The 72,089-nt window shown below is 39.2% G+C and overlaps 1 long non-coding RNA gene across 2 annotated transcripts; it reads right to left on the minus strand.

Annotated features, from left to right (window-relative positions):
• Positions 1 to 19,519: 19,519 nt before the first annotated feature.
• Positions 19,520 to 35,408, minus strand: LOC310882004. 2 transcript variants are annotated; one of them, XR_014572743.1, is made up of 3 exons: positions 35,270 to 35,408; positions 23,137 to 23,202; positions 19,520 to 19,714 (listed from the first exon to the last, which is right to left on the minus strand). It is a non-coding gene; the product is annotated as an uncharacterized lncRNA (long non-coding RNA). The 2 variants fall into 2 exon arrangements; XR_014572744.1 differs by lacking the exon at positions 35,270 to 35,408 and adding an exon at positions 23,300 to 23,440.
• Positions 35,409 to 72,089: the final 36,681 nt, after the last annotated feature.

The raw sequence follows: 72,089 nt of genomic DNA on the forward strand, positions 1-72,089 counted from the left end.
TAGTTTGTTCTAACCTGGTTATCTTTGCCAGATAGCTATTCCTTTCCATTTCTCTCTAGGGGCAGGGATTCTGATTTCTCAGTGGTGTTGACAATCACTTATTGTTGAAAAGAATTATTTATTTATATTTGAGCAGAGGAAGATGAAGAAACTATGAAGAGAATTTTTAAGGTATATGACTAGGAAAAGTCTGGAGGAGATTGCGTTGAAATGGATTTGTTTCCAGCTGTTTGACAGGAACTTCGAGTTAATTACAGAAAAGTAGTCAAATATTGCTCTTATTTTACACCTTTCCAGCCTCATTTGTCTGAGGTTATATTAAATTTCATGAAAAAGACTAGAAAGAACTGATTCTACTTATTTCATCCAGAAAATAGGATCATGAAGAAAGAGGGCTGAAAAGCCAAGCATTATATTTACAAAGCAATGCAAGCATAAATCTAGACAAAGGGTTTCGGTGTCTCCTGTCTGTATCCCTCACCCCCTACTCCCCACCCCACATTTTGTGAGGCATTTGTAAACATCACAATTTGTCTCTTCGTGGCAAATAAATGTTTTACGTGTGAGAAACATAGTAATTTCTGTTCCCATCTCTAGTAGGTAAGATTTAAAATGATTTAAAAGTAGTGACTTTCAAAGGCAATTTTATATTAAATTACCCCTGCAACTTGGAAAATGCTAGGGCTTTGGCTTCCCTTTTTCTGTCCTGACAGACAACTGCAGTGAAAGATGAGCAAGTTAAATTGAGACTACAGATTGGATTATATTTTTTAGGAATGGAGGAGTACAAAGTAGCTAACAGAACTAATCTGTTTGTGTAAGTGTTATATGATTAGATGTTTGCACAGCTCTCTGTAGATGCAAGGCAGTGTTTACAAATGCTAAGTATCACTATATGTAAATTAGCTGCCTCTGCAGAATATTTTTTTTTCTGGTGAGTCAGCAGCTACTCATTCCTTAAATTATGCTCCTTTTCTCCTTACTCCTTGATGCCTTCTGAACATTTTTTCCCTATGGTAGATAATGTCTTTTGCAATGCAAGATCCAATTCATCTGACAGTCATGGATTGGATATACTGCTGAGGGGAGATAATGAGAATCGTGGATTTCTTGAACACTGTCTTCTGAAGATCTTGCATCTATTTTCTGTTTGCCTGTATCTCAATTGTATCATCAATCTGTGGTCTTAAAACAGAAGTTTCTCCAGGAAGCTCTTTGGCAAAACTGTTTCACTGATATTGAAGACTCTATTGGCTTTTGTTTAAGATTTCATAATAATAAAATGCTTTAATGGAAAATCAGCTTCAGGCCAAGAGGAAAAACCTTTTCCTGGTACAGAGCTTGGGGGAAACACAGCAAAAGCCTTCTTAGAATAGCAAAAAATAATCACCCTTTTCCCCTTTGACTCAGCATCCTTCCTGAAAAGCTGGAAACTCATGTTTGCCCAGGAAGGCTAGCTAGGCCTTCCAGAGAACTTCATACCTTCAACTTGTGAAGGATAGTTTAAATTCAGATGCAGAGTAGACAGTTAGATACAAGATTTAGCAATGTCTGGCATATTTTTCAGTGTTTCCTTGAATTTTGTTAATAAAAAACAAAAAAAAAACACCCCACCCCAACCCAACCAAACCATCCTCAAACAGGAAAGTTAAATGGAAGGAGGTATTTCTGAATCATACCGATCAAACATAACATGGCACGTCTACACCTACTTTGGATTCCTCTCTAATGCATTTACATGCTGGAATGCAACAACCCATTTCACATCCCATCATAGTCATACTGCACAGATCCACAACTATTTGTAATGTCACTGTTGAACAATATGCACACATCCTGAGAGCATGGTCCAAGCTCTGTTGCTTAATTCATAACTGTCATTTAGTCTTATGAAAATACATGACTGTTTGCATCAAATATACCTCAGAATTACACTGTAACGCTAGATGATTGGTAACGTTTAGCTCTATAGTAAGTTTCACAGTCCTTAATTAGGAAAATTAATATGAATTTTCACTGTACCAAATAAAATAGTTTTATAGTTGGGGCGTGTGGTATTTTAAAATTCCCGTGGTTTACTTCCTTCAGCATTCAGCCTCCAGCATCTCTGTCTCAAACTGAAGTTCTCCCAGCTAGGTGTATCTTTTCCACCTTAAATATCAAAGAAAGTGTAGGAAAGTGATTATCCAGTTCTCTTCTGGAATCCAGTGGCTATTAAACAAAATACCACTACTACTTCATTTGATTAGAAGTTTATCTATAACCATTCAAGATCATTTTGTTTCAGTATCTCTTACTTAACAACACAATTTCTACAGGAGTTATTTACCACTATGCCTACTCGATCCCTCCTAAATAAGTAATAACTATTGATTTCCAACATTTCAATTATGTGAATCATTTCTTCTACTTCAGTAACTCTCTTTACACCTTTATTAACTGGGTTTCTAATGCCAGGATACAAGTTATGTAATAAATTCATTTCTGTAAGTCCCACGGTATATCACTAAATCTTTCTATTACTATGTTTTTATGTGAAACAAACATTTAGTTGTGGGCTGTTTTATTTCCCTTTTGTTACACTTTTGACTTCTCTTTGTTGATTTACAGGCCACCCGCTATACATTTTGGTTTGTTTGTTTGTTTTCTACCAGAAAAAGACCAACACCAGCTCTCAAAACCAGCAGCATGTATAAAACACTGCTGGTGCATCCAGAAGTCTAAATTCATACTTGACTTTTCATCCTAGTTATCTCAAGATATTTAAAACCATTACCTGGATTTCTCCTTCTTTCCAGCATTCGCATTTGTACCTCTCAGTTATGGCATGGTGCAGAGCAGCATTAAGGATAATACTTATTCTCTTTTTGAGGCTGAGTGCAGACTAGGGAGGGAGAGTTACAGGAAGTTCACCTGTTCTTCAATAGTACCCGATTCCAAATAAAAACAAATATGGACCTTCCTTACACAGATCAACATGTCTGTGCGGAATACTTTCCAGTGGAGTTGAATAGCTATGCACATTTATGTTCTGTTCACTTCTCTGATTCCTTTCATTAACCGTTAATTCATGAAGGAATTTTGTCATTTCTGTGCTGAGATTTCACTACTGCAAAATTCAAACTCCCGCTTTAAAAATCACTCAAAAACACTTCGGTTCAGGAGTGCACCAAGTGACTGACTGTGATTGTAAGCTTCAGTGCTCATCTCCTCCCTCTCGCTAACAGGAAGCTATTAGCCACTCTGAGATTTCAAACAGCGAGGCTGATCAAAGGCCCAACGGTCACAGCCACATAAACCTACTGAGACTTAAAAAGAATGAAAAATGTGGGCTCAGTGGTATTATAAAATATGCACATACGTGTTCCTCTGCCTTGCAGGGAGTTGCACAACAGAACAGGGGAAATATTATCTATTTATGTGTAAGCCTTACTTTAATCTCTGGGTGATCTGGGCAACAAAAAAATATTCAGACATACTGAGTAGTGAATAACCACAAAGTAGATAATTAGCTAAACTTGCTTAGTTATTGCAGAGTGTTTTTTCTCTTTTCCTTTATTTTAGCTTTCACATAGCAAGTTCTTCATTCACGTAGGCTGTAAAGCCTAACGCAAAGCAGTAGTATAAAATGATGTTATCATTTTCTTAACTGATGGAAAAGGTAGAAAGAGAGATGGTTGGTAAATATCCAAACAATGCAAAGCTTACTACAACTAAGTGGTGAGGACAGTCTGAAAAATCCCAAAGCGCTAAAAAAAAAATAAATCGATTGTATGAGACCAAAACCACAAATTACAAAGGTTATGGGCTAGATTTCTAATATATACACTGAAGTATTGAAATTATTGAGACAAAAAAGCTACATGTGTTGCAAGCTCATTGTCATTTTTGATTGAACATCATTCTGCTATTGAGCCATTTCTAGCAATTCTCTCACATGTAAATTAACTGGTACCAGCCAGGACTAATTTTCCTCAGTCTCCTCTACTAGATGCTTGTCACGAAATTACAGGACTTCATTTGTCTTTGAAACAATAGAAAAGTTCAGTTGGAAAGGACCTACAAAGATCAGCAAGCCCAACTGCCTGAGCCCTTCAGGGTTAAGCAGAATAAAAGCATATTATTAAGGGCATTATCCTAATGTCTCTTGAGCACTGACAGACTTGGGGCATCAACCACCTCCCTAGGAAGCCTGTTCCAGTGTTTGACCACCATCATAGTAAAGAAATTTTTCCTGACGCCCAGTCTGACCCTCCCCAGGTGCAGCTCTGTTCTGTTCCCCTGTGTTCCATCACTGGTTCCAGAGACCAGCACTTCCTTCTGTGTTTCCCCTCCTCAGGGAGCTGTGGAGCCATGAGGCCACCTCAGCCTCCTTTTCTCCAGACTAGACAAACCAAGTGTCCTCAACCTCTCCTTGTAGAACATGCCCTCCAGCCTTTATTCTAACTTTGTTGCCCTCCTCTGGAGGCTTCCAAGTATCTTAACATCCTTTTTATCTTGTGGAGCTGGGGACTGTACATGATATTCCACATTAGGCTGCACCAGTGCTATAGTGGGAGAGTCACCTCTTTTGATTGTCTGGCTATGCTGTGTTTAATGCCTCCCAAAACATAGTTTACCCTCTTGGCTGCCAGCTCACACTGCTGCCCCATATTGAGCCTGCTGCCAAGTATCCAGGCCCCTTACTTCTGAGCTAATCTCTAGTCACTCGTCTCCTAATCTGTACCTCTGTCCAGTAGTACCCTGTCCCGGGAACAAAAGCCAACCTTCATTGAATTTCATGCCATTGATAATTGCCCACTGCTCCAGTCTATCTTGATTCTTCTGCAAGGCCTCTCGTCCCTCTGGAGAGTTAACAGCACCTTCCAGATTAGTATCATCATCATCAAACTTACTAAGGATGCATTCAACTCCTGCATCCAGATTATTGATAAAAATGTTGAATGGACCAGGCCCTAGAAGCGAGCCCTGGGGACCACTTGTGACTGGCTGCCAGCCAGATGTAGCCCCATTCACTACAACTCTTTGAGCTCTACCATTGAGACAGTTCATCGCCCAGTGTAGCATGAACCTGTTCATCTCACGGTTGGACAATTTGTCCAGAAGGATGTTGTGATGGATGGTATCAAAGCCTTTACAAAAATCCAGAAAGATCATGTCCACCACCTTCCCTTCATCTACCAGCTGGGTGACCTTATCATAGAAGAAAATCAAATTATTAAGACAGGACTTCCCTTTCATGAACACATGTAGACTATGCCTGATAATTGCTACGTTCCTTAACTGCCTTTCAATATCTCACAGTACACCTCGATAACTTTTCCAGGCACTGAGGTTAAACTAACAGATCTGTAGTTTCCCGGTTTTCTCTCATGCCCTTTTTATAGACGAGCATAACACTGCCTAGCTTCCAGTCAGCAGGGACTTGCCCAGGCTCCCAAGACCTTTGGTAAATAACTGAGAGGGATCTAGCTCAAACTTCTGAAAAAAGATATTTTTGACAGGGTTAAAAGACTAAGAGTGAAAGACAAACAGGCAGATAAATGGCAACAATTCTACAAGCCTTCACTCCTACACCTCCCAGGGAATAGGCTAAAAGTGAGTTGTTATGATATAGCAAGGGGAACCCTGTCTTTGGCTAGCCACATGCTCACCTTCAGCTCTGGGACAGTCAGTGTCACACAGGGTATCACATAGACCTCAACACTGCTCCAACCCTTATTCAAGGGTCAAACAGGACACTAGTTGTTATCTTCCTTGTGATTAACTACCTCTTGCTTCACAGGAACAAGCATGCCTTCATCAATGTTTGAGGCCAGACAGGTGTTAAGTTATTAACTCAAGAGGAACTTGGAACATGCTTCCTCTACTAATGAGTAAAATATGGATAGAATCAAAATCTACATTCTGCCTCAGACAGCAGGATAGCATAGATGATGAGGAACATTTCTCTCTAAGTTTTTAAAAATCTTAAAACGTGAAGATTATAGTATTGTTTGTTAGGGTTACATAGAAATCAGATATCGTAAGTACTAACACTAGGCACTTGTGTTCTGTCACTTGAAAACTTCAGCATTATTATGAAAATTTCTTTAAGCAAGCCAATATATCTTTATAATGATAATGTAAGCAGCACACATCTCAAATCTCATGCTTTCAATTATTTCTTATTCAACATGTTAAAAAGATAGTTGTAGGTCAAATATCAAATAGGACTCACAGGGTGAGTCCTGTTTGGAGCAAGGAAGAGATACGCCTTGTGGAAGAGGATCAGGTTAGGGAATACTTAAGCAAACATGACATACATATTTGTACAGGGGCCCTGATGGAATGCACCCACAAGTACTGAGGAAGCTGGCCAACATCATTGCAAGGTCACTGTTGATAATTCTTGATGATGGGAGAAGTCACCATGATGTATATAAGTACCTGAAGGAAGGGTGCAACGATGACGTAGACAGGCTCTTTTAGGTGGTGCCCAGTGACATGACAAGTGGCAACGAGCACAAACTGAAACACAGGATGATCCATTTGAACATCATGAAATGCTTTTTTACTGTATGGATGACTGACTACTGGAACTTGTGGTTGAACCCAGAGAGGCTGTGGAGTCTCCCTCTTTGGAGATACTCAAAAGCGATCTATACATGGTCCTGGGACACCTGTTCTATGAGGCCATGTTGAGCAGGGGAAGAGGGTAGGTTGGACAAGATGACCTCCAGAGGCCCCTTCCAACCTCAACCTTTCTGTGATTTTGTGATCACTATAGTAGGCCAACCATCACACATCTGCACTACAAGCATTTCTTATTTTTTTTAGAGATTTAGTCCATTTTTTTTAGAGGAATAATTCATGACATTAAGGAATATACCACAAAACCAAGATGACAAATTAACAGCATGAGCTACATAATAAAGAACTGTACAGAATTTAACAACATGAGTCAATGAACTGACCACAGACCACTCAGCCTCTGTGGAGTATGAAATTTCCCTCCCTGCTACTCAGAGGTGATGCTGAAATCCACACTATGCTGCCATTCATTCTTGAGGATTAGGCTGGGTCTCTTTAATATCACACTGCATAGTAAGAAGTTCAGAAACTACCTGCATCCATAACCACTTTACCCATACTACGAGCAAGAGTTGATTCATGTATGTGAATCATTTATTTACTCATACAGAGTCTAGGAGCCATGTGTTGAGAAATCTGGTTTGTCAAACAAATTTCGTCCCTAAAAATAAATTTCTCTGTGTATACTACAGTTTTGAAAAAGAATCATGCCTTCCATTTGGAACAAATTCATTTGGTTGTTTCATGGCTCTATCATTTTAAATCTCCGGAAGGAAGGAAGGAGAGTTTACACAATAAAAGGGAAGAAAAAATTAAAAAACTTTCAAAGAGAAAGTGTTCAAATAAATGTCTTAAAACCAGCTTTGTACACTTAACATAGAGCAGGGGTCATGCGGGCCCCCTGCAGAGAACATCTCTGCAGTCCCCTCTGTGCATCCGTGCAGCTGCAGTGGTTCTTCTATCTTGCTACGCAGAACTGAAAGACATCACTGCAACATACTGGGAATGATGCACCCTGGAGCAGTGAAGTCACATGTGCTCTCAAGGCTTGAACAAGCAGACTGTCAAACTTTTCTTTCTAAAGATGCACTAGTGTAGACAAGCTTCAAATATACGACGAAAATGTAAAAAATTCTCCCCACCTCAATTGCAATTTAGTACAGGTTTGCATTACCAAAAAAAAAAAAAAAAAAAAAAAAAAAACTATTTAAACTGTGCTGCACTTATTAGGAAAAATATTCTGACTAGAACAGGACATCAGCTAGATTTTAATAGTTCAGACTCAGAGATATGTCTAGCTATCTAGAAAATATGGGTGTGATTGCTTCAACAAACTACTAGAGACCAAAGCATTGCACAGAGCTAAAAATACCTACGCTCACAACTAGGATTTCAGCAAGCATACACTGGGAAGGTGCCAAAGATTTTGGTTATCTTACATAATACGCAGTTTTCCACAGCAGAAATAACAATATCCTTCAAGATCTTTAGGCATTGTGCCTGGCTCAAAGGATAGCCTACTCTACATAGGCATCCAGAAACATCTCATACTGCCTTGCATGAACTCTGCCTTGAGAGCAGAAAGACGACCAAAGCTGCACCAGAGCCTTTTTTTTTAAAAAAAAAAAAGACCTACAATAACAATATTGTGCCTTGCACTAATGTACATAAACTTCTTCCACCAAAAAGGGAGAGCTCAAAACCACAGAATTCAAATTGAAGTTTCACAGCACAGACTCATTGACAAGTTATCGTTTATCACAGCAACTGAAAAACACATTTTTAGTTATTGACTGTAAATACTGAGAGTTTTAGCATCGTTCACACATTATTAGCATCGTTCACACAAAAATGCACTCAGGAAATTAAAAAGGAACAATTACCATTACCACCCAAGTAATTGTTTCATATTAAAATGGTTTAGATTCATGATTAAATAGAACTTGAATAGCCCGTAAATCTTTAGAAATGTGTAGATCTATGACTATTCTTCATAGATTTTATGAGAGAGGAACTACTTACAAGTACTTCACAGGAATCAACAATGACCTCATATAGTAACACAACAGTAATTTGACCGTTCAGTCACTTTACTGACCAAGCACAAACAAAAGCTACTGTCACTTGTTCCATTTCGTGAGGCTGCTGAGGACAATTAGGGTTCATTAGAGCTGTTTGGGCCCTGAGGAAGGGTAGAGGCAGGGCAGGGCAGTGCTGCAACAGAGCTGTTCTCCCATCATTATCCCCCCACGACACAGACGCAATTGTCTATAATTCACTACAAGTATTCTGGCTAAATGATGAATTTGTCCCTGTGTGAATATTCAGTGCTGATTTGCAGTGGCAGTGGCGACCATAAAGACTAAAATACATGCCCATCTTGAAAGAACCTATCTTGTACACTCTAATGTCAACTTTATTAGGGTTTATGGGATGGAACCGTGGCCAAAGCACCCATAAAACTCTATTTGAAATTCCTGAGGAACTATTTCATATTCAAACATTAGTGACAGAGATGTCAAAAATCTTATAATATGTATTTGTTTACACCACTGCAAATGGGGAAATGTTACCAATCCCTAATTTTCAATCCCTTAGCAGGGATGTCAAAAGTTACAGAAGGTGGAGAATCTAACCCCAAATTGCCATTATTTATTTATTTATTTAAAGTTTCTTCAAGTAATTCCTCTGGCATAACTAAAACAAACAAGGTCACTTTGCTACATGGTACAGTTCAAAAGTGTTATAATGCATGAAAAAGAACTCAAGAAATAAGGGAAAAATGGCTTGGGGAGATGCTTCTTTTCATGCTTAGCATTGTATTTTAACAATGTACACACTGCAAGATACATATTTCAAGGGAAAGCAGTTACGTTCTTTTTTTTTTTTTCCCCAGAAACAAAAATATTTCTTTTGAAAAAATGAAACAACAACAAAAACCTCCACATCCCTATTTCCCCTTTCATACATATTCATTATCTAGTTGCACTGGAGTGGAGCTTGGAAACAAGCCAAATACGTGCTGCACATACGCTCAGACCCTGGGCCCCTGGCTACAGGGAGAGATCAAAATATTGCTCATATTTTGCTCCTCTAACATAATTTCTCATGCCATTCTGCTGACTGTTGAAGAGGTTTTAAAGTCTCTCCCTTCATAACATATATACTGTCATCTCTGAGGAACATATGCCAGCTACAAATAGGAATGTGGGCCTTCAGACAAAACTCAAGGTGGAGAGGAAAAAGAAAAAAAAAAAAAAAGGACTTAAGGACTTGCTCATTTGTAGTAAATGAGAGAGAGAGCACAATGGAAACTTTGATAAAGGTAGACAGCCACTGCTAATTGCCTTAACCATTTTGAACCAAAATCAGTGCTGGGCACCATTAAAACAACCAGACATTGACTGCAGAGGATCAGGGGCTGTTGTGGAAGCGCTGAAGCCTGGTGCACAGTGGACAGCCTTCACAAAAGGAGAGGAGCAGAGGCCAGCAATGCTGGTTCCCTTTCTCTGGCTCAAAGCAGAAAGTCATTAAGGCCATCAAGGGCCTTAATGAGCCCTGCTAATAGGGTGCTCTGTAGCACCAGGCTAACCATTTGCTCTTTTCTGTTCCCTTCCTCTGGTCATGCTGTTTTGTCCGTTTGGATTGCATGCTTTTATCTGATCCACCTGTACAGAGTCCCCATACTGCCAAACTTGAGAGACTTCCTTTTCTTTTTTTTTTTTTCTAGGTCTTACCAACACATTACGGCTACACCACGAATAACAATTTGAAGATACTCATATTATATAAAAGTTTGTTCTCCTCCCTGTATTTTTTATCAAATCTTAAGCCTCCCAAAACCCTTTACATCTTGAGCGTATCACAAATTAAAATAGCAGAACTGTTTTCAAAGTCTGACAACTCCTATGGTACACTTTGTATTTCAAATCAGTTCCAAAAGCTTTAAAATATATTAATTTTACCTGCAAATTATTAGTTAAGTTTGTAGTGTCATTCAATCTCTAATGTACTTATACACAAGAAACGCTTTGAAAGGAGAAAAGAACCATGAGAAAATATGAATTCAAATAAAGAATTCCAATTTAATACATAGTAGTTTCTTACAATGGTGAAAAAAATGCAAAGAGCAATATTAAGATGAAATTAAAAGTGTTGTAAGTAAACTAAATATTTTTGTTTACAGAATCATTAACTAAAGGAAGGAGTGAGATTCGTAAAGGAAGGGGAATTAACATTTGTTGACATTTTACTGCTGTTAGTTTTTATGTAAACTCAAAGCAATTAAATTATGTTTAAGACATTTTTTTCTGTAAGTAGTTTCCATTTACATTCCTAGAAATAGTAATCCAACTATTTTATTGCATTGTTGGGAGCCCTGTAGCAACAGACCAAATATTTAGCAACAGCTCTGTTTGCCATCTCTAGAGCTGGAAACCAAAGACTTGAATCAATTTAATTGCATCAGTGTTTCTCAGCTACCGTACCAGAATGTGTTGTTCTTGACTTTAAAGGGCCTATTCCTACCTTCCCCCACAGCAGTCTCTAAATAAACCTATAAATCCTTTTTCTGTAGCACATGAATTATCAGTAACTTCAAAATAAATGAAGACAAAAATGGTTGAATATTTAAACATGTAGCAACTCCGTCCCATGATAGATTATTTCAGAACAAAATTCATTTTTTTTCTTTGATATCTACTACTGCTATAAACTTCCAGTTTATCATATAACATTACAATTTATGGTATAACCAGCTTGTGTACTGACTATAAACCCTTTGTCAATGCCACTGTAAAGACTTTATAGTCCATAAATAATAGAAGAGCGATAGTATCTATCCTTCTTATTTTGCTCAGCACATCCAGAATATAGTACTCTAAACATGTCACAGGATTTGCTTGTTTTACATACATTATAGGTTATGTAAAAAATAAAAAGGTAAATTTCTCTGAGTATTTGGCTTACACAAAACTCATTCAAATAAATAGAAAAGTCACAGGTGGGAGTCTGCTTTTGCATGTTATAGCCCAGGAATAAAAGACATGCAAATAATAACAATACTTTATTTACTGTAGCATTCACCTATGGCAAAGAACTTAAAAAGTAATAATAATTTTCTATATCCTAAATTATTAAAGAGAAGATGGGTTTTCTTCATGTAGAATTGCTTAGGGAGGAATTTACTGAGAACTCTACATGCAGTTTATCACCTTTTCCTGCTTTTTCCATGATATACAGATTCGGTCAAGGTATACCTTTCTCTCCCAGTGCAGCAATTCAAAGACCAAATCTGGTACACATTTACCTTTACATCCCAGTGAAATCAGTGCTATTTAGAGGTTTTTTGTTCTGATGTTGAAGGAGAACAAAGACAGGCAAAGACCTTTGCTCACATTACATCCCTTTGTGGTATAAATGACCAACCAGCAGCTACCTCACCTCAGCCACACCAGGCACAAGAACTTCTCAGAGTTCATAATTCTGGCTTCTACACATATGTATTCCCATACAGGCATGGCTATTTCATTTTCCATGCTGCTAGCAAAAGATGAGATGGGACTCTTTAAAAACAAAAAATATAAGGAGTGTCACATCTTCAGTCCAAACACCACTTTATATCACTTGCTATTTATAAATAATCATTTACACTGAAGGTCATGAAAATAAGATGACAATTTGACCCCAAATTCCATGCCAAGCTCTTATTCCAGATGTAATGGGCAAACTGAACTGCCATCACTGTCATCTGTAGCCTCAAACCTTCCTCCGCACACTAGATTACTCTTAGTGCACAAAAATTCTGTTCTTCTCTCCCTGAATTAGTTCAGCAGTTTTCACATTATACAACTCTCTCCTTATGCACCCCTCATGGCAGGCTGCTCATGCTGTCTCACCAGGGATTGCCCCTTCTCATCAAATTCTTCCACGCACTGCAGCAATAGGCCTTCTGGCACAAAGCCTCAATCCGTTGATCCTACAAACCAAACTTCTTATTTATGCTTACACATTCCCTTGATGAATCCCTACATTGCACTTACTTCCTACAAATTGGCAGGCTCATTCATTTATTTCTCTTACCTCTTTTATCAGCTCTCAGAACAGTGCATATGGACATCTTCCTCACTGCAAAATATAACAATGGGGTGATGACCTTTCTCCCCTTCACAGCTCAATAATAATAATAATAAAAAAAACTTGTTCCTCTTACTTTTCAGAACCTGAGCATGTTCTCTCATTGGGCAGGGATGGGTCCCTACTTGGGTGGTATGTCATGTTTCTCCACAAGATCGCATTCCCCTAGCATATTCTAGTACTAGCTGCCTTTTCGGTGCTGCTGAACCAAAAGCAGGTGATGCAATACCCTTGCGAGTAGATGCAGCGTATCTTTAAATGTTGATGTATTCAAATATCTTTATAGAGGATATGACACAATAAGTCTCAGGTGAACCCTTTGGGAATTCCAGGGAAAAATCTGCCTAATCTCCAGTTAAACAGGCCTATTATCTCTCACTCCCCATGAGAAAGTGAAGCAGAACTGATTTGATTAAGAGCAAATTAACCTCTCTAACACAGCTACCCAGGGTTTTACACCTGTCACTTTAGTATGACAATTTATATTTATTCAAAAAGCCATGAGACAGTAAATTAAACATTGCCCTAATTAGAAAAATGTCATATGTTACAGTAGGGGAGCAAACTGAACTAATTTCAAACAGTTCTTGTGCAAAGTACATTTCAGTACAGCATTAATAAAAGTAGAGTCAATATTTTTTACACAGTCCCATCTGAGCTGAATGTCATCATGCCACAGTTGTATGTTTAAAGTTCTGTCAAATAAGGCTGACTGTATTCAGAGTTCACAGAAAATCTAAGTTTATTTAGCAAAAGCCATCAACACCTGAATTACTTTATACTCTACCACCATTTCTACACTCTGATGTCACAATATAAACCAGTTCTCTCAACTAGACCTCCTGTCACAGCATTTTTCCTAACGTTATTGTTGGGCAGATAAAGAGTAAATTTTTCAGTAGTTTACAAAACCATACGCTATCAAATGTCAGTTAGATTGTTTCATCAGATAACTGGAATTCAATAGAATTACCTATAGATGAGACTCAGTGTTTCCAAAAAAATCTAAAATTGTACAACAGAAATTTTTAGGCTTACAGAAAAACACTTAGAGATGTTAGAACCATATATAGTAACTTGCTAATTTCAAAATAAGAATAGAGAAGGCTAAGTAGGAAACAAAAATCTAAATATAATTACTTTCTAAATATTTCAGCATAGCTTGATTCATGTTGTAGACTGACATAAATTGTGGAGGTGTTTCCTCCTTGTAGAAATTTCTCAGCACCTTGACAGTACTAGAAAGATGATAGATATGATGAATTTTAGCTGTCCTGTTTCTTCCTCTTGTGGGTTATTTTTGTTTGGATGGTATTGGGCCATTTTTTTCTGTTTGTCTCATATCTAGCTTTTTAACAGCTATAATTCTCTTGCTATCTATAAGTAGTTTGCATACTGTAATCATGACAGGTAATCTTTAAATAAATAAAGATTATACACTAAGTTCTTCACAGCTGCTCTGAGGAAACAGCATTATAATAAAACTATCTGAACTCTAAGAAAAAAAGAATTTAGGTCAATATTTTCAGTACAAATACTGGATATACACATGTTTTGCTTAACTTACTAAATGGAGGTGAGAATTCTTTATAAGTATATAGATGTAGATGTTCTAAATTATATAATACAGAGATCATTGAATGTATTAATCATGTATTATATATATGCGTATAGATCATACACATATATATACACCTCCATCCCAAAGAGTTGTGGAGAATGGAGTCAAATCCAGTTGGAGGCCGGTCACTAGTGGAATCCCCCAGGGCTCAGTACTGGGGCCAGTTCTCTTTAATATCTTTATCGATGATCTGGATGAGGGGATCGCGTGCACCCTCAGTAAGTTTGCAGACGACACCAAGTTAGGTGCGTGTGTCGATCTGCTCGAGGGTAGGAAGGCTCTGCAGGAGGATCTGGATAGGCTGGAGCGATTGGCTGAGGTCAACTGCATGAGGTTCAACAAGGCCAAGTGCCGGGTCCTGCACCTGGGGCGCAACAACCCCAAGCAGAGCTACAGGCTGGGAGATGAGTGGCTGGAAAGCTGCCTGGCAGAGAAGGACCTGGGAGTATTGGTTGATAGTTGGCTGAATATGAGCCAGCAGTGTGCTCAGGTGGCCAAGAAGGCCAACAGCATCCTGGCCTGCATAAGAAGCAGTGTGGCCAGCAGGGCTAGGGAGGTGATTGGCCCCCTGTACTCGGCTCTGGTGAGGCCGCACCTCGAGTACTGTGTTCAGTTTTGGGCCCCTCACTACAAGAAGGACATGGAGGTGCTCGAGAAAGTCCAGAGAAGCTGGTGAGGGGTCTGGAGAACAAGTCTTAGAAGGAGCGGCTGAGGGAGCTGGGCTTGTTCAGCCTGGAGAAGAGGAGGCTCAGGGGCGACCTTATCGCTCTCTACAGGTACCTTAAAGGAGGCTGTAGCGAGGTGGGGGTTGGTCTATTCTCCCACGTGCCTGGTGACAGGACAAGGGGGAATGGGCTAAAGTTGCGCCTGGGGAGGTTTAGGTTGGATGTTAGGAAGAACTTCTTTACTGAAAGTGTTGTTAGGCATTGGAATGGGCTGCCCAGGGAAGTGGTTGAGTCACCATCCCTGGAGGTCTTTAAAAGACGTCTAGATGTAGAGCTTAGTGATATGGTTTAGTGGAGGTCTTGTTAATGTTAGGTCAGAGGTTGGACTAGGTGATCTTGGAGGTCTCTTCCAACCTAGATGATTCTGTGATATGTTGTTAATTGGCAGTAAATGAGGAATCTCGACTTGGGTGGGGGGAAGAAAAGAAAAGAAACAAGGGTTGAGATAAGGATAATTTAATTAAAGGAAAAATAATTATTAAGAGAAAAATGTTATTAAGTAATTTAACTAAAGGGAAAAGGGGAAAAGGAAAACAAAAACAACAACAACAATCAAGCAAAGGCCATGTGGAAGTGCAGAGGAAAGAAATTACTCTCTGCTTCCCAGGAACAAGTGATGCTTGACCACGTCCTTGAAGCAGGGCCTCAACATACACAGGTGTTGTTTGGGAGGACAGAAGTTTTCAAAATGAGAGCCCACCCCTCCCTTCTTCTTCCTCCTTTATCCACCTTTTATTGCTGAGTGTGACCCCACATGGCATGGAACATCCCTTTGGTCGGTTTAGGTCAGCTGCCCTGGTGATGTCCCCTCCCCATCTCCTGCCCACCCCTAGCCTGCTGGCTCTGGGGGACTTGGAGGGAGTCCTGATGCGGTGCCAGTATTGCTCAGCAGCAGACACAACACTGGTGTGATACCAGTGCTGCTGTAGGTACAAGTGCAAAGCACAGTACTGTGTCGGCTGCTGCAGGGACAGTTAACTCCATCGCAGCCAGACCCAGCACAGAAGGCCACTGTGATGGTGCCTGGGCTGCCACCACAGCAGCCTCCTGATGTCACTTTTGCCCTTGGTGCCCGTTGTCCCCGGCCCCATAAAAAGGGCAGCCCTGCGGCTGGCCACCACTCGCTCCTGGAGCGCCGAGGAGACTTGGAGCAGCCCAGGTGATGGGAATCGCTAGCCTTTGGGTGCTGTCCTGCTCAGCCTGAAGGATGAGAGGAGTGGTGCGTTGTGCAAGGAAGAGGCTACACAGCCTAGAAAGGAGGGACCTCCAATGGCAACCCCCTGCTAAATGTCCCAGAATGGAGAAACACGTGCAGCTGGGGAGGAAGAGGAAGCACAGCCAAGACAGGAGGGACCTCCAGTGGCAACCCCCCACTAAACGTCCAAGGATGGATGAACACCTAGCAGTGGAAGGGAGCACCATTAAGAAATGGGTGCATAACCATCAGGTGCGCCCCAGGAGGAACAACTTCCATCCAATGCGTGGAGGCCAACCCAACAAGTGGGTGCGGAACATCAAGGTGCCTCCTGCACAAGACAACACGCGGCCTGTGAGCAGGTACCCACCCAAAGAATGGGGGCAGACCAGCAGGGTACCGGCTCTGGAAGACAACTTCCACAGAAGGCACGGGGGCCCACCAACCAAATGGGTGCAAACTATCAAGGGGACACCTGCAGAAGACAACACCCAGTCCCTGAGACAGCCAAGGCACGGCAGCCGGCCAAATGAAAGGCTGCAGACCACCATGGTGCCACCTGCAGGAGAAAACAGCCAGCCCAGGAACAGCTGCCAACCACAAAAATGGGTGCACACCAGCAAGATGCCACCATTGCAGCAAAAGGTCCAGGTCGCGAACAGGGACCCCCACAAAAAATGGGTGAGGACCAACAAAGTGCCACCAGCGCAAGTAAACGTCCAGCCCACAAAATGGGATCCATCAAAAAAATGGGTGAAGACCATCATGGTGACACCTGACAGGCAAGACTACATCCAGCCCACACATGGGGACCCTGAGAAAAAATGGGGGAGGACAGGCAACATGTCACCCTCAAAGGACAATGGCCATACCATGAACAGGGACTGGCTGAAACAGCGGGTACAGCCTGTGCAGGTGCCACCCACAGAGGACGATGTCCTGCCCATGGACGTGGACTCTCCAGAAGGTGAGATCCAGCCAAGGCAGGTGGGGCCACCTCCAGAAAGGCTGGCAAGGCCTCACTACGATGCCAGGCCTGGGAGGCGTGCAAGGAATCACCACTCAGGCCATTCCTGGAGGCCGTGGCGTGACACAGAGCCTCAGGCTGGGCCCAGCTCCTTGTCCATGGCTCAGCACCCCGACAGCAGGCAGACACCAGAGCCGCCAAGATGGGAGTCCCACAGGTGGAGGAAGTGGAGATGGCGTAGCGCAGCCGGCCTGCGTTCGTCTCCTGGCCACCAAGAACAGTGAACTTTGAAGTGGTGTTTGAGTCCTCCTTCCCCGTCCCTCACTGCACCCCCATGCAGTCCTGGAGACTGCGCAGGGGGCATCTCTGCTGCACGCCGCCCTCAGGGAGAGGAGCGGAGAGAGCCCGGCTGCCTCGGGGCTGTTGCACCAGCCCATCACACGACAGCTGAGGCCTCGGGCTCAGGGGTCTGCAGTAGGAGGCCCAGGCAGCTGATGGGGGCTTCCCATGAGAAGAGGCAGCCCCCAGTCTCTTCTCAGAGCCCACCTCTGCAACCCCCCAGCCCGCTACCTCAACCTTGCCACGGAAACCCCATCCATGGGGTCGGGCAAGCCTTGAGAAAACCAAGAGAGAGAAGTCCAGGAACCCTCATGGGATTCCCCCATGAGCGTGGAGGGAGCTGGCTGATGCCATTGCAAGGCCACTCTCAGGAATCGTTGCTTGTTCCTGGCAACTGCAAGAAGTGCCCCAAGAGTGCAGGGAAGCAAACGTCACTGCCATCCACAAGCCAGGCATGAAGGAGGACCAGGGGAACCCCAGGCTGGTCACACTCACCTCCTTCCCTGGGAAGGTGCTGGAAGCCCTCATCCTGAAAACCATTACCAGGTGCAGGAAGGACAAGGAAATAATTGGTTATCAAGGTTTGAGATAAGGATGATTTAATTAAAGAGAAAAGGGAGAGAGGGGAGATAAAAGAAAAAAAAAAAAAGCAAAGGCCATGTGCAGAAGCACAGAGAGAGAGAAAAAACAAGTTACTCTCTGCTTTCCATCAATGAGTGATGTTTGGCCACATCCTGGGAAGCAGGGCCTCCATACATGTAATGGTTGTTTGGGAGGACAGACGCTTCCACCACGAAAGCCTCCTCAAACTCCTTTCCCTTTCCCACTTTTTATTGCTGAGTGTGACATCATATTGCATGGAATATCCCTTTGTCAGTTTAGGTCAGCTGCCCTGGTGATGTGCCCACCCCCAGCCTGCTGGCTCTGGGAGCTTGGAGGGAGTCATGATGCAGTGCCAGGATTGCTCAGCAGCAGAAAACACTGGTGTGATACTAATGCTGCTCTAGGTACAAGTGCAGAGCACAGCACTGTATGGGCTGCTGCAGGGAAAGTTAACCCCATCCCAGCCAGACCCAGTACACCTCGCCTTTACAGTCTGTCTGCATTGTTAGTTGTTGTGATTGTCACCATTAAACAACCTTTGGTTTCTTTCTTAACTCTTTTGAGACAATAGCTATATAGCTATTATATATATATAATATATATATTATATATAGCTATACAGCTTCAAAACCAAAAGACACAGATTAAAGAGGTACAGATTATCTGAAAACGATGCATTACAGTCAGTCTGCCTTGTCACCAACCCTCATCTTCAACAGAGATAAAGTTGTCAGTAAGACATTGCTTCTTTCATTGAATTTTACTCAGTTCAGATTCATTTCTATATATTTCACTCATTTTAACTATTTATAAAATATTTTTGCAATAGTTTAGAAGTAGCTGACAGTGTTTGGAGACTACCCTACAAAATCTCTCTACCAAGAAAAAAATACAAATATTTCCCTAAAACTGTCAATCAGCCTAAGATAAAATAGCATCAAGAACAGCACAACCGGTGTTTTAACTTGGGATGCCATCTCTATCTCACCTTAGTCTTCCCATGGGCTGAAGTGCCAAGACAAATTAACAGCTCAGATTGCCTCATATTCATTGCCAGGTTAGCCTGAATTAGATCATTCAAGTGAGCCAGCTGAAGTTACAGAGGCTTATGCTGCAGTATCAGTTGTCTAAATTCACATATCCCATTGCAATCTCATAGCTTTCCCCAGAAAATTTCAGCATGATGTTTTGAAGTTTGATATTCTCATTGCTTGTTACTGCTTTCAAGAAAGCTTCTTGCAAAAATCATTAATAATGTATATATTTTTTTTTGAGAACCTGCTTTAGAAATGTCTACTATGGGTAAAAATTTCTATTTTCCCTTTGAATGTCTTTAACCTGCCCAAATCCCACAAGATTTAAGATAAGAAAATATTAGCCAAAAAGATAGCAGTAGGGTTACAAAAGTGTCATTTATTTCCCCTCTAAGTATCCAGTCAAAAATCAATCCTCATGCACCTGCAGGTTGGAATTTGTCCAATATTTGCAGACTTGGTAACTGCTCTAGCTGCATTGTGCATCCTCCAGACAGTGCATGGCCAAAATGGGTTCTGCTCCTGCAATTGTTTTGAAATGGAACAAATGAATAACAGCAGCAGTTCATGTCAAACAGAAGCTGTAGCAACAGAACCCAGGAAAATATTTTTAGAAGATGTTAAAATTGAAGTTTGCTTTTAGGTCATACAATTGTGGATCAGCGAGGAAATGACAGAAATAAAAAAGTGGCACCTTATAATTTAATGATTGAATAAAACAATTATGGATCATCTGAGAATAAGACATTTAAAACAAAAAAATGTTTTACATTAAAATTTCAGGAACATGAAGCTTTTGGGAAGAAAGGAATAAAATGAAATACAAAAAGGGCATCATCTTCATAGGCAACATATGTATCACCAGGAAATTCCTAAGGAAATAGCAGCAAAAAAAAAGAGGAAAAATAGGTATATCAGCTCTGAGATACAGTAGGTTTGCTATTCATTTTGAAAAAGCGACCACAAAAAAAATAGAGAAGAAACTGTAAGACAAAAATAGCCCTTTATAAAAAAAAAAAAACCAATGCCAATCAACAAACTCTTTCTCTGAGGTATTTTTTAGCCTATAAAAAACAAGAGTTACTGGAAAATTAGACTGCAGGAAAATACTGTAGAAGCAATATTAAATTTGTGTAAGAAAACAAAGAGATGGGCAGGCTCACAATATATATTGGATCACAGAGCTAACAGTAAAAAAACACTTTGTAATCAATAACATCAGAGCACAGGTGGAATGTTCACATGTGTAATACCTGGTGTCCCAAAATAGCACACACAGAAATAAAGGCCACCTAAATGAAGCGATTAATCTGTTTTGTAAGTGCATTATTCAAGCCAAGGTTTGAACATACTGGGTGATTTAAGACAGCAGTGCAATATATTTCAGAGCTACAGGACTTGGATCAAACCAAGTGCCTAACTGTGTTTATTAAGCTGGTGCCCACTGCCTCTCTCACAACAAAATATACACAACAGCTGAGCTGATACTTTTTTTATTTATTTATTGTTTTTGTTTTGTTTGTTTTTGAGATTAAAGTTTAAGACAAGCATGCATTCGGCTCAACTCCTCAACCCCTCTGGAAATGAATCCTATGAAGCAATTTGTTCCTAGCTATACCAGAGTGCTGAACAAGGACACTGGATGATTAGTGATGCCACCACAAGGGAGATATGGAACTCCACAGGTACAGGGGGGAAGAAAGGATACATCAGAATCTGAAGTTTACTTAATCATTAAACCATGCTTCATAGCAGAGCTTTGAACATCTAAAATCACATTCACATCTCCAAAAAGACAGCTTGATCAACATGAAATTATCTTGAAAATTACGAAACAGATACAATGAACGTGTCGTTTTTGTTTGCCTTGCCAAGTCTAGAAAAATCTGAATCTTAATAAGGCATCAAGATACAGAAGACATAAGACAGCAGTGATCCATCTTTACTGCCCAAATCCATGAGCACTGGCTTCATATGTGTACTGAAAGATTAACAATTAGATCATATGGGCAGACATGCAGCACCGAGGCAATGATGCTCTCTTGAACCCCTCAAATGACAACATGATTGGGAATCATAAGCTTCAGTACCAATAGTAAAGCTTACGCTGTAGAAAGTCACAAATGAGCTACTTCCCACAAATTCAGGGAGTATGTGCCAACAGATCATGAATATTGCTGTTATTGATAGGGTTTTAGATTGAAGCCTTATGTCAGAAGACTGAAACCATAGTCCATGTGTTTTGCAAGGGGATGAACAGCAAAATGTAGAATAACCTCACAAAGTACTTGGATTTGTAAAAAGGGGGGAAACAATCTGCCTAATTTATATTTTTGTTATCCTTAGAAACAACTGTAATTAGTCGAAAGCTAAGAGATTAGCTTTAATAAAAGAGGGGAAGTGCTGGAACAGAACCAAGAAAAACAGTAACTTTTTATGGTTCTGAAACTCTTCAAACAACATGCCAAGTTGCAACTTCAGTATTTTGTGGGATGCATTTGGAATTCTATCATCAGATATGTGAATCCAATATGATCCTTCAAAAGCAAAAATCAGCAGTATGCCATATGCTGTATATCCTAAGCACTATTCAAAATAGCCTCATTTCATTTGACAGTACAAAGAACTGTCTGGATTTTGCATCTTTCTTTGGCAGACCAGATAGACTTATTACCATGTTTGTTTCAAGACAGAAAAATCACATCCAGCCTTGTGCTGCAGTCATGAAAAGAATGCAAACTGGAGAAATACTAATAATATTCTTCATTTGAGGTTTTGGGAGATGTAATATTCATATTATATTTTGGTCATGAAGGGTCAATTCTATACTTTACTTTTGAAAGTAAACAGCTTTTCTCAGTGTGCAAAACCCAGAGGCTAGTGCATAAACTCATCTGGTTAGTTTTTTTTCTAAAAAAAAAAAAAAGCTTTTAGCACAAGCTAAATGCAAAAATGCAAATAATGAATTTTGTATTTATATATTTTTTCTAAAGAAAAAGCAAAATGCTAAAAATCTATATTACAGTCACAACCATGGTCTCTGGGCATGCGGTCCACAAACATGTGACAATTACCCACTACCAAAAAGTCTACTGTTTTCACAGTTGACATTTCAGACTTTCCACTAGTTTCGATGTGTTAGTCAATGTGAGGTATACTGTGGATTATTACTGTCCAGTAACATTGATCATGGAAGATGCATGGAAGACGATCACCTGGAAGTTCTCACTTAGGCAAAGCTTAAGCAAACTTCCCGCATTTGTAACCATACCAACACAGAATATTTTAAATGTTGCAGAATGGTGTGTGATATGTATAGCCATGCATAGTACTTGAGTTGTGAGATCAGCAAAGAACCACTACTTCCATACCAACAATTCTCAAGAGACTGAAGCAAGATTTAATAAGCTAAAACACAACATTTTTATTGATCTGCACTTGATTTAAATACAGCTGTGCAGTACAAGTCTTACACGAGCCTAAGAACACGCCCGTGCTTCCTGACTGAACTGTGTATAGTTAACTAACTATAGTTAGTGTATTTGCATGCCCAGAGACCTACCTGAGAAAATAACCGCATCCTGAGATCAACCACATTTCGGTCAGTGTTCCAGAAGGAACAGATTTCAGTTCCCAGGATACTGACTCAGAAATAAGGTAAATTAAATTGCTGTAGTAAGGTAAAGAAGTAGGAAGCCAGCCTTATAATGGATGATTATAACCTGGAAAGCAGTAAAAGGGGTACAGATTGCTGTGGTGGAAGTCAGGAGGAGCTCACTGAAATTACACATACATCCAAAACATGATTATGAACATAAAGAAACATACTGTGATGGAGTCATGTATTATAGCAAAACTCATCTGATGTTGCAGAAAACAACTCAAAAACAAAACAATAAAAAGACCTCTTTTCTATTGCATATTGAAGAAAGAGGTAAACTCACCTCTGGCTCTCCAGAGAAGATAGCAGATCCTGCTCTCCTCCAGTCTAACAGCAGACAGAAAGGAACCTATAGGGTATGTGGAGCAAACAACAATATAACCACGTGCATCTGTGTGAAAGAGGTTGAGAGATGCAACCTCCAAAATGGTCATCAGTACAAGCACCTTAATCTCCTGGAAATCATCATTAGGATACATTAGTTTCCTGCCAGAAGAGTGTTTTACAGCTAGGTCTACCACCAGTAACAGGGATTTGTGTTTCTGGTGAGGCATCGTGGCCATCTTAACAGGACACAAACAAGCCACACCCCAGTCTGGCAAACCAACAGCTGTTCTTGGTTTGTTAATAAGAGTTTTGGCTAATATCAGATTAAATTGCTTTGGATTCATATTGGTGACAGAAGCATGAAGAGAATGTTCTCTAAATCCAGAGCCTATATATTTTTAATATGGATCCTCACAGTTAATAACTTAAAACCACATACAGATTAAAAAGCTAAAGTTAATACTGTGCTTATATTGAGAGGCTTATTGCTTTTTCTTATGAAAATCTAAGTTGATTGACCCAGTTTTCAATTTTTCAATTAATCAATTTAATCCAAACAGCAGGAAAAAATTTCCCATTGATATAAACTAGTACTTCTTCTGACACATTTTTCTTAGGTACACTATTAAGACGGGAAAATTGGCAAATGCATCTAATTACATACAGAGGTTTGGGGACTTCAGAGTTTCAAGGGATATATGATTGACTGCAATATATAAGAAATAAATTTGGGTTAAACAAATGAGTAAGAAATAGATGTGGGGCCAGGGATAAGAAAGTGGGGAAGGAGCAAACAACAACAACAAAAGCAGTTATACAGAAATAGAGTGTAGATTTTTGTAAGTAATGAAAACAGATTTTTAAAATACCTTGTGGCAGTTCTAACAAAGGGCCACAGAGTGGTATATTATTACTCCTTACATGAATGATCTACTAGGTCTACAGCTGAGGGCAAAACAGGCAGTGTTATCCATTGCAGAGTCTTTAATAAGACAATGTGAAGTTCAAGTTGCACACCACACAATATTTTTCTCCTCTGTTCAATCTATATTAAGTCGATACTCTGCTAAAACCTAACATTTGTTGCATTTTTCCAATTTAGTTTCTGTCAATGTCCCCTAAAAGTGCTGAGCCCATCAAACTGACATCACCCACACAAATTTCAATAACAGTTCTGTAGTGAAAATGCCATTAAACAGAGACTATGCTTTGAGGAAACAGCTCAGCTTCTCATTCACACTACATCTGTTAAAACTTGTCTTTTCATCAGGAACTGAAAAAGTATACAAAGATGCACACTACAGCAATGCTCAGAGGCTCCCTTCCCTTTTTATTGATAGCGCAGCAGGAAAGAATAAGGACCGTTACAGTAGGTGTCTGCAATGAAGACTAACCAAAAATTTTAACCAAGTATATACAGAACAATTTCAACAGCTGCAGAGCTATCTAAACTGCTACATTACATGCACAGCTGCTTCTAGTCCCTTCCTCTTGATTTTAAACGTTTTTTTGAAGGCTGTTAATATCTCGAAGTTTTCTATTCAATACTTCAGCTAACTACACAACCAAATGCTTTCTGTTCTTATTTCTCCCTCCATCCCCCCACCTTTTTTTTTTCCCCTGAAATTTTTCATTCTGTAAGATCAGCATGTAAATGGCCGCAAGCCATTTTAGAGGATATCACACAAAAGCATGTTGAGGGGGTGGGAGAATCAGCATAGCTTGTTCCTCCTCCTTTACCTTAGCACCAACCCAGAAGCTGCCTTAACAAGAAGACTTGTATTGGCTTCTGCAAACTTACAAGCCATCAGAAAGCCAGAGAGGTTTCTAGATCTCTCCCTCCTTCCCTCCTTCACCCTGCAAAGTGATACCTAAGCCTCTTAATTCTGTTTAGCCCAAGAGACCAAGAGTTTAACAATAATAATGCTTAAAGCTTAAACACTGAGTTCCTTAAAATTATTTAATGACATCCCTCTTTTAATGAATAGAGAATATGAACACTTATGATTTCTCCTTTGGAATAAGTTTCTATAATAACTACACCTTGACTTGTTACAGGTCAAAAAGAATGAGTATTAATATGAAGACAACAAACCTAACAGTCAGTTAGGCAAATTATACTTTTAAAATTGGTTGAGAAACAGTGGGCCCCACTGACTGGGGTTTGGCCTGATTTCACAGGACATAAGCTTCAGATGCAACTGAAGTGGAGTTCAAGACAAGAAAGAAAGGAGGCAAACCTCTCAAGTCAGCCTGAACACCTATCAAAAGCACACAAAAATCCAGATCATGCAGAGCTCGAAGGCTTATTGGAATGCTCAAAAATCTTTCCAAATAGCAGTTGAATTCAGAGAAACACAAGATATAATGAATGGAAACATATTTTGTGCCATAAAGAGAAAAAAAACATTGAGTCAGATGGAAAATATTTTCTGGCATCATGTAAGCTTTTGTGTTAAAACACATTACAGAAATAATCAACCACAAAACACATAACTAAAATGAAAGTAAAAAGGCAAATTAAATGTGAGGAAACAGCTTAAACAGTAAATCATACCTAGCATGCACATTTAGAACACCAAGACCTTATCTAAGTCTCATCCACTAACACATTATGTACTATGTTATCTTTCAGATAACAACTTATTCATCGGGACAGAAAAATTTGATATATATCTTCCAGTTCAAGCCAATAGGGAGACTCTGCCAAGTTTTCCTGTATAAATCACAGCAGTCTTGTTTTTATCAGGCCACAAAATGTGAGAGAAAAGATTACTTTGATAATACAGCATAAAGAAAAAAAGGTCAGTTCTTGAACCTTTTTAAGATACCACAAAATCTATAGTGATTCACTGCAAATACTAAGTGGTTGTATTTAGATGTGAAAAGACTTACACACAAAAGCTCACCAACTCACAAAATAACTAACCAAACCCAACCAAGCAGCAGTATGCATAAAACCTGGTATGACTACAGGCTGATTTTGGTCCCAGTTTTCTTTTTGATTAAATAAATTATGTTTTAAAGTAAACAGTATGTAGAGGGGTATATAAGTATATCTACCAAAAGATGCTTAAGTATTTTGGAGGGACAACATAAAGGAACATAAAAGGATTAGCAAGAATCCATTTTTTATGCCAGTCAAACCAAGAGTTTCTGGATTCTTACTTGGTACTCCAAATTTAGAAGAGTGGAAATAACTCTAAAATATGAAGCATCAGAAAAGTTCCATTTCTACATTTTAAAATAAATGCTTCTGATTCCCTCCGCCCCCCCCCCCCCCCCAAACATACGCTAAGCAGGTTTTATATAGGTAATCTCTATACATTAGGAATATATTTAATTTTTATTCCAGGTTTCTTCTGTCCATTCAAACTGTGCCTGTTCTGCAATGCAGTAGTAATTACTTCTACTGTATGAGTACAGTCTTATTCCCTGTCTTCCTCAATAGCATTTACTGTGACAACTGAAAAGATGGTAGACTTGTTTATCTCATGTAGCTATACCATTTCTGTAAGGAAAGATATTTTGCTTTGATGGTGCAGTAGTACAAGGGAATCAAAATGATGCAACATCTCTAAAATAATGGAGCAGGCAAAGGTCAAGGATTCTTACTGAATTTGAAAGATTACAGCAATAAAGGTTTTAGAAAGCACTCTGGAAGTTGTATGGAAAGGATATCACTCTCTCCTAAATTTTAAAACTATAAAAGCTAACCTGCTGCACCAGTAAACTGCAGCATTTCCAGTATAAAAATAAATCTTAGAATTCATGTAGGAAAGAGGAAAATGGGATGGAGAGTGGGAAAACATCATTATCACTGTCTTCATCCTTATTGACAGAGGTAAACATGAACTTGATCCACAGAACATGACAATCAAATGAAGCCATACACTGGGGGTTTGGTTCTCCCCGCCCCTCCCTATTGGTCGATGTCCTTTATGGGAATGTTTCTCTTATCTTTTTCTTTAAGAAATTAAATATCACCTTTCTCTCACTCCTCTACCTGTCTCAAGAGATGGATGGGTTCCAAAACCAGCTGTGTTTGACTCCCCAGCAACATATTCTTGTTGTCAAGCCTACATGAAACCGCTTGAGCAGACAATATTGAACAAGACAAGTTCTCTTCATGGTTCTTAAAGAGCAATGAGATGATGGAGAATTTTGCCAAAGCAAGCACATCTAGACTTTATACAATAACCTCCAACATCTTCTTCCAGTAAGAAGAATAAACTTCCCACTACGTAAAGGTGAGGAAAAAATAAAATTATTTTATAAGATAATAACTAGAAGGAGAGGAATTTGAAAAAGAAACAAAAGAAACTGCAGCAAAAAAACCAACAACACTGTCAGCATTGCTTGTGGTCTAACAGGAAGGTTCACAGTTTTATAAGGCAGAAGGTAATGTCGTTACAATATTAGATAGAGACAAACTACTTTGCCTTCAGCCTCAGTTTATCCACAGAGGAAATGGATTATTGCTCTGAAAGCTACAGCAATTTCTCTTTATTGAAAGCGTTCACATTAAGGTAAGAACAAGCTTATTTATATGTTTCAAGCTTATTTATAAAGCAAAAGTAATGTTAATGCATTTACCTCTTAAGAATGTCAGGTGTTAAAAGAGAGAATTCATAAAATGCTTACTGATGTTAAACTTGTTTTGCAATCTAAGGCTTTAGTTGCCATACTGAGCACAAAAGCGTATCATATATTAAATCTTCAATTTAGGATGAACGAATTTCTGCTCACCACGCACAACTCCAGTTATGATGTGATTTCAATCAGAAAAACAAAACAAAAAAAATTGATTGTGATCCTATTAAATTAGGAAAGATGGTCTTCCTGCTTTGATGTCTACAGCTTCAATACTAACAGGTGTTAACAACCACCGGTGTACATTATGTTCATTAATTAGGACACATTATGTTCATACCTCTGTGGGCATCCTGTGCCAGTGCTCAGTCAACCTCACTAGGAGGAAGTCTTTCCTGATGTTCAGGACAGAATCACACGTGTGCCAATTTGTGTCTACTGCCTTTCTTCTGTCACTGGCACCACTGAAAAGAGCCAGGGTCTCTCATCTTGATTCCCTCCCCCCAGGTATTTATATATATTGATGAGATCCCCCTGTCCAGGCTAAACAGTTCCAGCTCTCTCAGCCTCTCTTCATATGAAAGACTGGCCTGTCTCTTAGCCATCTCGGTATCCTTGCACTGGACTTGCTACTGTAAATTCTTATTTTTCTTGTACCGGGGAGCTTGTTGGGTTGACACTGGGCAGCACCTCAGCACCACACAGCTACTTGATCACCCCTCCACCAGTGGGGCAGGGGAGAGAATAGGCAGACCAAAAGCAGGAAAACAACTCATCAGTTAAGATAAAGAATTTAATAAGTGAAAGAAGGGGGGGGGGGGAATAACATGAAGGTATTCAATAATAATTTTTTCAGTAAGATCCACAAGTAGACTGATGCCCAACCACTCTGAGCAATGGCTACTGGTGGTGCTTGACTATCCCTCATCAGGTTGAGCAGCCAGGATGAAGGCTGCAGGCATCCTTTGAACAAGGACAGCTGACAGGTGTTTAGAAGCTGCTAGAGCTACCCTTACTTATTTTCTTAGCCCCACATAGCAACAGACACCCTCAAGTTCCTTGCAGGGCTCCCAGGATTTCTTAGATTCCAGGCTAAGTGCCCAGATGCTCTAGATCTCAAAGAAGCAGTGCCCAGGAACTGGTGTATAGACTGCTGGTGGATAGGTCTGGTGCCTAGCCTTTGGGAACTGTGCTCTGACACCTCAAGTCAAGCCAGCAAGACAAAATCTATTTCATGGCTGCAACATTTTGTCCTTCCACGCCATTCAGCAATTTTATGTTTAAAAAATACATGATTTTATTTTTAAAACCTGTTTTTATTAAAGCAGAGGCCATTTTCACACAGGTTGGCATAACACCTGAGCTGATCCCCTGCAACCTGGGAGACTAGTGTGCAGCCTCTTCAGACTAATCCAGGCAACATATGGGGGTTAGTGAGACAGTCATCATGCCTGGTGTTGCACAAGGGAGGAATAGTCTGGGCTGCATTGTTCTTCCTCGGTTGGTATTAACCAACTGGCTTTTACCAGCAATCAATTGAACTGGTCAGCTGCACAGCATGTTTTAATAAAATTTTTTGTGTTTAGCATTTGGACCTTTTTCCAACACATTGCTCTCTTCAGGACAGAGAGGTTATTCATTAGTTGACAGCAGAAGCCAGGCAGGCAGTTTACAGATTCATGCTCCTTAAAGATTTTCAATTACACTTTAATGATAATTCTTCATGCTGGTACAGGACAAAAGTTGAGAGTTGACAGAAGTGAAACGGTTCAAAGAGTTTAGGTATGAATGAACTGGCAACACAAAGCAAGAACAGCAGGGAAAAAATAAGAAGAGCTATTAGTTGGATAAATCAAGAAATCCTTCAGTAACACAATTTTGGTGGTAAAATTTTCAGAAGCTGTTGACTGACTTGGCAGACAAAACATGTTAAGTTTCCGTGGACTGAGATTTCTAAGCAGGTGAATCACATTCAAAAATGATAAAAGCTGGCTAAATCTCAAGTGCTTCTGAAACTTTTACCCACAGTTACTTCAGGTCCTCCAATTCAGACATTGATGCAGACCAGAGGGATTATGGTCATTCACAGGGTTTCACTGGGAGGACCATTTATTGCTGCAGCATGAGGCTAGGCGTTTTGGCATGCTGGAAGCACAATATAAGGAATGAATTAGTATCTGTAATGAAAGCCCTTGCATGCATCCCTATCACCATCAACTTTTAACAGCATGTTGATTGCCAAGGCAAAAGCATCACTTATCATTCACAGAAATCTTAAATTTCAAACTGGTTATTCAGGTTCCTGTGCCATAGCTTATATTAGTCATACTGTGTGTCTATGACAGGGACAAACAGCTTTAAAATAATGTCCAGCAGTCAAGATTTCACTGCATATCCTCTGCGGTTATAAAGTATGTTACATGTAGGCAAACAGTACTTCAGCATTTCACAGATAAATACATACACACTTTTATCCTTAACAGCTATTCTATTCTGACAAAAAAAAAAAAGCAGCAGCAGCTTGAGTGGCATTAAAATGAACAGAAAGTGCAAATAAAATTCAGATTTATTTCAGTTTCATTTCTACTTAACTGCAGTTATTCATAACATCTAAATGCACATTCACTGCAGTTTCTAGGTGCAATATAGTAGTTTTTATGCAGCTAAAATGAGTTTATGTACAAGAGAATTGCCACAAGCCAATTCAAAACTGCTTTTCACAACCCCTTTTCCTAAGTAAGTTGTATAGCAATAATTCTATTTGTGTTGTGTCAGCTGGCCCACAACTACAAATTCAAAATTACCATGAACAAAACTAGGATTAAAAAAGAAAGTATTTGCAGAATCCCTATGAAATAGATAAACACACCACATGCATTAAAAAGAGGAATAATACACAACAGATTATTCTTGCTTTACTTAGAGACACATTTGCTGCATAAACATATATCCGCATTCTTAATCCTAGTACCTTTCTCAATTATTACACCATAAGATTTTAATGCCCCTCAAGCTCAAATTATTAATCACAGTTTGCATAAGTACTCTTTCGTTTGCCTTACGTGCACTTACAAAGACACGGAACTATAAAGGTACGAAAGGACTTCAAGATATGTTCTTTCATTATGGTTAAAGTAGCTTTTTCTCTAGCATTTATAATACATTGGAGAAGGCAGTGTTGCTCCCCATAGTGTTCCACAAAGACATTTTCTTTTGGATTTCTCATAGCTCTTTGCACAGTAATTTCAAAGATGAGGGAATAACCCATTCAGTCTTACTTGCAACTTGCCATCCATGGAGGGAAATACGATTTCTGGAATCAATAAGAAATTCAACTCCAGTGATCCCCAAAACCATCTCTAGGAATAGCCTATAATTTTAAGCTCACTTGATAAGTACATTCTCCTGCATGTGCTTCAGATGCAGCCAGCCCTTGTTGAGTGCAGGAGTCACAAATGGCAGGTTAATTATTTGTACTTTGATAGTAATTGGAGACCTCAAGTGAGGTTATACAGAGCATAGTAAAATGTTATTTCAGATACTCACTGAGATGTATTCAATACTCTGAAGAGCTTGCAAAACAGCTAACAGAAAATAAAGGAAACAGATGCCCAAATAAATGAAACAGGTGACAGCAAGGGCCAGGAGGAAGCTGAGACAGGATTCACTCGTATAGACATGATGACCAGGAAAATGAGCTGCTCACGGCACTTAATGCAAAAGGTCTCAAAACCCATAAACCCAAACTCAAAATTTCAGTTCAACAGCTTAAAAAAAAAAGGGGGGGGGGGGGGGGGGGCAGGGGGAGAAGGTGGAGGTAGGACAACATGACAAAAGAGGTATGCAAGAAGCAGCCCAGTCAAGATGTTTTGAACGTTCTTATTGCTGCAATAAACTAAAATTTGTGCAAAGAACCTCAACTCAGAAAATGATCAATGGCACCCAATCATTATCTGAGCAGAATATTCAAGTAAGACATGCATAAAAAAGTAATTTTGATTCATTTTTGAGAAGTGATGGCATTTAGTGAGATTCAGTAAATTGTCCCTTTCAGCACTAATAACATGTTCATAGCTTTCCCCACCAGACATTACATAATGGCAATATAATAGGATTGCAATGACAATTAAATGATTGCATATTTTAGGGCAATGGAGGGTATCCACTAGGGCATGAACCATTAGCAAAATGGTAACGTTGTTACAGGAATTTTCATGCTTTGGTACAGCAACTGATAAATCGGAAGCACAGGAAGGGAACAGGTATTCAATTCTTGCACCATCTTCACTTAAAAAGGCAGAAAAATGGAAGGTAATAGTGAATCTTAAAACATTCAACAAAAACTGAAGTTTTCTTTCAGCACTTGAGATACCAGCCCTTCCTTCTCTCCTCACCCCTCAAGAAGAGAGGTTCACCTAAGAGTGCTCACAGCTTTCACTAACAAACAGCTCAGAAAAGGCAACAAGGAGGTTTCCTCCTCTTTCCTTCCCCAAATGCCAAGCTGTGAACTCTTAAAGGCTACTCTTCATGTTCCCCTCTAAACAAACAACTGGTCTGCAGCACACACTGCAGATGGGTTAGTAGTAACACCAGGCTGTACAGCTGTGCATTTTTGCCACGCATAGCTGGAAGGAGACTTTCATTTAAAATTTAGTATTGGCGTAAAACGTTTGAATTGACAGCCTGGGAAATAAGACTCTCCATTCAAAGGCAGCAAACAAAACAATGCAAACATCAAACAGTGCTTTGCTTCTGTGGTTCCAGCCTGAACCACAACTGCCACGGCAGAGGTGTAAGCTCATCTTCTCTGGATGACAGTGACCTGCTTTAGGATTTTCCTGAGGCTGACATCAGTGTGATGTGAAATCCAGTTCAACACCAAAGGAGTAGGCAACTACAATCCTTTTCCTCCAGTTACAAACAGTTTTTGGGTACTGGGTGGAGCACAGACCTAAAGTCTCACATAGAACCTGCTGACAGGAGAACTTCATTCCCTGACACCCAGTTGGAAAACCTCTCCTGAACATGACATCTATTTATGGAAGGAAACATGACTGCAAAAATAATAAACGAAGGAAAAAATATTATGTGTTTTTCTACCCAAATTAATGCATGTAACTTCTGCACTAACAATAAGGATAAAGCTAATAATGCACCAAAACCAGAGAGAGTTCAGACTCAGCATAAATCTGGTCATCGGAATTTAGGTTTTTAATATTTCCCTCAGATATCACAACAAGTAGTTCAATGTTAAATGCATGGATAAGTTTAAATGTTGTCAAAACAAGAGTCACCTCGTAGATCTAGTTTACTTCCCCAATGCACAACTGCAGAAAACACTAACATAAGAGAATGCTGAATTCCATCATACAAGAAAGCATACACATTTTTCATCCTTTGCTTAAGAAAAAATGCATTAGAAATAAGTGAAACAGCAACCATAGAAAAAGAATAAGGAGAAAAAAAAGTATGCATGAGAGAATGTTTCTCCTGCTTTCCCCCTATTTGATTACAGCTGGAGGGTAGAAACCAAAAGACATTTGTTATATTGCTGCATAATCCCATTTGCAACAATCACTCTTTGATGTGGTAGATATAAGGGTGCATTAGAATGCCTTAAAGTATTTTTTATCCCTTTATTTTAAGCATACAACTACAGGCTGAGATCAGCTGACAAAATATTTCATAATAACTCTGCAAGCGTTTATGCACATACATAGACACACACACACAGAGTATATATCACATGTGGTTATGCCACTATTTCACAACCTAGAAAACAAGTCAACTAGAATTAAGAACATGTCCTACTGAGAGGGAAAATAACCTACTCATTTTCCTTTTTTGAAATCCACTGAAACAAAAGAAAGAACTAGAACTTTGACCTGTAGAGTAAGAAATTAAATGTCTGTTCTCTACTAAATCAGTGCAATAATTGTTCACTACCTTTTTCAGAGAAGAGTTTGACCCAGAGCCTACCAAGTTCCCTTTCCAATTAATGTAACAACTTCATAAACCAGAATCTAATGCCTGGAATCCTGTTCATCATATCAGTCAGCCCCTTTCCTCCTTTGTTAATGGAAAATACAAATTACAATATTTCAATCAGTATACTGACACTGAAGAAAAGTAAGTCAACAACAATCTTCAGCTCATCAGGGAGGATCTAAACAAATTAACTTTGCCACAATAGAGAGACATCCTGCTTATTAATGACTAGAATTTATCTTCTAGAATGACAACTGAGGCTGAAGCCTATACATTTTATGAAAGCCACTGTATGATTTTATTGAGAATTTTAACTCCCCTTTCATATGTCTCTCCCTAACGTGCAAAACTTAAGTGTTTGAAGTTACATTCTGGGAATTTAAACCTGCAACAGTCTTCATTGTCTTTTCCTTTGTTCCCCAATAACTGGAGTACCACAAAACTACTCCAGAACTAACAGTATCTCCAGAACCATAACACTAGAACAATGAACATCTGCTGGCAGTGCAGCCTGAATGGCATTATTTATTTATTACCCGAAAGGAATACATAATAATCTATACTCCCAGACTTCATTTTCTCTAAGATAGCTCTTAAAAGTTAAGATAACTTAAAATTTAGATAACTCTTAAAAATAGCAAAGTGACTAGCAAAAAAACCCAAAGTTTGAAAAAGGTTGTTTCAGACTTATCACATAACTGGTAGACATTCAGGACTGGATCAAGTGCCTTGGCATACAGGACTCCCTGAGATGTCAACATGTGATTCTACCTAGCGAAAAATAAAGCTTCCAAGGCATTCAAAGCAGTCCGTCACATTCATCCAAAGAGCAACAGAAATGAGATTTGAGAAGAAGAGCAATTTGAGAGCAACATGGGTCCTTGATGGCTTCCTAAATAAATACCAGGTGTTGAAATAGCTTTAAAAAAAGGAACAAATAACCCCCAACACGCACCGCATTTTGGCAAGAACTTAATGGAGCAGATAAAATGATTTTGTATCTTTTCTTCTGTGCAGCTCAGGTTACAAATGCATAAATATAATGCATTTTAGACTAAGAATCTAGTTTCTGTAATCATGTCTTTAAAGGACAAAGCCCACTGAAGAACAAGAGCAACCCATTTAAAAGGAAAAGCAGTAACAAATCAGGATAAATGCATCCAATTATCCAGACAAATATTGTTTCAAAGCAACTCAAAAACCTTGCATGTAAATCCTTTATCTCTAGGAGAACAAAAATAAATATTTACTGTGTGCCAAATAAAATTAAGATGCATTTGGCACTGAAGGGAGAAAAGCCCTTTGAAACATCATATTGCATATCTGCAAAGAGAAGAAAGAGGGTTCTGCAACTGGAAAATGCCTTAAGCACGTTGTTTCACTTTTAAAGCAACTAATGAAAAACTAAGCTTTTGATTAGTTATCCAAATTATTCTTAATTGCAGCAAATATTAAGAAATTACATTATCTTTCCAACAGTTACACTTTGCTAGTCATCAGAAGGGTACCTTGCATATGAGCTCTACAGTGCCTCTGCTTGGCCACTGGAGATACAGGTAGGTTTGCTACCTCCAACCATTTGTTTCTAGCACAGGAAGCCAGGACTTAAGGACAGAACCTGAACATCTCCTAATGTTTTCCAACATTTCTACACAAATATATGTAAACATGCAAAAAAGTTTAAAAAACAAGCAAACAAAAAAAACCCTGCAAACTTATTATGGATGCTGCATGTTTTGTTTATAATAGCCCACAGAGAGCTGAAACCTGGTAACTTATTGACTTCACTCAATTGCCTGAACAATGTGATTGCACACACCTGCATCTCAATTAAGCTTGTCTGCTGCAGTGAGGCTACCTCACTCATTTTTAGATGTAATCTAGGCAGAATTGATCTCCTCCCCTGATTCATTACAAAAGATAAGACAGATTTTTAAACATTCAAAAACATCAGAACACACGTTTGATTTCTGTCTTTGAAAGGAAAATTTCTGCTGTACATGGTGGGTGTAACAAATGTAATATACCTAAAACACAGTCTGCCCCAAAACTAATGATGAGAATAGAGCAGTGAATTTAATTAGGACTTTTCCAATGTATGCCTCGCTAAAATTTGGCCCAAACAATTATGGTGCAATACCTGGGTTGTTGTCTCTGCAGCTAAACAGGAAGAAAAACTTTTACCTAAACATTTTCTTACCTTTTGATCTTTGCTTATGGCACTATGTCCTTTTAGCTACATAAAGAGCACGTTAATTATTTAGATATGTTACATAAGGAAAGAATACAGTTAATACATTTAATGTGCATGTGCAAATTAGCTTGGCACCACTTCTATTGCCTTAGTGTGCACGTTCAGAAATACTTTTGTGACACTGCTCTCTGCAATTAGTTCTTATGTCTCCTTCATTATTTCCTCATCATCTAATTCTGTAATTCATTGTCTTCTTCATCTTGGAAACTAGGACATCTTCTCAGGGCCATGTTATGTAGGATACCCTGTAGACCTGGCACACATTTCAGGGCATTAGCAGAAAGTTGTTTGTTTTTTTTTTTTCCCCATAAATATATGAGCAATGCAATTTTAAGCCCTCAAATAGGTATTTGAGGACTGCCACATTTAAAGTACTTGAATCCAACATACCTCTGTTGTATTAATACACCTTTATGAATGAGGAAACATATGTCTTAAAAAATCAAATAAACAAACAAATAAATAAATATACACATTCTACATAAAATCTGTGTAGTCCATTAGGGTACGGAAGTAATGAGTTGCATATCTGATCTGTTCCATTTTCCTGTGGTATTGCAGCAGGCTGGAGAAATGGGTTTTGAAGCCTTGCCATTAAGAAACAGAGCAGCATCACGGAGCATTTCCAGTTCTCTAATCAGGGCAATCACTTGGATTTAGAGCCTGGCTTTCAGATTTGTGGCACCTGGCCAAAGACTTGAAGAACTGTGCTAAATTTCCATTATATGAATGCAGTCGAGGTACAGAAAAGACCACGAGGTAAGAGTTAGTCCTTCACAGTGACACAGAATAATACAATAACCACATTCCTGAATGTTGGATCTGCCCATATACAGATCTGGCCACCTCTTAACAGTATTGCAGGATTCAGAACTGTTTTCCAATACAATACACAAAGACATATGTGAACCTATAATAAGAAGACCTTCCCAATTAGAACTACCAACTATTAGTGCTCTGCAAAGAAGCACATGTACACTGGGAGACTGGGGAAAAGTTCTCATTTGAAATAATTTCCTGTCAGAAAACATGAAAAAGAAAGGTGTTTGTTGTTGTTGTTGTTTTGTTTTGTTTTTCCAAAAAAGCTTTTATTTAAATGAAAGGTGAAAGCAAGCAGAAGCTTTTTATTTATTGTTAATATAAAAGATATTTATTCACATGAATGTGGATTGTCAAAAATAGTTTGTAAAACAAGTACATGGAGTTTTGAAACTAAACTTACAAAAACACTCAATTTCACTTTCGATTGCTCCAGGAAAAAAAAAAAAAGGAGGGGAGGGGAGGGGAAGGGAGGGGAAAACAACAACAAAAAACACCAAAACCAGAAATAACCATGCTGTAATTCCAAACTCATATCACAACCTGTTGAAATATTACCCTTAATATCTCACTAGCCAAATGAACAGCCATCCATTTCTCTGAGCAGGTATGTTAAATCAACACATCTATAATGACACCCCTTCCTATTTGCCAAACAGCATTGGCTAGCCCAGTCTATGGCAGTTGGCTGACTGCAGATGTCTGAAGGATAGATGGGCATTTTGAGAATCCATAGCACTGGCAAACACTTTGATAATCTAGTTTATAGTATTACAGACAATCTGCATATGAGGAAATGGACCTGCTACACATTGCAGCATATCTCTTCTGGAGCCAAAATGGCAACATGATTGCACTCAGTTATTCACAATACATGGGAAAATAACAGCAAAGTCACTCTTTAGTTAGCTGTTTTGAAGTAATTAAGTATTTTTCATCAATTTTTCCAGCTGAAGGCAACTCATTCACCTGCACTATCCTTCTGAGGACATCCAGCACTTGACCAAATTTTAGTTATGATGGTTCTCCGAAGGTTTTGATTTTAGTCAGCACCTTTGGATCTCAATTTTTTTTTTTTGTGCTTTCTCCTCTCTACCCACAAGAGCTATCTATGATCTGAGCAGCTGAAACCCAGCAACATCCTCTTAAACAATTAGAAGTTACCCTCATTAAACTCTCTGGCTTGTTATGTTCATGTTACTTAGCAACTATCACCTAAACACAGTGAATTGCCATTTTTCATCAAAGTCCCATAACTCTAAGTTTTTTCTTTATACTCTTAAAATCACTTCAAGTGTTTTTCATATTCTTTGTTCCATAAAGTTGCTGTGGCTTTCTAGCTACCTCAGCCTTTCAGTGACTGTTACCCAGAAGGGACGTAGTTCATGCTGCCCAATACAATCAAAACAAGGTCAACAGAACCTGCATTTTTAAACTGAGAAACAGGCAGACACAGAATCATCAGCAATCACTGTCTACGCTGTCCCAGGAATAACTCAGGGTCATGTAAGGTTGTTGGGTTTTGCTTTAAATACTGCTTATTCTACCTCAAGAGTATATTTCTGAAAGGGCAAGGAAATAGCTGATGTCATGAACTCTAACAGCTTGTGCTTGCTAAGCAGCATGGTTAACCTAGATTTGAGTGTTTAATAATAGAGAAGACACAGGTGAAGTGTTATACTAAGATATCGACCTAGGTTAAACCCTGCATTTCTCTAAACAATGGCTGGTAACCCCTCACAGAAAATTCTGGCTGCATTTGTTGTGCCATCTTCACATAGATATGCCAATAGCTGTTTTCTTCATTTAAAAGGATGTCTGATCTTTATAGTCTGAAAATTATGTATCACTTCAAGTGACCTTTCCCAACATGGTAATGCCACATTTTTAAGTCGTAGAAAATATTTAAAAACCCATTGATCATTGCTGTCAATACTTTGTAAAGCATTTCATACTCCATAATGGGTCTGTGTGGGTTAACATCATTCAACAAATCAGCTGTAAGAAAATAAGGGGTGGCATATCCATCCAAACCCCATTGTAAAGGATGCTAGAGGTGGCAGTAAGAGACACACAGCTCTGCCTGAAACACAGAAAGACTATCATTAGAGTAGCTACATTAAAACATTTATAGCAGGGGTGTGGAAGGGTGGTGAGGGCAATTCAAAGTAATAAGTCCAAAGTAATAAGTATGTACATTAATATCGTTGACTAAAACTTCTTCAACACAATAAAACATTGATATTTGCAGTGTGGTTGAAACTAGTATCTCCATGTGTTGTCTCTTCACAGCTGTTTTGCCTCTTCATAAATTCACCTCTGCAGCACACAGGGGAAAATCAACCTCAACCTTAAAACAACAATCCAAAAGAAGAGAAAAAGGAATAAATTCTTATGAGATGCATACATTAAAGAGTTAATGCCAAATCATTAATTAAATCTCTCAGAGGTGCTGAACACATGCATTAATTGTCACTGCTCAACACTTCTAAAATTTCCCAACCCTCATAAAACTGTTCTTGTAGGTTTGATTTTTTTTTTATTGCACCATGTGTTGTGCAGAAGGCACACACAAATCTTCAAAAAGCAGCTTCCAAAAAAATCCTGGTGAACACAGTACAGAAGGCTCCTCTGAAGACAAAGAACAAGACATCAGTGTCTCATCTGCTGTGAATTAGTTTGCCTTTTTTTTTTCCTTCAAGAACTCTCACTATGAGAATCCGATCAACATTTAATCTCCCTGAGCAGACACCGCTTTGTTATCCTCTGTGGTAGTTCTCTGCTTCTGGGGTAATTTGTTGCTGAACAATTGAGGCAAATACTTGGCTCAGGATAGAAAGAAGTGAGATTAGTCTGTAATTGGAATATTTTGTCTCATTTATTCTTGAAGATGTGCCATATTACACTCCATCAGCCAGAGGTTATTGTTTTATGAAATCAAGCTGCACCTGGCATTGCATTGTATAAAACCTAAAGTGCTGCTGTTTTCAATCTAGCTTTCTATTTACCCAGACTCTAGTACCAATGAATGTTGTGTCCTGTGGTGTAACCTTCACCCTCCTCAGTTAATTATTTTAGATAGTCTTAATCTCTCTTTTTCTATATATATAGAGAGAGAATTTTCCAGGTTAACTATAAAATTTAATTATAATATCAAACACAGAACTGTCATGGATCAAAGAAATCCACACACTTTTCTCCATCGGTTTATTTTATTATTCCAGCAAAAGTTTCCAAAATGATCTCTTATTTTACAGCTTCAAATGACTACTTCAGCAAATAAAACATTTATATGCCAAGCTAACTGATTATTGTATCACCATTTCATTTAGTTTGACCTCTGGATGTTTGTTGTTGTGTTTTTTTGTTGTTGTTGTTTTTATGTTTGCTTGTTTGTTTGTTTGGCGGGGGGGAGATTTGGGAGGACTGCAGGCATAAAAACAAAAGGATATTTAAAATTCAGCTACATTTATGACATACTTGCACTATATATGTTAACACGTGTAAACATATTTTTAGAAATTATATTTACAGGAATTTTTAGGATAAATCCTAATTTTCTGTATTTAGAGGTGCCTGGTAGAATAGAAACTTTCATTGTTATTATTATCTACTTTCACACAAGTGCTATTGCACCAGCTGCAGAATCCACCTTTGAAAGACATTCTGCAAAAATGAATAAAGAGACATTGAAGCTAGTCATAGGCAGCGAATTCAAACCCTTCAAACCCCAACTCAGGAAGTTGTGAAGAGCCATGAGGCTGCCTCTCAGCCTCCTTTTCTCCAGATTAGACAAACCAAGCGTCCTCAGCCTCTCCTTATTCTCTTTTGAAAGAGGTTTTCTTCCAGCCACAAAGGAAGAGGTTGCCTTGCTCATACTAGGCAAGATAGTCACCATCATTACAATGTATTCACCATAACTTTATTTGATCAGAAAGTATGCCTGGAATAATGCTAGACAAGAAGAAGCTGAAGTATCTCCTTGTGACAGTCATTGCTGTACACAGGCAACGTGCCTTGAACTACAAGCTGTTAAGTCTCTTGCAACAAAACTTTGTCATATGAAAAGAGAGGAGGAAGATGGAACATGACTTCAGAGGCCCCATGTCACCTACAGTACCTAGGGAAGGTGGCCTCCATGCTGTATACATTCAGCAATTGCCCCTTCTCCCCAGGGTGACTGTTGCGGTTTAACCCAGCTGGCAGCTAAACACCACACAGCCGTTCACTCACCCTCCCCCCTCCCTCTCTGGGACTGGGGAGAGAATCAGGAAAATGAAGCCCGTGGGTTGAGATAGAGACAGTTTATTAGGACAGAAAAGAAAAGAAAATAACAATAATAATGATAATAGTACTACTAATAATAATGTGTAAGAAACAAGTGAAGAACAATGCAATTGCTCACCACCCGCTGACCGATGCCCAGCCTATCCCCGAGCAGCCGGCCCCCCACCCCGGCCAGCCACCCCTATATATTGTTTAGCATGACGCCAGATGGTATGGAATACCCCTTTGGCCAGTTTGGGTCAGCTGTCCTGGGTCTGTCCCCTCCCAGCTCCTGCTGCACCCCAGCCTGCCCGCTGGCAGGACAGAGTGAAAAGCTGAAAAGTCCTTGGCTTAGTGTAAGCACTGCTCTGCGACAACTAAAACATCAGTGTGTTATGAACATTACTCTCATCCTAAATCCAAAACACAGCACCCTACCAGCTATGAGGAGGAAAATTAACTCTATCCTAGCTGAAACCAGGACAGTAACACATACACTCCCAAGGTTTCTGGAGGTGTTGTAGTGGCACATAATCTCCCTCAGAAAGCCTACCCCATGGCTTCGATAAAATGTGCTGTGGCTACAAACTAAAGTCTGCATGCACTCCCCCTGCCTTCTAGAAGAAAGGTAGAAAAAGTGACTACATCTCCATCTACAAAAGTTGGATTTTAAAGGACATAGCTGAAAACGTTTCACTCTCAAAAGCCCGACAAAACAAGGTTAAAAGCCACTGGAACAGTTTTCAAGTTACTGGCACAGCAGATGGGAAAGGTGTCATTAATTTTTTTATTTATTCTCTTAATGTTGACAAGCAAGCCTTTTTTTTTTTATTATTTTTTCTCCATGCTGTTATCCAAGCTACTGAGCCTGGGAAGTTCTACTCTGTTCGCTTCAAAGTATACCCATGCAATGGGGGAGGTGGCAGCCTGCCATAGCACATCATCGTAACTTAAGGTGACAGCTCTTTTGGAGAATGTGCCTTTGCTTATCCACACTAAGTTCAGGATCCCACACTGACATCTCCTCATCCCTTTTCACAGTCCTTCTTCCATGGGTGAGGAAGTAAATGTGTTCATCTTTTCCCTCCCCCAACATTTTCCTTTGTTTGCCTAAAAAGAAGAACCAGATCATGAGTTTTCAGCAACATTTTGTATAAGACTGTGTCAGAAGCCATTACCTGGAGGTGCTGATTACAGTTGCAGCATTCAAGACAAGTTGGCAACCGGTATTCCTTTGGAACGGCTACAGACAAAAATAGCAGGAGTTGCTGCTAGGTTTTAAAATGGATTTCTCCAAAGCAATGTTTATCAGAATGAAAGGAATTACCAGGGCCAACAAATTGTATATAAGATAATAGAGGGGAAGGCCTAGAGGCGAAGATGTATGAGGAGTGGCTGAGGTCACTTGGCCTGTGCAGCCTGGAAAAGAGGAAGCTGAGGGGAGACCTCATCGCAGTCTACAGCTTCCTCACAATGGGGAGTGGAGGGGAAGGCGCCAACCTATTCTCCTTAATCACCAGTGATAGGACCCATGGGAATGGTGTCAAGCTGAGGCAGGGGAGGTTTAGGCTAGACATCAGGAAGAGGTTCTTCAAGGAGAGGGTCGTCACACACTGGAACAGGCTCCCCAGGGAAGTAGTGATTGCACCAAGCCTGTTGGAGTTTAAAAAGCGTTTGGACTGTGCACTTAGTCACATGGTCTGAATTTTTGGGTAGACCTGTGCGGTGCCAGGAGTTGGACTCAATGATCCTTATGGGTCCCTTCCAACTCAGGATATTCTATGATTTTAAGATATGAAAGAAAAGGTAAGTATTTCTATCCCTGGCATACAACCTAAAAAAGGAGATATGGCTTAAAAAAAAATCTCAGTGGCAGTTAAAAAAAAAAAAAAAGTGAAACTATCAAAGTTATTGAAAGAAACATCAGAAATGAGAACCCAAAGATGAGGTTAAAGGCCACAGCACATATACTTATTCGCTGGTAGTTAATAGCTCAGATCTCAAGAGACTGCTGGTGACAATTGCTAGGTAGGCAACAAGGGCACATTTTAAAGGCACTTTCAGAGCACAGGATACAGAATATAGGATGTATTCTTGTTGTTCCTGCTCTGAGGATTTACTAAGTATAACCACCTGTAAAGCACGTGAGCAGGTAATGACCTCTGATAAATTCATTTGAGATTTAGTCATGATTTCTGATATTTTAAAGAACTTGTACATTTTAGAATTCTTGAGTTTGCTTAGATGGGACACAAGTAAGGTACAAAATAGGCAGCAACATCCACTCCAGATCTACAGCACAAGTTGTTTGTTCTTAGACAATTTGTCTGGTTCACCTTTGTCACAATTTCTTCTGCAAATACACAATAATATTTTTTAGGTACAGTAGTTTCAGGCATACGAGTAATACTTCAGAAGCACACTGCTTTGCCAGAGATAAGGACTTGAATTTTAAAAGGTTGTGTGATTTACAAGCAAGTTCACTGTGCTTTGCATTACACAACACATGCTCTTTGCTTTCTGTATGCTGGTAAACTTCATTACAGTTGGCAGCTTCGGTTGGTTTTATACTGCAAATTAAAGTGGTGCTTTTGCAGAATTTTAACTCCTCTTATTATTTCAATTTCAAACTAAGTTTCAACCCAGGAAAAATGTTTAAAAATAAAAATAAAAAGCAGACATATGTATATTTGCTGCCCCAGATGTTATTTATGTTGGTTTAGGAAAATCAGAGACTGACAGCTTTTGAGGTAACCAAATATATTCTGCTCCTCTCATATTGATCTTGCAAAAATTTAGCTTACTTGATTGAAAACAAGTTGTTAAAGGAAAACTGTGGTCTTTCTTCCCTGCACTTACCAAGTCAGCTGTTTAGGAAAAGGATTATTAAATAATTTTCTTCCTGTAGATATGTATCTGTCATATATACAATAATTACTATCATTCTCTTTTTTGCCATAAATGGATACTTGCTAAAATTTAGATCCAGTAGTTGGAAGAAGTCAGCCTTTCAGGGTTGCAGGTCTCCTTCACCTCTGTACAGTATTATGTGCCACATGAGCAAAGAACAATCAAATGAATTCAGACAGGGGCTCCAGGAGATCGATCAGTCTGCCATTCCCAGCAGTAGCCTCAAGCAGACAGCTGGGCAAGAACAGGACCAGTGGCAACATGTCTAATACTTTCTCAGAGTTCTTTATCAATCACTATTTTCAGCCCAGGGGAGAGTTCCTTGGATTGTCTAGAAGCCCCCCAGTGGATCTCACTTCTATATGCTTGCACATGAAAAGTGTAGTAGAAAAGCCAAACACCTAAACTTTTGCCAAAGCCTGTTGTCACAAAGAAGACTCTCACAGAAACTGGGTATCTTTGGTGTAAAAAAAAAAAAAAAAAAAAAAATTTGGTTAGTAAAAACATTTTCAGGGTTACTTATATTCTGCACTCCTAACTTGTGCTATACTGAAACTTCTTTGGCATCTTCTCCCCAGATATCGACTCCACAACTTAGCTGGCAGGATTCTGTTCATCTTCATGAAAGGATATTGTTTCATTTCATTTTTAAGCAGAGCTGAGCATAAATAGTACAGTCATTACTTCACTTGGACAATGAAGTTTGTCTGTCCCTGTAAGCAGTAGTGAATGTGCTTGTTGAAACTGGGATTTGCTTCATTGCACAGGTGCAGCAAGGTCCCTGGATCAGCAAGGACAGCACTTGAGTCTCATAGCTAGAGGTGAGACAAACCCAGGCCGCCTTCATCATTTCCATCTGGTCTCAGATATAGATGCGTTGCCAGTATTGTATTTCCAAAGCCACCTCAAAGGGAGGTCTTCCTTTATCTACTTAACAATAATCAACTTATCTGTATGGTTTCCTTTTTATTAAAGACTTCATTCTTATAGCTTTTTTTTTTTTAATAGAATGTTACTTCTTCTATTGGCCAAGAAGTCATGTAAGAGCTGACTTTCTTGTGCTATTTCCAAAATACAGTTAGGTCTGAAAGGCAACAGGCCAGTTCCCCACCTCAATTATACCAGTGAATCTGTCCCTGTGAAATGTGTCTTCTCCAAGAACAGAGAGAATTTCAGTCCATCTGTTCTGTCCAAAATTAGGAATTACAGAGCAATGTGAGAACAAAATAAACAACATACTATCCCATAAACACTACTCACACTTGAATCAAATCTTATTTTGCTTGAACTAGTTCTCCTATACCTACTAAAAGCATTAAAATTCTCAAGTACCTTTTTTTTTTTTTATAACTTCACATTGTAAGTGGAAACAAAATGCTGTGTGAACTGAATAGAACTGGATAGCTTACATTAGATGGAGCTAATAGAAATTCAAAAAAAGATGTGTCACACTCAGATAGCTTCGAGTTGAAGTTCAGAAGTCCAGACATTTCAAAATTATCAAAATTCTTTATTATTAGCGAGAGATAAGATTGTGTTGAATTCTAAGCCAGAAGGAATTACATGGGAAGACACAACGAAGAAATGGACTGTGCTGTGCACAGACCTGTACTATTTACAACATTCTGTTTCACATGTCACAGTTCAAATCTAGTTGTCTAAAGCTGATGCAATTCAATAGAGTGAAACTATTCCAGCAGTTGTGGCTATTCAGTTTCATTATTCTTCTTCAGTAAAGCAGGTATGTAAGGGTTCAAAACTTCTGAACTGTGTTTTCAGTACTCTGACCTCAATTTCCTAGCAACTTTCACAGTAAAAAATAGGATAAAAAAGTGTTGCATTTACTAAGGGAAAGTTATACCATAATTTCCTTCCTATCTCTCTTTACAACAAACCAAAATAAAACAAAAAAAACAACAACAAATCAGATTTGTTATATAGTGGTGCTCAGTTTGAAGCAAACAAGCTCTTCAACTGAAGTTCAGAGGTTTTCCCCCAACCCCTCCTGCTTCTAGGAGTCTCAGTAATTAGAAGAGAGCAACTGAAGTGATTCTGGAGAGAGCTACAAAATACTAGTCCTCAAGGGAGCAATTATAGCATTCCAGTGAAGGAAACTAGGAAATGCAAGCATGCAAACACTACACATAAAACTAAAGATGCACGAAAGATCCCATAGTTGTTTGCAAAACTGGTCCTTGATTTTTTTTTTTTTTTTTTGCTGCATGTGATACTCCTCAGCTTATTATCATAAAAGCAAACAGAGATATCTACTTTATGGACCTTTCTGTGATTGATCAGTTCGAGAAGGAGAGAGAAGCTTTGGGGATTTCTTCTGATATAAAGCATCCATCTTTAGTCTGTTGAGTTCAGAGGTGAATGACATCAAACTACACTACTCACTTCCTCAGGAGTGAGCACTGTCTTTTTTTCCATGACTCAGACCACAAGCAAATTCTTCATTTGACATAACACTTATTATCTGTTTTGGTCAGATTATTCAGAAGAAATATATATTAAATAAATAAACAAACATAGCCAAGGAGAAGTCAAGGTGCCAGGTATTTCATTGCTGCTGAAGGTGAATCAGGGAACCCAAAACATTAGAGAGACATTCCCTGACCTGCTGCTGAATTTCTGTTGTATCTTTGAATTTTCACTTCATCTATTCTGCTTTTCTTTTGTCTGCTTAGATTCTGAATGCTGACTGACAAAGGCTTCCCCTTCATGTATTTCTCAGCAGCTTTCAGAGTATCAGTGGGCTATTTTGTCAAAATGAAAAACACATGCCATATAGCTAATAGGTTTTAAAGAATCCTATTAGTTCTGATGCCTTTAAATGGGCACCCAAATCACTAACTGCTTTTAAAAAGATACACAGTGGTTCTGTTAAGATAGTCAGAAGCAATCCAATACACTTCACTCTCATCAACCTCAACATGAAAATTGACCTTTCAAAACTCAGATACTTATATTTAATGTTACAGTAACACTCACAGATTTCAGTTTACTCATTTTCAGCTATTATAGTGCTCCATTCACTGTACTAGCTTGAATATGTTATTTTCTATAGGGTGTTGTGAAACATCTGAATACTTTGACAGTTTTTATGTTACAGAAAAATATAATGAATAAAAGTGATCTCTCCCTGCTCCCCCTCCCCCCCCAGTTCTTTTGAATATTGCTATTCTCCCCACCTTCTTTTCCTGCAAGATAGTATGACATGTATAACATGAGTTCTAAAACTGCCTTTCATTTCAGAACAGCATGACACCACCACAATGATAGAGCTGAAAGCCATAAGAAGTTATCATTACACTCTCAGAAATGCTATCACAATCAATCTTATGTTATGTATTCACCAGTTAGACATATACCACAAATCAACCCTATGTAGCCACAGATAGAAATGACATGATTTAATCTTTGGTGCAATAAGGTAAAATGAATCAAATTCACACTGACAGGAACCTGCACCATAAGCAGTGCGCTCAGCTAAAAAAAAAGTTTGTCATCAGTACAGACAAATCACAAATGGTAAGGCAACCAAGAGTGCTGCCATTTTATCACTGCAGACGCAGACTGTATGTTTGGGCCTTAGTAGTTTATTCAATGGGAGCTGATACACTTTGCAAGTTTATTTTCTTTTAAGCTATATTATCAAGGAGAAGCAAATTGAGCTATGTTTCGATTCTCTATTTACCATCATTATGCTTTACTTGGGATTTTTATAATCATAGAATATCCTGAGTTGGAAGGGACCCACAAGGATCATTGAGTCCAATTCCTGGCACCACACAGGACTTCCCAAAAATTCAGACCATATGGCTAAGAGCACAGTCCAAATGCTTCTTAAACTCTGATAGGCTTGGTGCCGTGACTACATCCGTGGGCAGCCTGTTTCAGTGCGTGACCACCCTCTCCATGAAGAATCTCTTCCTGCACCAAGAAGTTATCACTGAGGTGCTTTAGGAACCTCCTGGACCTGTTTGTGTCAGCCATGTGGTAATCCCAGTTGATGTCTGGCAAGTTGAAATCCCCCATGAGGACAAGGGCAGTTGATCTTGAGGTATTTCTTAGTTCCTCAAATAATAATTCATCGGTGTCATCATTTTGGCCGGGTGGTGTGTAATAGACTGCCACGACGACATCCCCCTTATTTTTTTGTCCCTTAATCCTTACCCAGAGGCTCTCAACTTTTCCATCGCCAACTGCAAGTTCCACACAGTCCAGCCCCTCCTTTACATAAAACGCCACCCCCCACCTCGCCTGCCCGGCCTGTCTCTCCTGAGGAGCCTGTAACCATCTACTGCAACACACCAGTCACAGGAATAATCCCACCAGGTTTTGCTTATGCCAATGATATTGTAGCTCTGGGACTGGGCCAAGACTTCTGTCTCATCCATTTTATTCCTCATACTGCATGTGTCTGTGTAGAAGCACTTCAAATGAGCCTCATTGTACACAGCACCTCAAGGAGCAGACCAAGGGACTTGACAAGCACACTGTCCTCTCATTCTGGCATGTCATCACCGGCAGGCCTGGTTTTATACCTTTCCCCCTTTGACTCTAGTTTAAAGCCCTATCTATCAGCCCCACTAACTCCTGGGCAAAAATCCTTTTCCCCCTCTGAGAGAGGTGCATCACATTTGGTGTCAGCAGGCCTGGTGTTACATGAATCCTATAGGAATCTGTATCGAAAGCTTTACAGAAGTAATCTTTTTGCATTTAAAATAAGTAAATATTAGCTTTCTCCATACCATTGAAATAACGTGATCTGGACATACTTGGTGGTCCCACTTGACTAAAATGAAGATCAGTCCCAGTCCAGGCCTTACCTTCCACCTATGATGACTGGAAGAAGACTTACGGGCCAAGAATTAGATCTAGTTATTAGTTTCACTTTACAGAAGGCAATTGCTCTAAATTTGCCTATGTTTGGATTAAACAGATACATCAACCTGCTGTAATTTCAAAATTGATGAGAAGTACAAAGTTAAATCTGAGGAGGCATGTGTCACTGAAATAGTGAAAGTCCATGAAGAATTCTTATCAGAACCATTAATGTGAAAAACATGTGGATAGATCCCAATAGTCAAGAAGCATGCACGTCTCCCAAAAAATTAAAAAGAAAAAAAATTAAAAGGGAGAACCACTCTCACAAACAGTAAGGCCAAAGGCCACTAATTCCTTTAATATACTTGCCCACATAACAAGAGGAAGGAACAGCTGTCAGCTAATGCCTGAACTGAAACGGTCAGGACAGGATAAGTCCTTCCCTAACCAGGAAAGGAAGCTGGTTGGGAAGTTTTTTTTTTTTAATTTTAAATGTAAGTAACTATCTGGGTAGGACTCTATGACTTAACCTTTATTCTATAAGCCGATTCTTGCATCTATGTTTACATACCTCTGAGTTTAAAAGCAAGCTTCTTTTAAGTTGCCAGTCACCTGCAGCTTAAGGAAAGGCTTGTCAAATGCTTCCCTTTGCTGGAGCCTTCACAGTGACAAGCAGAAATAGCATGTCTTGCAGTTGCAGCTGGAGACAGGGAATTCCATGCTTATTTTTCTGCTTGGAGCAAGGAGCTGGGGGAGGCTACAGAAGGCAGCCTGCTAACCAAGTTACCAGCCAAGTGCATACAGTCCCAAAATGCCTTCTCAGTGGACTGCTGCCTCTGGGAAAGAAAACACAACACCTGGCCATACGTTCACAAAAGCACCACAGTAGAAAGAACATTGCTCTATTTTGAGGAAAATGGGCTCTGCTTAAACCCAGCTTAAGTTTTGGCTAATGGGGTTATCCTTCCCAGCCAAACAAAGTGCCAGGAGTCGTTATTCTCTTATTGGTAACTTGTACAGGTATAGCACACAATAAAAAAACACTAAACCCATAAAGTAAGCCCAAATGCGCATTTTTGTTTTAGTAACTTCCAACTATAGGAAAGTTTTTAAGTTTCTTAAAAATGTATTGTTTTAGACAAGAAATCCAAAGCAACCATACAGCTGCGGTATGAAGCATGCAGGAGTTGAAATGATTACCAGAGCTACAGGTTTCAACAAATGAAAATGACAAAGTCAAGTCCAGGATATCAGAGTATGAATTTTGCTAGCTCAGTAATGTTTTAGCAGTCATGCACTGTTGGGAACTATTGTTTGTTCCCCATCAAAAAGATGATGCATATTGCAGTATACAAAGTATTATCTAACAGCAGTTGGGTTTTCCTGAATCCAGAAGTAAGCTGAGAGAGCAGTTTCTATCAACCTTTGAATTCACAATTTGATGTGAATGTGGTCATTATTTCTAAAAGCTTCTAAGGTCATATAACTAAAAAAGAAAACTGGTTATAGAAAAGAAAGGATGCAACAAATACAGTAGAAAAACTGTCCTGCTCCCAGCTGGAACAAAATTTATCTTAAGCATCCTAACGTATTAACAATAACTCACTCTTGCTTCTGAAAAATCCACCTCAATTCAAAGTTAAAGAAAAGGATTCTGACTAACTTTAGGGAGTGTTCCCCAAAGACACCATAGGCCCAGATAATTAATAAAGCAGTCTTAAAAAGATGTCTTTATTTTTTTTAAGATAAAAGAATACCTACAGAGATTACATTGGTTCCGGTTAAAAGATTTCAATATCACAATTGTGTGAAAAAACATTGTGATATTCATGAAACCTTACACGAAAATCACCATCTTATTTGCTTTAGTTTTCATCTTATACAGGCCTAAGAAATGGTTATCTGGACAGTGCTTTAAAATAGATGCCCCAACTGCAGTGATCACTTTCAAATGGCTTATGTTTTGCCTTTGAACCAAGACCACTTTTTAATATCATTTTTCTCCCCTTTTCCCCAATAGATAGGTTTCACTCTTTCTTGGTTAATGTTTTATATTGGATAGTCGCACATCCTTCACTCATCCCTAGTACTGGGCCACTCATGTTATGTATCTCTTTAAATACTGAAACTACAGCATTATTTTAATTAGAGAAGTAAATTCTACAGTAAGACAGACATAGACATTCAGGCAGTAGACCCTAAAGTGCATTTAGAGTTTTATTGGATCCACATTAAATTTCATCCTTACATTTATCTTTTTATTGAAGAATAGTAGAAAAAATACTGTATACTGTAGTTCCTTGGAACTATTGAGAAGCTAATCTGTTGTTATGGAATAAGAATATGTTTAAGTTTGATTTTAAAAAAACTTAATATACCAAAATGCTTACAATAACTCTTAGAAGTTATTTGGAAGAACACTTCACCATCATTTCACAGAATCATATAGGTTGGATTTCAGTAGTCATACAGAGAAATGCACAGAGATAAAGACACAGTAATGAAAACTCATAACTAATGAGATGGTTTAGAGATTTTCTGGGACGTGTTTTTACACTCATTTCTGTTCTTACTATGTGCCATTTTGGCAACGTTCATGGCTGGCAGAGAAGAAAGATCCAAATTAACGTCCTATTCCCTGTTATGTTTTCTCCTTCTCCACTCTGAAAACAGCAATGGTGATTGAAGCCCTGCCTTGAAACACAACCACAAGGTCAGAACATGAAAACTCAGGCACTCACACACTCTGCACCTCTCCCAGCCAAACATGGGAGACAGACAGCCAGGTGGTAAGATGGAGGGAGAACAAGTGGAGCTGTCAGGGCACAGCAGCTGAGACATGGATTGTAGGACAAAGTCCCAAGAGAAACTAGGTTTTATTTCTCCACTAGCAAAACCATGCCGTGTTTTGCTTTGATATAGCAGTATTTTATTGAATTTTCTTTGTATTTCAAACAACTCATGTACTCTGCTAAGTGGCTAAGTCTATATAACATCTTTTCCTGTGAAAATATAAATAAAATTAATGTAATTATTGAAAATATTCTGAGGCCTTTCGTCATCATCAGTAAGCCCATGGTAGGTAGCTATCAAGTTTCAAATCACATTTATATGTCATTCCTACCAGTCCAAATGAACAACTCAGAAAACATGTAAAATGGACTCAGTCTCTCCTTTAGCATATGAAAGAACTGTTAACAACATTGCCAAAGTCTGTTTTACAGTAAGACCTTTTTTTATTTTGCAGTCTTTGCATGCATGATGCTATAGCAGACTCCTACAGCTGCTGTGAGCTCCAAAGATGTCATTGAGGGCAGCCCTCTTAGAACCTATTTCCAGCTTTTTTCTAATTCAGGTCTTCAGACTCACATCAAACTTCCACCCATCTCAATTTCCCTGGTACTGTTTCATATTTCAAGAACATCCTAGCAGTGGCTCAAGAACCTTTTCCCTGTGACAATTGCCACATGTCCTCGCTCTGAAACATTATTCTTCAGATCTTCTCTTTTCTCTTTTTCTGTCTTTGTCATCTAACAGTTTTATTTATATGACTCTATTTAAAGCTGCTAAAATAAAAGTGTTCAGAACATAATTTCCATTTTGATTTTACAAAATGGATTTACAGCTAGTTGAAAATACGAGATTGCATATAGCAGTTTTAGTGCCCATTGGCTTAAATGTAAATCTTGTACCATGCAAGGTCATTTCATTCCAAAGGCAGGAGATCTACATTTCTATTACAGAATGTTTCATTTCCTCACCTACTGAAAATGAAGTAGTTCAGTCTGATCATCTAAGGACAGTAGGCTTTTAACATATCTGATAACATATTATTTAAATGTGAATGTTAGAATGCACCACTTTTACAAGAACAATGCAAAATAAGAGATATTTTAGAAGATGCAACAAGTTATATAACATTACAAAATTGCTACTGCAGTGCTTTAAAGTCCCCAGACAGCCATGCTTAGGAAAAAAGTCCTCTCTGTAGCAACACTGTTTTGATTAGTAGAAGCTAGCTAAATGCCTGCTATTAAAAAAAAAACAGCAACAACAACAAAGCACTGGAAATTTAATTCTAGTAGAATAAGGTGTAAAAATAATCATTGGTAAGTCTTTAATTCAGAATTAAATAACCTTATTTTATACACGAAATAAGGAATGTAAACTGAATAAAGGATATTCTAATTACAAGACTTCAAAGAGGTTTAATGCTAGCTAGGTAACCCTCTGCAACTCTTAATTCAGATTAACCTCCTTAAATATCCTTTTTGTTGCCAAACATCATATGTAGGTGTTTATTATATATATATATATATATATATATAAAGCTACACTTTGTGCCTTTTCACCCCAGCTTTTGTTACCAAACACTGACTTTATATATTCTAGCAAATGGAATTCTGCTCCATACCCTACGGTTTAGACAGATGCACTCACACATTTACTAAAGGTACAAATGAAATTTCTGCAGTCCCTTGTATCTTATAAAAACACACAACATGGTATCCCATTCCAGTGTTTGTGCTTACAGACATCTTGCAATGACAAATTACAGAATAGACAATTGGACTGTGTCACAGGCAGCTCAGGAATCCTACCAGGTGCCATTAACATAGCTACCATATTAACTGTAGGTCATAACTACTTAGTTTTCCACAATAAAATAAGCAAATATTGATTAGTTTAGGTGTTATAATTCTGAGTCACCATTTAGAGATATAAGTGTTTAAACCTTTCAAAGTCAATCTAGGACCATTACAGAAAATGCATAGTTACAGACAACAGTATTCTCCTGAGACTTAGGCATGAGACCCAAATATTCAAAATAAAACCAACACTGGCCTATAGCATCAAGAAGCCTGGACATGAAAGTCTTTTTCAGCTTTATGACTCTAATATGTATATTTTAAAAGAAATGTACATAATAGTTACAACCACTGGCAAACTAACTACAATGATGGTTAGAGTATGGGATTCAAAGTGCAAGATCTCAGGGGACCCTTTACCTGACAGACGCTCGGTAGTGGCACGTGAGCCTCACTGGAAGGAAGCCCTGTGTTGCCCTGCCAAGAGAAACCTATTCATCACATTGATCTAGCAAGTATCACTGCCAGCCCTGGCTCTGGAGCTGCTGCTGGAGATGGAGAGTGCTGACCCACTAATGCTAACATTAGCGTGCTGCATGGCTGTGCCAGCAGCTGCACACAAAATTCAAACTCCATGGCTGCTTGGACCAGCCAAAACTATTTGGGCCATATTCTATTAGAGCTGATATTGCTTTTGCTCCAACAAGCAGTAACCCTACTGAGATTGGCTAATTCAATTTTGCCCATCTTATCAGATTTCTTTTTAATGAAACTGAACAATAGTTTCATTTGTTGTGTTATTAGTTTTCCCAGTGGTAGCAGCAAGACTAACTCTGCTGAAAGCTGAACAACAGTGTTGTGCCAGTGGTGACTGTTTATCATCACGATATGCCAGCTTCATATTGCAAAGTTGCCCTAGTCCATTCTTTTTTGTTTGTTTCCCATCTGTGGGGATTCACAGCTCAGAGGTCATCTTCCTGCCCCATCTACTTTGTGGATTAGCACGTACATGTATCCATGTACTATGTCCCTGAAGAGACTTGAAATGATCATAGAATCATAGAATAATTAAGGTTGGAAAAAAGCTCCAAGATCATCTGGTCCAACCATCACCCTACTACCAATGTCACCCACTAGACCATGTCCCTAAGCAAAACATCCAACCTTTTCTTGAACACCCCCAGGGACGGTGACTCCTCCACCTCCCCAGGCAACCCGTTCCAACACCTGACTGCTCTTTCTGAGAAGAAATATCTCCTAATTTCTAACCTAAACATCCCTGGCACAACTTGAGGCCATTCCCTCTTGTCCTATCGCTAGTTATCTGTAAGATGAGGCCAGCCCCCAGCTCCCCACACCTTCCTTTCAGGTACCTGTAGAGAGCAATGAGGTCTCCCCTGAACCTCCTCTGCTCCAGACCAAACGCCTCCAGTTCTCTCATCTACTCCTCACAGGACTTGTGTTCCAGGCCCTTCACCAGCTTCCTAGCCCTTCTCTGGACATGCTCCAGGGCCTCGATGTCCTTCTTGTTCTGAGGGGCCCAAAACTGAACACTGCACTCGAGGTGCGGCCTCACCAGAGCAGAATATAAGGGGAACGATCACCTCCCTGGTCCTGCTGGCTGCACTATGCCTGATACAAGCCAGGATGCCGTTGGCCTTCTTGGCCACTTGGGCACACTGCTGGCTCACGTTCAGGGGAGCATCAATCAGCACCCCCAGATCCTTTTCCTCTGCACAGCTTTCCAGCCTCTCTGCCCCAAGCCTGTCGCATTGCATGGGGTCGTTGTGGCCAAAGCACAGGACCCAGCACTTAGCCATGTTGAACCTCATCCCATTGGCCTCTGCCCATAGACCCATCCTGTCCAGGTCCCTCTTCAGGGCCTTCCTACCCTCCAGCAGATTGACACTTCCCCCAACTTGGTGTCATCTGATCTGGGACACCGCAGGGATTGGGAGATACTTTGGACTGAATGGAGCAGGTCTCTTTTTTATTTTTATTTTTTATTTTTTTAGTAGTAGGAAGAAGGGGAATTATCATTTTATATATTCATACTTAGAGTCCTTGTGGCACAGACTACACAGGTTGTTGTCTTAGAGAAAACATCTAAATGCTACTATTGTGTTTATCAGCTTGAAATCATATCATCAATTAACCTTCAGAAGTGCTCAAAAGAAATAAATGCATAAAAAGTTGTTATTTCTTCTTCCTGCTGCTTCAGCTGATTTATCACATTACAGAGACCTACACTGCATTGGTGTTTGAAGGGAAATTGAATTGAGAAGGCAGATTCATTTGCATGATGCTCACAGATTTCTTTAGCTCTCTGTCTTTAGAGAAATGTTTTGTTTGATCCATATTTAGTGGTGGCAAGAAAAACAGACTGCCAGCTTCTGCATATTAAACCCTATAGCAGATTCATTCAGTGAAATGGCCCAGAATACGTAAAATACTTTTGCCTTAGTCTCACCTCATTTTGGTTTGTCAGAGGCCCTGATTCTAAACTAGAGAGGTAGGTCTCCTGCAGAACTCCTTGTCAGCATGGCTACATTGGTAGATGGACACACAGTGTCATCCAAAGCCAGAACATGCTCAGGTGAGAGAACTCATCCAAGATACCCGACAAAGCGCTGTCCTGCCCAGAATCAGGATTTAATCAAGGATTAAAACAAAGCATTGGAACAATAGCCTCCAGCTTTAACTTTATGCTGAAACTTGAACTCCTAGTTTACTCCTGGCCTTCAGGTACCATCTAGTTCCCATTCTTACTTTCAGATCCTGAACACATTATACGCTTTCAATCCTCTGCCTCATCACCACTACCTGGCTTATCTCTTGTAAAGCATGTTCCCAAAAAAAGCATTTGTGGAGATGTTTAAGAACTTAAGAGTTATTAAGTAGAACTATTATTGCCAGAGCCAAATACACACAAGAATCACAGTGGTTATTGAGGGGCAGGTGAAAGATGAACTTTTATACTTGCTCACTGATTGTAGCTGAAAGTCTAGGCAAAAACATTTAGTCCTTACAACACGTCCTCCCTGCCCAAAGGCATTGTTGTCAAAGGTATTATGGTTAACAAAAAACACAGACATAAAACAGCATTTCTGCCAACTGAGAAAACTTGAAAGCTAAGTTAGTGCAGATTATAATTTCCTTGGTACACCTAAAGTACACTACATAACATACAGGGCCAACAAATCTAGTATGGCACACTGGTCACCAGCATGTCACAGGGAGACAAACTCAACAGTGGTCTAAGAATAAATGGCTAAATGAATCCAATTTTCTCATCCAAATAAAGTAATAAGACACATTTACATTATATGGAAAAGAAAATAATCTGTTTAGGGCTGCCATCACAGCCACCCAGTCTCCAGCTTCTATCTGTTCGTGTATTTTTCAGCAACAGAGGACTATGCACTGGTGACAGCCCCAACATAGCCAGTACTGCTGTGAGATGAGAGCTGCTTCACACCAAACTAGACTGAATTCCACTACATGCAGCATGCAAGGAACAAGCCGAAGTAAATTAAAGGTGCTTTTTGAGCTCAAGGTCTGTTTGTTTTTAAAGCATTTACAACAACTTAAATATTTTTGTCCTGCTTTGCTCAGTAAGGTAAAACGAGAGCTAGAGGCCCCAGTCGTGCTGTGCAGCTGGAGCACCCCGATTGCTGCTGTTGTTTCCTCACCAGGAATCATCTGACTTTTGAACTGACTGTAATGGAAATGGCTAGTTCTTAGCATTTTCCTTGTGTGCTATGGGCATACACTTCATGCCTGCCCCCTGGAAATATACCTCTGGCCTCAGAAGGAACACTATTAAGTAATTTCATTTTAGAGCTGAAATCATCTGCTCCACTTCTTGTTCACCTTATCCAGAAAAGTGCTGAAGACTTCAAAGTCCCCCAATCACAGTCACATAAGCTTTTTTCCTGAAACATTATTCTACAAATAAATAAACTAAATTATAAGAGGAATACCAAGGCATTCAGCAAATGTTCAATATAAGAGGTATTTAAATATTTACTCCTAAGCTAGACTGGAGCTCACAGTGTGTTTTTTAAAAAATAGTCATTATTTGCATCGTGGTAGCACCCGGGAACCCAGTCACAAATAAGACCCAATTGTATAAACCAAATGAAAAAGACAGTCTTTGCTCTAAAAAGCTATTACACCTAAAACAACCATGCGGTATTTTCAGCTACTTGGTATTCATTTTAAGAGCTGAGTTCCTAGTGTTCAGATGCACAAGACAGTAAATATATTCTTACTGTGAGCACCCTGTACATAAATTAAGAGCACGAGTATGTGCATCAATGGTCAGCCCTTACCTATCATAATTTCTCATTGCTCCACAGAAGACAGCAAAACAGAGACCATTTGTAGTGCACTTTTGGCAACTAAATTGCAGTCATAACTCTGTATCTGTATTTTACATATAAAAATATATTTTTAGGGATTTCAAGACTAAATCATTTTTTTTTAACCTTTTGTATTCTGAAGATGGTCTGAAGTGGGTTTTGTTTAATTATATCTACTGCAATATGGGGTTTACCTGCAAAACACCCTGGGCCACACTGATGATTACCCATTTTTTCTCATAGTTGAATAATAAAAACTAACATGCTATACCTTCCACACAAGAACATACACAAAGGCAAAACATGAAGGTACAGCTGTCTTTACCTCCTAAAATTGTGCAAGCTTCAACTTCTGCAGGATTAAAGAAAATGGTTGAAAATATAAAAAACAGTCTTACAAAATAAATACCTAGATATGTTTGCACTGTCTTTTCATAATTGTATAAATAATTTAAAAATACATAAATATAAAACTGTATCCCAGTTTCTGTAGTTCTACTGAAACATGTGACCAATAAATCAGAAAGCTGGGTATCTTCTTCTTACTAAATTAGTCTGCCAAACAATGTTCTAATTGCACTTTGATTTTAATGTTAAAACCCATTTCCATTATTTCACTGGATCATTACAACACAGTTTAATATTTGCCAATGAAGCAAATGATCTGCAAGTAACATTCACAGATGGTTCATGTTTTCTGTTAAGTCTACAAGCTAAGATTTCTTCTATATATATATGCATATATATATTATTTTTTATTAACGTATGATCTCATACTTCATCTTTTCTCCCCAATTAAGGGGTGCAAAACATTTTTTAATTCTACACAGCAATTTTTTCACAAAGCATGCACAACTGATATTCAAAAGCCTTTCTCTACTGTCTGACAGGACAGAAAGCAGGAGCTGGGATGTAATCAAGATATACAACTTTTGTTCATTATAAGGGCTATGAAAAAAGAAACGAAAACTAAACCCACACAGGTACCAGCTGTTTGCATCACTTCAGACAGTTAAAAATCATGGCAACTCAGAGATTACCTACTGTTTTTATTACTAAACAAAGTATGAAGAACTCTGAAGACCTACTACCTGACAATCCTAGACTGTTCCTGAATCATCATTAAGGCACAGTATCTATCTATGGGCCTACTTTCATATGCCCATAATTCTATCTGAATATGAGATACTTATACTGTGATGGCTTACAATGAAAATAGGTATTTGTGCAATTGTACGATTTCCCAACCACACTTCCTGTGTCTGTTGTCTCTAAACAGTGATCACCTTCCAGCAAGAGAGAGAGTCCTGGATTAGTGAGCACCAGTGAGGGACATTATGAGAGTTCCTGGAGCACACTTCAGGCCAGATCGTTCACCCTGTAGTCAAATGTTTCTAGAGGAAATGGCTTCTTTATTATAATATTTCCGTTATTTCTGCAGTTAGCATTAATTTCAGTAAGATTGGTGACTAGATGTCATGTAAGAGGCATCAACGTTACAGGAAAAACCCCAACAACTACAACTGAATTATAAGAGAGATTAAAAGCCACTCAAATACAAACAGAGCCACCAGATGGGCAGTTTGGAAGGAATTCACAAATCTTTTCATCCATCAGGGCATGTATGTGTGTGTGTGTCTGCACCTGCATATTCCCTTTTTCTTGTAAGTGACTTCAGTAACTGCTTTAGGGATGTTTTCATCGCAAGCTTGTGCTTCTGTTGCTGGTTACAAATTAGGAGGCTTTTTTTTTTTTTCTGAATGCAGGGACTCAGCTCATCTTCTGTAATGCCCCCTTCTCCTTCCAAGTTCACAGCTTTTTGATTTTGCACTTGCTGCCCTCTTAAACAACTTTAGTCGAGTCTGCTTAATTGGCACCTCCCAGCAAAAGCAGAAAAAGCCAATTAAGTATTTGTACTACAGTTTATGTGGGTACTTGTGCCAAACTATCAACTTACACTTCTAATCAAGTACCATGGAAGTGATGTATCTTCAGCTGACAGTCCCCACAGCCAGAGGACTTCTTTTTGCAATGATACTTGTTCACATCTGTTTAATGAGTCTGCATCACAAATAGGCAGAGTACAAGTTATTAACTCATTAAAACTACTTGGGGATAGCACTATTTTAATAAGACACGTATTGCAAAAGACAAATGAAGTGCTACACTGACTGGCTGTCATGGTAGCTCTGGTGTATTGCTAGGAAGTGACCTGAATGAACAACAATACCTGTTACAGAATTTGATCCAAACAGAGATCCTTTGATAAGGGCTCATGACTGGGCACTCCACACAATGAAGATGCACTAAGAACAGCTATCACGCATCCCTTAAGTCCAATTTAAAGCCTGGGTAAAAGTTTGTTTTGTGCCCTGTGCTTCTCACCTCTGCTTTTGATGGCTACACTGCAGCATTATCCTTTACTGTCTGTTAACCACGTGTAAACAGACCACCTATTTTTTAGGACAAAAGTTTTATTAGTAGCCTCATGCACCTTTTCTCCAAGTTTTCTTGAAAATTCATATACAATGTTTGCATTTATCTCTTAACATATAAAAGCCTTTCATGCCATTGCTACTGAAGTCCTTAAAGTACAACAACATTCAATTATTGTATCTTTCTCAGCCAAGCATCTTGTCTTTCTCTTGCCTATATTAACATTCAACAGTCCCTTGACTTCCTGCTGCCTGTCTCACAGCCCTTTTTCCACGTTCTCCAAACATATGTGCTGTAGTCTTTCATGACACCCACTCTTCTCAAAGCACTCCCACACAGTCACTGTGGTGCTCCCTTTGTGGTGGGTCAACCTTAGCTATATGCCAGATGCCCACCCAGTGGCACCCTCACTCCCCCTCCCCAACAGGGTGAGGCTGAAAGTGTGTGGAAATAACTTGCCTCAGCAGTGGGCTTGGGCAGCATCACATATCCAGTTCAGCTTTCGTATTCAGGAACGACTCCAACCAGTTACAGTAAGAGATTTTTCATCTGCGTATACAAGAAAAGCAGTTGAAGTAGGACAGCCACGTGTTTGTTTGCATTGGGTAACACTCACACGTGCCCTTTTTCTTGAGACACAAATCCCTACACAGCCAAAAAACTACCCTTCTCCCCCCCAGACATAATCCAACCCCTGCATGAAAATGCAGTCTGACTTTCAGCTTCCTCACATCTGAAAAATGACCTTGCAGTCAGCAGCACTGTTCAAGGAAGCAGAAACGCCACTGCACCAGTAAAGCCTCTTGTTGATGCCCAGTTCCTCACAAGCAGTTTAGCTATGTTTGGAGACACGGGCTGAAAAATGCCTGAGACTTGAAACACAGGTGTACCTGTTTTCAGGTTTTTAGCTTACTACTTGAGTGATAGCAAAATGACCACACCTTTCAGAGGAAAAAGTAGAAACAAACACCAGCAAAAAAAGCAAGAATAGAAGACTTCTTGAAAAATGTCTATTTTGTATTTTTAAATAGTTACAAAAGTTAACTTTTTCATGTAGTATAAGCCTAATTCCAGTATAAGAGTGTTCAGATGTTTCAATTAATATAATTGCAGTGAATTCTTTGATCTGAACTTGACAGGTGAAGGAGTTCTCTGGTTTACTGCCTCCATAAAGTAAAAAATAAAAAAAAAAAAATGAGGGCAGTTCATTCTGTCTGAGTGATAGTCTTTCACTACAAACATTTTAGGTTATTTTAAGTGCATTTGCATTTTACATAAATATATGTTAGTATTTCCATCACATAACTAAAAAGTACCCATATTATGTGGGATGTACTATAACAAACCTTGTATATAGAACAACTCTTTGAGTACTAGAGACTTGGCTGAAGAGATTTTGAATTTCAAGGAATATTCTTTTCTATAAAGCACCTTTTGGAAAAAAGCCAGTGACTTGTTTCTAACACATAGCCTTCTGTATTACCTGGCATCATTTAAAACACCACACAGTTGAAATAAAAAGCTGGGGGGACAAGACTTTATGACAATACGTATCACTGAGACAGAAAAACCATAAGATAATTATTTTTTTGTTAACATTAAGTCTAATTAAAATAACAATAATAATAATAATATCTGTGTCTTCCAGCTTTCAAGAGTAAGTATTTAGTTTAAAACAATGAAATGGTCTACTTCTGACTGCCTCTTCAATAGTAGTTACTGAACCAGAGGATCTTTAGAGCAAATTTGTTTTACAATACTAACACAGGGTCTTGAAAGCAATATGCATGTGGCCCATGTGCAAAAGCCATATTACAATTTCTGTTAGCCAGACTTCACTGTATTTTAGGAGGCTGGGTCATGATTTATGCCAGTGCAGGATGGGAAGACTAGTTTAAATTTTCTCCATTTGTAAATCTCATTTTATGTTTTTCTATAAGCAAAGAGAGTTTTACCTTTTATCTTAGAGGTAGGTAGAGGACAACTTTGCTGATCAGTTTTACAGTTTCTTCTTTATGGTGTAAGTGCAGTAGATAGACGGAGCACCCCTGATATTTTTTGTAGTTTCCCTGGTGCAAATGGATCTGGCAAGAGTTGGGTTGGAGAAATGTAGCAATATTCAAAGAGGCAAATAAAAGCTTGCTTTTCCTGTACTAACAACAGAATACTCTTTTTTTTTTTTTTTCAAGACTTAGGATTGAATAAGATTTTATAAATGCATGCACCAATGAGATAAGGTGGTTTTAGAAGAGGAACATGTACTGGAGTTGATGACTATGCTGAGGAGGATACCACAGACCTAAGCCCCTAAGCCTGCTGCTTTACCATCAACAGAATAACTACTTTGTTTTCTAACATCACACAACACTGTCTCAGCCCAGACAAGAAAGGAACTGCTCCATTTGCTTCCACACGAAAAAAAGAGAAACTGTATCCTGCAAATTTGTAGTATATATTTATGAAAAAAAAAAGGGGGGGGGGGGGGAACACGACTCAGCAGTGTAGAGGCTAAATTGCCCTCATCAGCAAATAATAATTTCAGGTGTACCGGGCTGAATGCAATTCTAATCTGAAGTTAATGGCTAAATAACACCAGATTTGTTCAGGCAGGAGAGCATCTAGAAACACCAGGTACTATAGGCATGAGTAGTCAAAGAATCCCAGAAAAAATATCACAAACTCTATTTAGCCTAACCCTAACCCTTTGGCCCTTACTGACTAGGTGCAGCTTGGGGTGGGAGGGAGAGGCCAGCATCTGTATTCAAGGCAAGTGAATGAAAAATACTCAGCAACTTTTTTTACTTACAAGTTTGAATATTAAAAATGGCTTAGGCTGACCAAGAAGAATTGTTTAATCTGAATTCTTACTAAATTAGGTACTTAAAAAGTGCAGGGAACGCAACATGACAGAAGACACAGTTTCAAGCCTGTGATTCCCCTATACCCCCCTTTTTATTTATTTCTTCATATTTAAAGAATTTAATTAATCCATACAATTTTTTTTAATACAATATAGTTGATTAACACTAGTAATTTCAGTGCCTTTTAATATAACAAATCTCTTCTGAGAAATATTCCTAGATAATTATCCGTGACATTTTTTAAAGTTTGCCTTCTAACTAATTTTAGTGGAAATACCAATAAATTCTTCATTACACTTATTTTAACAAGGACTGAATTGGATTTTAGATGTTATGATTTTAGCATAATAAAAACCTGCAGCTCTCAAAATACACTATTCTCTCTTGGAGCTCTCCTTTGAAGTTTTGGAACTGAGGAGGAGGAGAGGTTTTCTGTCGTTTCACTTTAAAGTCAAACTGAATGACACTAGAAAAAGCTGGGGTGCTGGTCTGTGTTGCCTCCATTCACACCTCTGCCAAACCTTCTGCCTCTCCCCAACCCTATTCTCCCATTGCTTGTTTCTGTCCTTGGACTGAAGCATCCCACTCTCCACTAACACCAGTAGCACCATTTTAAGGCTGATCTGTAGACCTCTGGCACCAAAAGGATGGAGATAAGAAAACTCCACCCCTTCTGTGGAGTGAGTGCTCTGGCATTTGTCTGTGGGCTTGTTGCCCAATTGTTATTGTTATTGATAATCTCCTCTCTCTCTTCTTGCTTCACACACAAGCAGACGTTTGCCATGTGTGCCCTATCCAGCTGAGGCTCCTTGCTGTGCTTCTGTGGGCTGTGTCACATTCAGCAACCCAAACCCTTTCAACTAGAGATTAAAGATTGGGCCTACTAACAACCCACTCAGCAGTGCTGAGCACTGGAGAACTCTCCGCAGCACATATGTATATCAACTAAAAAGGTTATCTCCATAGCTGGCAGACAGGTATATTCCAACAGCACGACTAGTTACCAAACTTATGATAGAATCATTTGGGTTGGAAAAGACCTTCAAGATCATCTGGTCCAACCATCACCCTACTACCAATGTCACCCACTAGACCATGTCCCTAAGCAAAACATCCAACCTTTTCTTGAACACCCCCAGGGACGGTGACTCCTCCACCTCCCCAGGCAACCCGTTCCAACACCTGACCGCTCTTTCTGAGAAGAAATATCTCCTAATTTCTAACCTAAACATCCCCTGGCACAACTTGAGGCCATTCCCTCTTGTCCTATCGCTAGTTATCTGTAAGACGAGGCCAGCCCCCAGCTCCCCACACCTTCCTTTCAGGTACCTGTAGAGAGCAATGAGGTCTCCCCTGAACCTCCTCTGCTCCAGACCAAACGCCTCCAGTTCTCTCATCTACTCCTCACAGGACTTGTGTTCCAGACCCTTCACCAGCTTCCTAGCCCTTCTCTGGACATGCTCCAGGGCCTCGATGTCCTTCTTGTTCTGAGGGGCCCAAAACTGAACACTGCACTCGAGGTGCGGCCTCACCAGAGCAGAATATAAGGGGAACGATCACCTCCCTGGTCCTGCTGGCTACACTATGCCTGATACAAGCCAGGATGCCGTTGGCCTTCTTGGGCACACTGCTGGCTCATGTTCAGGGGAGCATCAATCAGCACCCCCAGATCCTTTTCCTCTGCAGAGCTTTCAAGCCTCTCTCCCCCAGGCCTGTAGATCTGCATGGGGTTATGGGGTCATGGTGGCCAATGTGCAGGACCCAGCACTTAGCCATGTTGAACCTCATGAACCTTAGCCATGTTGTACCATGTTGAACTTGCTGCAAAGTTGGCAGATGCCAGTTCGTAGTCTGTAATTACTTCACATTCTTGCATTACACATGCAAATATTACAGAAAATGTAACAGAAAAGATTATAGATGCCGAAAATCTCATCAAAGTACCACCATGGACTTATTCTCAACAATGGAATTGGGGCACAGGTGAAGAAAACTGTAAGAAGGAAAGACTTTCTACCCCATGCATCTGATAGAACACCTATTAATGGAACACTGAGAAAGGACAAAAAAACCCTTACTACCTTGAATAAGACCATTCATTAAAAACATATGATGGGGAAACATTTCATGTAAAACTGTCATCCTTGGAGTTGTCAAAAGGCCCCAGAAAACGAATTCTAGAAATATGACCTCCACAGCATGGTATATGCTTGGCCCACCAATATCTTGCTGTGTGTCGCTGCTTCCTCCACCTCCTCCTCCTCCCCCTCCTGGACTGGAGCTGGTGGCATCTCCACGTCCTTTTCACTCCCACTGTACTCCTGGCAAGGCCAGGGTAAAGCAAACACTGTAACAAACGGGCAGTGGTGCTCTGGGCCAAGGACACATGCAGCAAGATCTGGGGAGCCTCGGCCCAGCAGGTGATAGCTCCAGGAGTAGGCCCCACACCATCATGGCCTCCACTTCCACATAGAAGCTCTGCTGGAATGAGCAAAGATTGCAGCATCAACCCTGGTGTCAGAAACCAAAAGGTTTTTATCCATGCTTTTGGTCCTGCAGGGTCATACAGATCATCCTGAATGAAACTGGAGAAGGACATTCTACACTGACGGCTGCTGTGTGGGATAGACCTTGGCTACCCCACGCTCCCCTAGTGGCCCCCATGTTTCCAGGCACTATCTGCATGATCAGTTTGGTTCTCTCTCCATTTCCTTCAAGGGCTCTCTTTATCTCTCTGATGGAAAGAAACTCATGGTGGATAGGACAGGCTGGTGTAGGGTCTGATTCAAATCAACAGTGGAAATGCAGAATGTGCCATTTAGGCCTCCCTCACCTGGAACAGGCCAAGGTAGTGCACTCACACATCCCTACAACCATCGAGACGTTGTAAAACCAGAATTGCAGTGGACTGCAATGTACTGCTTACTTTATTTGGGGAGTTTTTATAAAAACAAGCAAAACAAAACAACAACAACAACAAAAATGAATGCAGTACTCCAGGCGAGGTCTCACAGTTTCCAGTTTCCTTCATAGCTTTCCAGGAACTGATGTGGGGCTGACCAGACTGTAATTACCTGCATCCTCCTTCTTGTTCTCCTTTCCTTTCCTTTTCCTTTTCCTTTTCCTTTTCCTTTTTCTTTTTCTTTTTCTTTTTCTTTCTTTTTCTTTTTCTTTTTCTTTTTCTTTTTCTTTCTTTTTCTTTTTCTTTTTCTTTTTTTTCTAAACACTAAACAGCACTAAGACTAAGCACAGAATTAATTCACAAGGGAATTGTATGTTTTATGCCTGCATGGTCATAGGCCCAATATCTTGTCCAGTATTTCGATTTAATTTATCTGATCCTTTATTAAGCAAACCGCACTGGAAGCTGAGAGTAAGCTGGGCCTGATCTTGTGTTCAAAAGGTGTTAGGAATTTCAGACAAACTGAGAGTGCACTATGCTTATGCAGCGGCATGCACAGGCACAGCTGCGTGGCAAATGTCTGTGGTAGCTTATGTGCATATATACCATCATCACATGAATTATACATTTCTTGTAGTGTAAAGTACTAAGCATATTTATGCATTTTTCTTGATTCTTTTGCACTTTACTGGACACACAATGATGTATTTTCCATCATTATATTAGACTTCGAATGAAGGCAAGTTCCTTGTTCAGGGTAAGTTTTTTTTTTTTTTTTAATTGCTACTTTTAAATTCTAGTGAAACAACAAGTAAACAAATAAAAAATTCATTAGAGAGAGGCAGCTCAACTTAGATAAAAGTTTTACAGCACATAGCTCTGCTTTCAAAAGCACAAAATCCAGTCGCCAGGTCATTAGCACAGCATGTAGCACCACAGAAATGAGCAACATTAAAACTTGTGTCGTTTGCAAGATTTACTAATATTTCAGTGTCTTAACAACAGTGTTTCAGCCTAAAGCTTCCCAAAAGGCATTTAAACATTTAAAATACCAGCTCCAAATGGCTATGAATACATTTACTCATTACAAACATATTTAAAACAATGCATTTGGGCTGCATTGTGACAACTTTGGGGCTACTGTGGAAAGGCAGAGGGAAGGCATGAAGAATATACTTTTATTTTTTCACCCCTTTGCAAGGGCAGCCAGAGCATCTCTGCTCTTGAGCATGCGTGGAACGATTGCTACAATGTGCTCGTGGGAGTAGTTGTATGCGCAGATTACCTTTTAGTGTTTGGCTGTGAAAATTCCCCTGAAGAAGCTAACACTGATTACGATCCTAGCTTGATAGCTTTGCTTCTTTGAACACACCAAGTTAATTTCATGCTGAATAAGGAGAAAACTTATGCCTGTCACAGTGCTATATATCAGTCAGGGGCCAATAACAAAGGTCTTAAAACCAGGCTGACTAGGTTTGCGACAGGTCTTGGCTAAAAAAAAAAAGTGAAATGCAGCTGCCTTTGTGCTTTCTACAGCACAAATGAACTTTCGTTTGAAAGAGAAGGTAGCTAAGGAGGGGTACACATTATCTTTTAAAATGGCTTTGTATTATGCTTTTCAGCATAGGCCAAAGGCACTGTCTGGAAAGAATGGCTCTACAAGTGTGTTGGTGGGCTGCTTCTCTGCACAGACATCCCCTTTCCCCAGCTCTTTCTTGAAAGATAGCTTTTGTAGTTAGTCAACATAATTACTGAAAAAAAAAAAAAAAGAAAGAAAGAAAAAAGAATCTTTGGGGGTTTGCATAAGTCTTCTATCTGTTTGCTTCCCTCCCACCCCCTCAACTCTGCTATACTTAAATCTTTACTCGCTATTTGATCTTCGCTTAAACTCCCTTATTTTAATGTTAGGAATTGGAAAAAGAGTCTTTAAAATAAATAATAAAAAAAAAAAGAAACAAACAAATAGAACCTCCACTGAGTTGTTATTTAAGTAAACTGCTTCTCCTGGATCAAATATAAAATAAGATGTCAGAAAACTTTCGTAAGCTGTGCTGTAGGAATGCAATTGCTACTGAAAAGAGTGCAATCACAGCTGCTAAATTTTAGTAGTAATCTTTTAAACTTTAGTAATATTTCCATTAAATACATCTTAGCTACAAGTAGCTCAATGTATAAGGGGAAGGCCCAAAGGTTTTGTAAATGCCTGTCATAAGGAAATTTTGCAAACTTTTGCAAGGTCCATCTTGAGGCATTTTCAGTTTTAAGTTAAGCTTTCTGAAAGACAGATGGCCAATTGTAAATGAGGGCATGGTACCAAACACTTAACAGCAAAAAAAAGTCTTCTGTTATTGTTTCTGTTATTTTTTAGGTCAGACTTTTATTTTTATGAAAGGAAGGAGTGTCCTATGGGCATTTTACAAACTACTGCTGATTTTTCTATTTATGTGGAGATAATTAGAAGTGGCTTGAAGGGCAAAGCCCCTAAACCTCTCCCCAAGACTACCAATTTCATCTGGCAAAAGTCTTTCTCCTGTTTTCTCCACATTATCAACAAACTCACAGGAGAGTTGCTTTGCCTTTGCAGTTGAGATTCTAGAAAAGCTTGGTTTTCAACTACCCTTAAATAACATATCTAGGGTGGATTATTACACAAAATGTTTGTGAAAGTATAAACACAAAATAAATAAATAAATAATGATTTGTGCTGTGCATACGGAGGAATGAAACTTAGTTGGAGAAAGGCCTGCATTCTGTTTTCTTTGAGGTCAAATTTATCTTTGAAGGCTGAAAGAGAATTTCCATATGCAGAAATTAGGGAGAACAGATTGAGTCACCCTCAGCTCCCAACTCCACAGAAGGCCTGATGAAAGATTGGCACCAGGGATGGCAGAGGAATAGCTTTAATCCCATTGGAATGAACTATGGAATATTAATTTACCAGGACAGACTGCATTGAATTGCTATGGCTCTCTTCCATGATTCAGCAGTTGTCATTGTGGCCTTACATGTAGACAGCACAAAGTTATCAGAATGTAGCTAAACCTTTACAGGTATGCAGCCTGTGCCTACATGTTGCCTTGCTACGCAAGTGACTATCACTAATCAGTGTTACTAGACATAACTGACAACTTGGAGTTCCTTTTTCAGGCAACCCGTGGTGATATCTTAATAATCCTGAGATGGCTGCATTTGCATTATGTAGTTATTCTTTGATCATGTTAAATATTCAATACACAGCTGTTTTCCTTAAGTAATGATCCATCAGCCAGAAAGCTCAGCTCAGTTCTTAGTACAGGTTGCCAGTCTAACCCCAGGGACAGTTGGAGCAATTCGGGGCGGGGGGGGGGGGGGGCTAATTGTTACTAGTCTGTAGCTTCCCAAAGCCAATTTGCCATAAAAGCTCATGCTTTCTTCCTGTTGCGTGCCCGGGGGAGGAAGGAGGAGGACAGCTGTGGATTCTCCTGCTTTGGTGGAATTTTCAACCAAAAATTAAATACCTTCAGTGATGTCAAAAACTTTTATTTATTTGTTTGTTTGTTTATTGTAACAATGACACTACACATTATTAGTTCTATCACTCCTTATGTCAAAGTAGAGCTAGCCTATGACACATGAAAAATATACATAACCTATCCAAAACCAGCTTGTTACTTGGCTCATGCTAAAATCCTGAAATTCATTCTCTCCAGTCAAAAACATTTACTTCCATAATTTTGTATAATAAATGTTTGCTTTTAGACATCCATTCTTGAATTTACAGAAAACAGCTCACCTTAGATGATCAACTGCTCTGGTCAAAGCCCTGTAAATTATGACTAACTAACTAACTAAATATCAAATTTACACCATTGTCTCTTCTCTGATTAAAACACACTATTAATATTGTTGCACGCTTGTACTTACATGAAAAATATTTCAAACTTTTCTCTTTTAACACTGTCTAGTTTTCTGCAGAATGATCACAAGCACCATAGACTATATGAGTTTTCCTTTTCAGCAGCCTTAAAGTTATTTAAGATTCCTTCATTCTGCTCACTCAGCAACATGACTTCTGTTGCCTTGTTGCTAAGTTCCCTCAGCATACTGGCATAACTACCAGCACATTTTCTCTTTTTCCTTCCCCTTTCCCTCCTCTCTCCTTCTTAAACCTTAAATGTAATACTAGCAATGAGTAGGAAGAAAGTTATCCAGATTTCTTGGCCAATAGAATACACAACTTATCTGGCCAAAAGCATAGCATATCATCTACTTTTGCAGTACAGCTTCTTGTCCATTGAAGAGGAAAAACAAAAGAAAGTTAGTTTAGGAGAAAAAATTATCAAAGATGGTATCTGACCATCCTTTTACAACATTCATACACAGGCAGGAGATATTCAAAGCTACAGTAACGCTTAGCAATTAGTGAATGGGAGAAAAAAGAAGTAATAAACAGCTAAATTTAACAAAATAAACAGCTGTGTCCTTTACGATTCTAAGAAGGTTAAGGAACCACAAAGTCTAAAAAGAACTGGCAGTTTTTGCCTTATATTAAAATATATAGTCACTATTACATACAATACAATGGTTGCTTCTCCAAAAACAATACACAGAAGTAACATGAAGCAAAAGAAGCCTAGAAAATGTCAAGATTTTTTTTTTTTAATTGACAGCTGATTTAATTAACTCAGACACCAGCTGTTGCACTGGAAAATGTTATATGATTTTTTAAGTTATCACAAATAGGTGACAACAATATTTGTAAATATTGTACCATTCTAACTAATCTTCATATAATACAATTTTTAGAAAACGATGTGGCAATTGGCATGTTAAGGTCTTAATATCTCTTTGAACTAAATTTGAAAAAATTACATGCTCCTCATTCACTCATGAATCATGAACAAAATGAAATTTTAGTTTAGGAATTAAATTGGAGGGGATAAGAACTTTCAAATTTGGGAAAAAGTGCAGAAATCTCTAAGTAAATAAAGCAGATCTTAAAAGTGTCTTTTGTCAGTAGACAAGGCAAGTGTAGGCAAACATCTCTGCTGAAGCTGGACCGCACCTCTTTAGGTGACTTCAGTTATATACAAAACACCTTGAAAAGACCAGAAAAATCAGAATAAAATACTGTAACCAGTACTTGGGGAATTTCCACTAGTCCTGACTGTAGCTTGCTGTGTGATGAAAAAGTTCTGAAGAGCTCCCTCTGGATTTAGGCAGATCAATGATAAACATTTCAGTTGACTCGGCTAGTTCTGCTGCAGCTGTAATTGACGGTACCTAATTCCTTCTGCCCTCCTGTAAGAGTAAGATACTTGATTTCTGCTTCCACAAATCTCCAGTTGTCTTATGATAATTCATTTCATGGGGGACCTGTTTCTCAGGGTGTTGCATTTATGACACACAATTTTCCTGTCTCCAACCCTATGGTAGGCTCCACACAGCTGTAAAATTCTACTTAATGGTGCCAGGAGGCAGGCTGACCGAATGCGACAGAGGTGAACAACTCAATGAGAGCACAAATTTACACATATTTCCATTAATCTGGCATTGGGTAAAAATACTTCTCTGTTGACTTCCCGTCAAAGTCACTGAGAGTAAAGCTATAAAAGAAGATTATAAAAAAGTAGGCCATGTTTCTCTGCTTATCCTATTCATGTTGCCACTTCACATTTTCCAGAGATAAGAGTCTTCAGATTGGACTGAGAAAGGATGATTGGCACAACACTTTGTGGTGGATGCATGCCCTCCTCTTAATCTCAGTATATGAATTACATTTTCTCCCCACTAGGGGACAAAGTCAACTGAAGGCTGGGTTAAGTGAACAATTTCTATACCAGGGCCTAATGGCAGGTCACATTTTAAAAAAGAAAAAAAAAAGGAAAAAAAGGGCATCCATCAAAATCCAGAGACATCCCATAGGAACTCATCTGTACAGCAGAATTTACTGGCTTTGGCAACATGCAAATTTCTCTCTATATTCTCTTTCAGCCAATAAAAGCTGCTTCTCGGCTTCCCAGATAAAACTATTTTTTCCTCATTTGCTTGCTTTTTTACCTGAAATAACTTTACTTTCTAACTGTGGAGCAATGGGGCTCCAGATCTCTCTTTG

The sequence above is a fragment of the Anser anser genome (assembly GCF_964211835.1).
Source record: "Anser anser genome assembly, chromosome: 15".
Classification (NCBI taxonomy): Eukaryota; Metazoa; Chordata; class Aves; order Anseriformes; family Anatidae; genus Anser; species Anser anser.